General features: G+C 36.7%; 1 protein-coding gene across 1 annotated transcript; it reads left to right on the top strand.

Annotated features, from left to right (window-relative positions):
* The first annotated feature begins 17,174 nt into the window (after positions 1 to 17,174).
* On the top strand, positions 17,175 to 47,318 carry YIPF7 (Yip1 domain family member 7). Its single transcript, XM_024245694.3, is given in 6 exon segments — positions 17,175 to 17,507; positions 19,623 to 19,625; positions 31,479 to 31,654; positions 39,947 to 40,092; positions 44,697 to 44,878; positions 46,905 to 47,318. Coding segments are annotated over 6 exon segments (786 nt in total). The 5' UTR covers positions 17,175 to 17,391; the 3' UTR covers positions 47,068 to 47,318.
* The last annotated feature ends 20,460 nt before the right edge of the window (positions 47,319 to 67,778 follow it).

Here is a 67,778-nt window from a genome sequence, read left to right as displayed (position 1 = left end):
TTAATTTTCCTGTGACTTTGTCTTTTAAAAAAATTACTTTAGCATCTACTTCTTACCTGTGTTATTTTTTGCTTCTCTGACATTTTGTATTCTTATGTGAGTCATTATTTGCATAGTACTGATCAATTTTTTCTCTAATAATTCCTCCTATTTTTGTCATTAGTTTTAGATTTATTAAACACCTCTCAGTAGTATTCATTCATTTGAAAGTGAATTATCTTAGAAAAACATCATTTCCGTTTGTGCTTGTTTCTCTATGGCAATTGTGGAATTTAATATTTATTTATGCTCACAAGGAAGGGAATTGTAACATGTTGAATAAAGAATATGAGAAATAAACACTTTTAATGTTGCACCAGGAACATGAAAAAGGAGAACTTTTCTTTTTAAGGCCTAAAAGGATTTATTCAAAAGAATCCCTGCAGAATCTAGTAGATTCAAGTTTGCAATAAAATGTCTTAGCAGAAATTTTTGGCACATTTAGGCAGTATATCAAGCAGGTTTGCAACACAGATAATGTCGCCCATCAGAAGCTTCTGCTGTGGCCATGTTAAAAATATAAATATTTTTAGGTACACTTACAGTACTTAAAATATTTCACTAGGTATAGGGGGTGTCCTTATATCTCGTATAATCCAAAAATATAATTTTATTGCTTAGAAAACTGACATGCAGAGAAACTAAGTAAATCGCCATAGGTCACACAGCAGGAATAAGAGAGCTTACATTATAACAAATACAGTGCTAGCCTACAAGTTTACAGGAAGCTATTATTAGGGAAATCTTGTGACAAAACTTGATGGCTCTCTTAGTGGAAAAATTTGATGATGTTTTCCCCTTGGAAAAAGATGAGCTGGAGGCCCTCTGTTACCATGTTAAGTTTTGTTATATGAATGTAATGTCTCCCATTTTCCTTCTTTGTCATAATAGATGATTTAGAGAGAAATAGCAAGAGCATAATACATCAAGAGAAGACATTAGAATGGCTACAGGTTTGTCTTGTCAGGTAAATTATCTGGTTTTCTTAGAAAATGAGAATTGCACCATGTTGACATGACATATGTGAGGATAAGATCTTATACATTTAATTAGTTTTTTTAAAAGATTTTGATGTCAAGACATATTTAAGTTTGTCAGTTTTACTGACAAGTTATTGTATTAGTTATCTACTACTACAGAACAGCACATATTTTTTATCTTATAATTTCTTTGGGTCAGGAAACTGGGCATGGCTGAACTGGGTTCTCTGCTATGCAACCTATCACGAGGCTGCAATTGAGATATGAGACAAAGATCCGCAGTCTCATCTGAAGACACAACTGAGAAAGGATTCTTTTCCATGCTCATTCAGTGATTTGGGGGCTGTATTCAGATCCTGTGGTCTGATGGACTGAGGACCTCATTTTCTACCCATCCGTGAGAAATGGGATGTGTAGAAAGTGAGGCCTCCCTTATTTCCATGCCATCTGGATCTCTCCCATATTTTAGCTTGCTTCATCAAAGTGTGCAAGCCACAAAGGCAATAGAGTCTGCTAACAATATAGAAGTCATAATATTTTTCACTTAATCACAGAAATGACATCCCATTATCTTTTCCATATTTTATTGGTTAGAATCAAGTAATCAAGACTATGCTCAAGGGGAGGGGATCACACAAGAGCATGAATACCAGGATGCTGGGATTATTGGTGACCACATCAGAACCTGCCTATCACAGTTAGAAAACAACCTTTCCAATAAAGGCTGTCAGTAAAACTATTAATATTATTCTATGAAAACCACAGTGTGATACTCACAGCCTAAAATTCACAGCCTAAAAACATGCTCAGCAATAGATTTTTATATAGAAACATTGATGCAATAGAAAGAAAAAAAAAGATTTTAAGCTAGTTTTGCTATATTTAAAGCTACATAACATACTTAGGCAATAAAACAATGCCAGAAACTATTTATAACCCAAAACTTCTTATTTCCCCAGTCAAAAACAATCAAACATATGTAATAATAAAATTTGAGATACATCTTTTTAATATAAATATTTGTCTTTAATAGATAGTAAGCAATTAATTTATCAGTTTTGTTAATTGCTGTGATTTATCACTGTTTTTAGTTCCACAATATGTATATGTATGTGTGTGTACACAATTAAAACAAGCTCATGTAAGTCATAAAGATCATTACATCATTTGATACATTTGACATCATTTGATAAATATATTTAAAATAGTCCTGAAAATCAATTCTGCCACATGAATTTGAGAGTATATGTCTTATTAGTCTCATTTTTTGAATGTCTGCTGTGAACATAATACTGTATATTTCATTTATCATTTAATCAATTTAGTTAATCAGAATAGAAATAAATTTATATGTATATCTTATTTTTAATAAAATGCTAATTGTAAATGACTATGAAAAGAGAATCTATTGATAGGGGTTTTCCTATGTTATATGATATTTTCAAGTATATTACACTGATAAAATATTAAGAAAGCCTCTTACACAGAGATTTCATTCTAAATAGATACACATGAATTTTGACAAGGTAAAAAATGTGAGTTAAAAAAAGTTGTCTTGTTTGAGTATTCATTAATTCAACAAACCTTTATTGAACATTTATTGCATCTCAGGAACTGTGCTAGGTGCTATCAAGAATATATGAATGCAGTTAAATTCTCAAGTGAATCACCAGAATAGAATATAAGCCTTCTATATAATTATAGTAGATAGTAAGTGATGGCAACAATGAAATATCTAAAAGAAGGATTTTCAACTTAAAGCAGTGATTGCCTATGATATAATTGGACTATATGATATGCTGTGTTTCACCCCAACTAGTGCTAACCAGCTGAAGCTTTTAAGCAATCATGAACATTGAACATTCCTCAACCATGGCTGATAAATGAATGTGAATTTTGAGTGACTCCAGGATATTGGACAATTACTGAACACAATTGAAGACTCTTTCTCTTTTTTTATTTCAAAAAGTCTTTTAATTGTTCAAAATAGCACAAAACGACATCGCACTATGGTAATACTGAGTCACAGGGATTACTCTACAATAGTGAACAGTGTATTCTTTTCAGAAACGAGAAATAAAAGGGCGCGCGGGAGAAGAGATGGGGTAAAACAACAGGACCAGGTGAGTGAGCTGCAAGGTGAATAAACATGATATTTTCCACAGCGAAATATACTATAATACAACAAACCAGAGGCCCTGGATGACACAGGCCGCTGCATCTCCAGGCAGTTTAGTGGTTGCGGGGTGGGGGGTGGAGGGGGTGCGCTGAAAAGATTGGCTGCTCAGTTCAAATCCTTCTGACTTGTTCGCAAGCCTTGCTCCTTGCCGGAAGCTCGGGGTGTGGGGCAGAAAACTCCGAGCAGATCCCACAACCCCGGAGCCTGGCCTGGCCTGGGTTCCATGCTGCACATTCACGCAGCAGCTGCTGCTGCTGTTGGCCTGCTCCGTTGCCCTAGCCTCCCTTGTGGGTGACATTACACAGTCGCCCTCCCGCGCTGCCTCCAAGGACGCCTGGTTCCCCTTCATTCTCCACTCTTTCCATGACAATTTGGGGGAGGCGGCGCAGTGGCTGCGCAGAAAGCAGCAGCCGCGTGTGGGAGGTGGCACCGGTAGTGCTGTAGTGCTGAGGGACGGGGCGTGGGGACAGCTGTGAACCCAGGACAAGGAGCCCCCAGCCCACCCTCCAGCTCCCACAGGCTCTACCCTTTAGGTGCGAAGTGATCGCCCATGAGGAATGAGCTGTCCTTCCTTTGTTCCAGCGGCCTGAGGACAGGCAAAGGCGCAGAGGGTAGGGGCAAGCAACAGGAAGTTGGGCTGGCAGGCAAACAGCAGGCCTCAGGTGGCAGATGCCACACCTCTCCTGTCATGGCTGGCCCAGCTTTTCCTCCAGAAAGACCCCTGCCAAGAATTAGCCAAGGAGAAAAAAGAAAAACAACACACATACACACACAAGAAAAAAGATTACACATTCTGTACACAGCTAACAACAACAAAAAAAGGGTCAAAACCTCACATGCTAAAATTACAATGAAGGTGTGAACTTCACTCTTTCTTAACAGGTGAACAGTGGGGCTTGTTTTAACTAACCTTATGCAGACTTACGGACTGGTAGTCCTATCCAGAAAGCAAACATCAAGTATTCATTAGTGTAACCATCACAAACTCTCACTACATCCCTATTGCATAATACTGCCTAAAGTTTTTCCCTCAGGAAACTGCTCCTTCAATAATTCTCTGGTGTGTGTTCTCTTGCCTGGCAAATCAATAAACTCTGTGCTCACTTTGATGATCACAATAGTGGTTCTGGTCTTTCCTTTATTAGTCACCATCTGAGTTTTGGCAATTAGAGCAACCACATTAATCACTTAAAACCTAAAATCTATAGGAGATGAGTTCAAGAATATCCAAAACCACTTAAAGAAGAAAGAATAATGTACAGTAGTTCCCTCTTACACGTGGTTTCTCTTTCCAAGTGTCATAGTTCATTTGTGTCGCTATGAAGGAATAGCTGAGGTTGGATAATTTATAAAGAATATAGGTTTCTTTGGCTCACCGTTCTGCATGCTGTGCTAGTAGCGCAGCACCAGCATGTATGTCAGATGAGAGCTTCAGGCTGCTTTTGTTCATGGCAGAAGGCAAAGGGGAACTGGTGTGTACAGATCATATGGTGAGAGAGGAAGCAAGAGAGAGCGGGGAGGGAGGAGCCAGGCTGTTTTTCATAATCAGTTCTCACAGGAATTAATAGATCAAGAACTCACTCATTACTGTAAGGACAGCACCAAGCAGTTCATGAGAGATCCACCCCAGGACACAAACACTTCCCAGTAGGCCCCACCTCCAACATTGGGATCACATTTCAAATGAGTTTTGAGGGGACAAATATCCAAACCATAGCAAGCATACAGTTTCAGTTACCTGTGGTCAACTGTGTGCCAAAAGCATTAAATGGAAAATTCCAGAAATAAACAATTCATAATTTGTAAGTTGAGTGTCATTCTGAGTAGCATGATGAAGTCTTGTCCTGTCCTGCTCTGTCCTTCTGTTTCACTGTGCCCAGGACATGAATCATCCCTTTGTCCAAAGTATCCACACCATGTTTGCTCTTTGCCCATTAGTCACTTAAGTAGCCTTCTTGGTTACCAAATCAACAAAAAGATGGGTGAGTACAGTACAATAAGATATTTTGAGAGAAAGAGAGACCACATTTACATAACTGCTATTACAGCATATTGCTATAATTGTTCTATTTTATTATTGTTAGTCTCTTACTGTACCTAATTTATACATTAAACTTTATCATAGGTATGTATGTATAGGAAGAAACAGTATATATAGGGTTCCATAGTATCTGTGGTTTCTTAGGCACCCACTAGGGGTCTTGTAATGTATCCCATAAGGATAAGGGGTACTGCTGTACAGAACAGCACAACAGTTGGTATAATGTAACAAATGGTTTCAATGTAACTGAAGAAAAGCACATGTTCATCAGAAGGAAGATAAATCAGAAACAAGGAAGAAAGAGCATTGAAGAGAAAAAGGCTGGCAGTACCTCTGTAGGATTCAAAGTTGTGAGTGCCTTGAACCAAGAACTCTATCTGCTGGCTAGAGATGGTGACAGATAAAAACCAATTAAGTTGGTAATTAAAGACCAAGTCCCCATTCTCTGATTCCACCTCACTAAGTCATATTCCTGTTAATCTTTTTTCTTCCACGTGGATTTATCTGCAACACTTTTGGTCGAATGTACATTTTTATGTTAGGAATTTGAAGGTTTAAGCCCAATAATTCTCACCTCCCAATGAATGATGTCTCCTCCCGGGTGGGAATTATATAAGATTAATAAATTATGCTGCTTTTTATTGTTGTTAAGAAGATGACATAAAGAGACATGTGTACCCTTTACAAGGGATGACAAATGCATATTGCAACAAATGGAACCTGTAGTACTTGCAAACTTTGTGTAAGAAATTTTACTATTTACAAATCTTACCAACTTCTATCCAAAGAACAGAGATGCTCAGTCAATTCGCTGCCTCTCTATTTGAGTTTCTTATGGATCAATTTATAATCCACTTTGCAACCAATGTTTCTTCCCAAGACAGGCCCATTTCTACGTTAGAACCCCTGTGTGATTCTTGTGGGATGTTAATATTTCTAAAACCCTTGATGTTTAACTGAGAGGGTTCACAAGATGTGCCCATGAGATATTTAGAAGCTCTACTAAGTATACCCTTACGTCTGTCTGAAGTCTTAACAAATGGTTTATAGTCACAGCCTTCAGTTTATCTCTGAGCCCATACTTTAATGGTGGCATCCTAAGTTTTATCTTTGTGCTGAAGCCAAATTCTACTATTATCAAAGTAGATAAATTCTACTTTGAGAATTTTTGCTAAGAGAGACTAAGGTTGGAAAACTATTTTGTTTTCAAATCAAGCAAGTCCTGGCCTTTTAAAATTTCCTCTAAATTCCATTTAGAATCTTAACAGTTCCTGCTTTAGTTTTTGTATTTTAGTCTCTTTATATGTTCTTATAAGTTGCTGCAAGAAGCTGGTTGGCATTTTCTGTATTTTGCCTGGAAAGTTCCCTTGTCTATTTTTCACATTAACCTGGGCACCAGTATTGCCAAACTTTTTGGTACTACATAAATTTTTTCCATCCTACAAAAACATATTTTTCACTCTCCTTCAAATCCTAAGCCTGGGACTCTTTGAGCTTCCACTAATAGTCTTCTTGAGGCATTTCCATCTTTTTCCTACTACTTGGTCTCAGATGCAATGTAACATTTTCAAAAACCAATTCCATTCACCAAATGTGTTCTGGTTATTTATTGCTATATCACAAACCACTCCAAAATTTAGTGACTCAAAACAATCATTCCTTTTGTATATTCATCTGCAATTTGGGAAAGTCTGGCAGGAATGACTTGTTTCTGTGATGTCTGTGGCCTCAACTGGGATGACTTAACCAGCTGAGGACTTGAAAATCGGGCATCTCTTTCTCTCTCATCTTGTAGTCACAGTCTCTCCATGTGGTCTCCCCATACAGCCTCTTCAGCATCACAATCTCAGGTACTTATTACATGGCAGTCGGACTCAAAGAACAAGTGTTCCAAGGGACCCAGGCAAAAGCTAAATAGCTTCTTATCCAACCTTGAAAGTCTGAGAACATTGCTTCCTCCACATTTTATTGGTCAACCAAGTCACTATGGCCAGCCTATATTCAAGGTGAAGGAAATTACATCCCTTCTTAAAAAGGAGTCTCAAAGAATTTGTAGCTATCTTTAATCTGGCTCAAATTGCAAAGTGTTCAATTGCATAGGTGTATCATGATTTAATTAATTAGTCCTCTAATATTAGACATGCAAGTCACTGTAAGGTTTTTTTTTTTTTTTTTGAGATGGAGTCTTGCTCTGTCACCCAGGCTGGAGTGCAGTGGCGCGATCTCAGCTCACTGCAAGCTCTGCCTCCCAGGTTCACGCCATTCTCCTGTCTCAGCCTCCCGAGTTGCTGGGACTACAGGCACCTGCCACCACACCCAGCTAATTTTTTTGTATTTTTTGTAGAGACGTGGTTTCACCATATTAGCCAGGGTGGTCTTGATCTCCTGACCTCGTGATCCGCCTGCCTTGGCCTCCCAAAGTGCTGGGATTATAGGCGTGAGCCACCGCTCCCGGCCAAGATTTTGTTTTAATGTATATTCCCTGAGTAAGTCTTTAGGATAAGTTATTTTAACTAGATTTGCTAAATCAAGGGAATATAGATGTTTTATAGTGCTTTTTAATGCTTAGTTAGCCGCTAAAGATTTTTTAAAACAATATATACTAAAATAAACTTTATATGAGATTTTTGGTTGTCTTCAGCCTTACTAAAACTAGATATTTTTATTTTATTTTATCTTTGCTAACTTGATATGTCAAACATGTCTTATTTTAGTTTAAAATTATTAATAGTGAGTTTAAATACTTCCCACAGGTTTTTCCATTATGAATTGGTCATTTCTTTGCTCTTCTTTTTCTTTTTCATTTTAATTTCTTTGCCCTTTTATTTTGAATTAGGAGATAATATATTAAGTGTACTCTCTATAGCCCTGATTCCAATTGTCAGCACTATCATTTATACTCTCTATCATTTGCATTATTTTACTAGATTTTTTACAGTGCTTCCTAAACTAATACATCTTTGTTTCCTACTCTTATGTTTTGTTCGAATACATTGTCTTTGCATTTCATCTTTTCCCTGACTCTGACTTTGAAGCCATGTGTGCATATCGTAAGGGCAAGCTTAAGTTAAAAAATATAATTTATTACTACATTTAATGCGCACTCGCAAACCCCAGTACGCTGTGGCTTTGTAAAAGCGAAGGGATGAAAATGGGTGTTGCTTTCAACATCTTCATGTGATGGGTTTCCAGTCTTCCTCATGATCCAGCCAACTCTGCAGATAAACCCAGGCAAACAGGGAGAGTACAGTAACTGTGTAAACTAAATACTAGTAATGATTAATATATTTCATATTTTTATATGGAAATAAATATAAATAATAGTGATATGGTTTGGCTGAGTCCTCGCCCAATACTAATCTTGAATTGTAGCTCCCATAATTCCCACATTTTATGGGAGGGACGCGGTGGGAGATGATTGAAGATAATCGAATCATGGAGGCAGTGTCTCCCTACTGTCCTTGTGGTAGTGAATAAATCTCACAAGATCCAATGGTTTTATAAGGGGTTCCCCTTTTGTTTGATTCTTATTCTCCTGTCTCCTGCCATGTAAAATGTGCCTCTCACCTTCCACCATGATTTTTCTTTATAAATTACCCAGTCTCAGGTATGCCTATATCAGCAGCATGAAAACTACTAATACAAATAGTCTACTGTTGTTTTCTCTACTCCATTGGATCATCTTGCACAGTTTCACATCAGAATTTTGGGTGAAAGTAGTGTGATACATGAAAAGCTTCATTCCCCCAGTATATATTGTCATTGGATGCTTGTCTCTGATCTTATAACAACAGGGTAGTGGGGAGACTATAGTTCCCAGGATGCATAGAACCATTATTAGTGTCTTAGTCTATTCAGGCTTCTATAAAAAAGTGACATAGACAGGGTGGCTTGTCAACAGTGGAAATTTATTTTTCTTAGTTCTGGAGGCTGCAAGCTGAGATCAGGGTGCCAGCATAGTGCAGTACTGATGCGGGCCCTCTTCCAGGTTGCAGACTGCCGAATTCTTATTGTATCCTCACATATTGGAAGGAAACAGAGCTAGCTCTCTGGCCTCTTCTTATAAGATTACTAATCTCATTCATGAGGGCTCCATCCTCATGACTTAGTAACCTGCCAAAGACTCCACCTCCAGATACCATCACACTGGGTTAGATTTCAATGTATGGATTTGGTAGGGGGACCGGGGGAGGGCATAAACATTCAGTCTATAACACTTTTTAAAAATTGTATTTATTTATTTTTTATAAAGGTGGAGTCTCACTATATTGCCCAGGCTAGTCTCAAACTCCTGGGCTCAAGTGATCCTCCCACCTCAGCCTCCCAAAATGCTAGGATTACAGGTATGAGTCACGGCACCCAGCCAGTCTGTAACAATTACTGAGAACTTCCACCCCAATCCCACTAAGCCTCAACTCCCTTTCACCATATATCCTGAGAGCGGTCCTCCCTTCTCCCAGGAGTGACTTTCCCCAAATGTATATCAGACCATAAGACCAGGTGGCAGGATTATTTCTCTGGCACTTAGAAAAGCAGCATCGTTACAGTAGGGCGATGGCTGCTTTTCTATTTATTACAAAGCCTGAATCTCTGAGGGTCTCAGGAATCTTCTTCCTTTCATATGAATGAGCTGTTCTGGTGCACGACAGAAAGACTGCGATGGTCTAAAATCGTTTTTTTCACTACATACTCATCAACCTTATCACAGAAATTTTACCCAGGCTCTGGCAGGAGGTTGACTCCAAGCATTAGTTTTTCACATTGTGGCATGTTTATCCTTTTATAAACCTTCATATGTCATTTTGCTGGGATTGTGAGACAACTTTCTGGCCTAGTGACACTTTAAACCAGACAGTCAACTGTAATTTTTTAAAAAGAAGATTCAATTGTATTTAAAACATTATTTTGTCACGCTATACGCTACTTTCCCTAGCTCAGGTTTGTGTATGAAACATAAATATTGCAAGGCAGAGAGTTTTCCTTTAAAGAGCTCCCCATGTAAAGGCAATGTTTGAGTAAATGTTCAAATTAAGTTAAAATTCTAAGCTGTAAGCCATTAGCTTCTACTATTGAAAGAAGGTAGAGGTACTCTTTATGAAATAGACTTTGTATGTTGACAATTACATTAAAAACATACCATATCTGGTCATTTTCCTCAAACTATTTTAACAACTCTCCCCTGCTGATCATAATAAAGTTTTCACAATAAACTTGGAATACTTTGACAAAAATCTTAATAATGGTGCAATTGCATAGGCCATGAAATGACAATGTTTTCATAAAAAAACATAATTATGACAGAACATTGTGAAGAATTTCACCTTTCTTTGCTAAAGGAAATATGGTCAACATAAACATATGTCCTTACTGAGCAGTACCTAAAGGATTTTAGTCAAAGTAGTAAGTAATACTTGGACAATAAAGTCAATTTTTACTTTTCTTATTAGAAATTTTATTTTTTTATTGTAAAATAAGACATGAATGCTAAGGAAACATTGAATCTCTAATTGCAATCTCTCTATAAGACATAGTATTTGCAAATATCCAGCCTCCTATCTTCTTTTGATAAAATAACTTTATTCAGATTTATGTAATATCAAAGTAGAAAAAAATATGTGTTGAATGATTGTAAATAATGAACACAAGAGTAAATTTGGATGCTTGCTGTTGATCCATTTTCATCATCACCTAGAAACATAAACAGGTCACATTTATTGACAATTTACTACTTGCCAGCTACCACACTCAATTGTACCTTTTGCAAAATTCTATCTAAACCTCATATTTTATACTGAAGTTTATATACAAATATAAAAGTTATATATCATTAATAATCTTGATATATTGTGAAACATGGAAAAATAGAATTAAGTGGATGAGATAAAGATGAAATAAACAGTACCTAAGAGGTAAGAAGAAGTTTTATTCCTTTTTACTGATGAAGGAACTAAGGATCTATGTGATTAGATAACTTGTGGAAGAATGTATATAATTCCTGGGAAAGACTTCCTATGAAAATTAATTACATCAATTTGCTAAATTGATATAAATTTGACTTCTTATGACATATTTAAATGACTACTATAATAATATGGTTACTAAGAATGTACAACTCAATCACTGCTCATATCAACTTTCATAATCTCAGGTGTAAATTATATTTTTGCTAACAAAACATTGCCAAACTAAAAACTTAATAAGAATTCAGCAATAACTCTGCTAGAATGCAATGTTTTCTGTAAAGACAAATAAAGTCTTTACAGGAAAAAAAAAGTGGAAATTAAGAAGAAATAGCCAAATTAAAAGTCAAAGATAATTATGATAGTATTAATGAAGCAAAATCCTTTCATTTTCTTTTCTTTGCTTGCCATAGAACATATTGAGCTCTTTAAAATTCATGCAGTGCAACAGAATTTTATGCTCATTTTCATGGGACTCTGTAATATTCAGGGCCGTAGTTTCAGGCTTATAAAATAGAAGCAGCATGGTCTTTAAAAGGCAGATGGTCAGGAACAGATCTTATGTGGTACTAACAAAAAGAGCATTTAAAGAATACTGATAAAAATGCATTAAAAATAGTGGAAAACAGAATGCATTCTATTCTTCTCTGAATTAATGCAGATGTGCATTAAATTGCAATACAGATTGCCAGAATAAAGTAATTACATGATAAACACTGGTAACAAACAATCTGTTTCTCTGTCAGCAGAGGTAGAAAATGATGACATATTTTTCCTTTGGTTTATTGGCAGCTCTATTCAGCTGAAAATATTTGGGGTAGTGGGATATAAATAAACATCATTTAGTGTTCCTAAATAGGTACATTCATAACACCAGAGTTCTGGGCAGCCATACATAATATTTTTGGAGAAACAGAGTAATCAAAGAAAACTGGGCGAGTGAGAGAATTGATGCTTCAGACTAGGTTCTTTCACATACTAAGTGTGTGATTGCACAAATCACTTTGCTTCTATGAGCCTCCATTTTTATATCAGAGGACTGAAGTGATGAATGTTGCAATTTTGCATTATACTTAGATTGATAGGCATCAACTAAAATATTGGATTCTGAATATGCAGTATTAATAATAGTGATCATTCATCCATACATCAAGCCATTCATTATTTAACTTAACACAAATATGTATGCATGACTGTCGGGTATATGGCAAATTGTTGTCGATATATCTATTGAGCAATTCACAGCCTCTACAACATGTGACAGATCACCAGAGAGATGCTAAGAAACTATGGATGAAAATTCTTATTGATTCCTACTGCTAATTGCAGTTAGCAACCACAGAAGAAACTTTCCTGATTTTGGCAAGTCGTTAAAGGTGTATTTTTACAGTCTTTTTAAGTGAACTTTGTTATCTCCTACCAATCTGCTACTGTAAAAGTGATTTTTCACTTTTTAAAATAATTACAAAGAGAATTATAAGTGGGAGAAAATGGTGACTTCAACCAGGCTGATAGCAATGGAGATGGAGGAAATTGGTTAGTGAGAGATATATTTAAGAGACAGAATTGATAGAATTTGTTGAAAAATTAGATGATTTCTGATTTGGGTGCTTTTTGATGTCATTTCTTGAAATAGAGAAGACAGTGTTGGGTTGGGAAGGGTAGAGACTTTAAGAATCCACTTTGGATTATGTTAAGTTTGAAATGTCTATCAAATAGTCTGATGCTGAGAAGAAAGGTCAAAGATACATATGTAACTTTGGGAATTGTCTATATATAGATAATATATAAAGCCATGGGAATAGATAGGATCACCTTAGGAGAGAGTTCAGAGAGAGAACTGAGGGAGAGAAGGAAAGGATGGAGGTAAGGAGAGAGGGGGGAGAGAAAAGAAAATGAGAAGGAAGGAAAAGAAAGTGGTTATGCGTAGAACACGGGGCTTTTTTTACATCAGGTAAGAAACTTTATGCACATAATGCAGTCTTTTTCGTCATTCAGGACATAGAAACAATTACTTAAACAGGTGAGTTAAAATAATTGATGACACTGTGACTATATGTAATATCAATCTACACTCTGTTCTTCAACATGTGCTACAGCAATCAGATAATTCATTAATGGAAAAAAACCCACTTAAATGTATATTTTATAGATACACAGTGTTATATCCATAAGAATAGCTTTAAAATATCCTTGCGTATGCGTTAATGGTCCATTAATGCACTTCTAAAGAGACTGAAGTCATTTTGTCTTCAATGTTTCATGGTTTATGATTCACTTGAGGCTGAGATTAATTTTTTTATATGCCATTTTCAGTCCATATATTCCTGCAATTCATTTAATTGAGCCTTTTTATGAAGGAAACTGTGTTGAAAAGTACAACATCACAAAATAAGTTTAAAATGTATCTAAATGGACTAAGATAAAAAATATTATCTTTGGTAGGCTTTTCGTGGAATTTATATGTCAAAAATCTCTGCTGTTTTAGAAAAGGACCTATGTTCTCAGGTAGAGAACTTTGAAACAAGGAATAGAAAAGATGATAATCAAAATTTGGCCACTATATAACAATGTGGCCTTTTCCTATGGCATTATGCATTAGAATGGAAAAATTGACAGAATTCTAGAAATCGTCCTCAGTAATTGCCTTTTCCTTCTTCCTCCTATTCAATAGAAATTGAATCCTATTAAATCTTTCCAAATATCTTCTGTATTTGTTCAGTACCCTACCTATACGTTGGACCTTCCTCTGTTCATATAACTCATCATCATTTTCCTGGACTGAATTTTCTTTTTACTGATACTACTGCTTCAGTATTGACCCCTGTAATTCATCTTTTCCTCAGTTGCCATGACTTTTGTACCAGTTCTCCTTCCACTGCTACCCTAGTTCAGGCCACTCCCATCTCATGCCTGTGTTATTGTAACATTCTGTTCCTAACCAGTCTCCCTCTTCCACTTGTGAGTAATACAGAATCATCACATTTTATACAACCCTAGAATGACATTTCATTTCAATTATAGTAACCTTTAGACTCTTTACCACGGCCTACAGGCTCCTTTTTGATCCAGCCTCTGTTCATACCTCTGACCTCATCTCCTTCAACTTTTCTCTAATTCAAAAATCCCTAGCAACATTGGCTTTTTTTTTCTAAACCAGAAACCACAAAACTCCTTGCCATCTGAAAGTCTTTGCTTGAAATGTTCTTCACGTACTCTGTAAAGCGACTTCTTCATTATCATCCATCAGATCTCTATCCAAATGACCCTCTTAAGAAGCCTTCCCTGAGTATTCAAATCCTCTCCCCTTTGCACTCTCCATCTTAATGGTATATTCTATTGTATAATTCTTGAAATTATCTTGGATAATGTGAGTTCTGAATTCAGTCATTTTTCAAACATTGGCTTTTTCACCTACTAGCTAATGACTTTGGGAAAATTATTCAATCTCCATTTATTTTTTGGTAAAATGGGATAATAATACCTCATCAGGTTGTTACAAAAATTGAATGACCTAAAGTTTGTAGAACAATGCCCAGTTATTCATTATTATTAGTTGTAGGTGTAGCAAAATCAGTACTAAGATGTAACTCTTTAAATGTTTAGTTTGCCTGTTTCTGAAACCGTGGCATCTACAACAGAGTCTGGAACTCAACAGTATGTCCTTGATAAATGTGTGACCAATGGTTGCCTGACTAGTGATGTAGGAAGGGCAGCTGTGATTAAAGACATTCAAATTTCAAATGCTTTTAAACAATGTGGAAAAAAGTACTCCAGCATTCTGCCATTGGCTCCAGTTGAAGATTCTTAAGTGCCAAATTATCTGCCTTGGGACAGAAAATTTCAGTTACTGAGATTTGGATACATGGGAAGTTTTAAGTCCTAGAAAAGAGAATCAGCATGAAGCAAACCACAGGGGAACTTGACTTCCAACCATGAGATTAATATTAGGGATGAGAACAACAGATCTAGATAGAATTGATAGTATTAACTAGATTACCTGGGTCAGAACCAGAAAGTAGGCTCCCAGCAGAGACCCAGTGATACAGAGAAGGGACAATTCAGAGAGCTTCCTGAGGTGGGGATGGAACTAAAGCCTTCCAGTGGTTAGGATTGGCTCGATAATGGTACAGAACCTGTCCGTCAAGTAAGAAGCACTAGATCCCATTAGCATATCCATCTTGGCCTCTGCTGGAAAAGTAGGAAGCAGGAAAAAAGTCAGAGGCAGACCATAATTAGTCTTCTTAAATATTGCTCATATAAGTAGAATAGCTCTGATTTAGATAAAATTGACCACAACCCATTTTCATTTTGGTGCTGAGATCTTCACGATAAGATCATGTGCCATATTTTTATTTTTACTGCATATTATTAGGAAATCCATGAAATGGAAGGGACATTGAGGCCTCTTACTTTTTAACTGCTTGCCTCAAATAAATGATCTTACCTCAGAGTTTAATAGACATGTACAAAAGGGAATTGTATCTATCTTTCCACAATTTCCATATTATCAAATTGTATGTCTGTAACACTGTTCACTGTGTTTGTAAACCATAATAAGTGTTATAAGATACTGTATTTGGCTTTTGGCAGGCTTTTTTATTTTTCACTGTAGCATCTGCTCAGGGTGTCAGAATACAAATTTAGAAAAGTATATATATAGCCAGCATGTCATCTTTTCACCAACGTATTTGCTTTAAATTTCTCACGCCAAGTTACATTTACTGCAGGATCTTTCCATAAAAAATAAATAGAGGTATGTGTCTGCTCCTTCTAAAAGACTTGGCATTTAAACAAAATACAAAGTTCGGTTATATAAGGACTGTAGTATCAATAGTCATGTTACATAAAGCTTTGCATGTTATGAAAATTTAGTGTATTCTCAATAAATTATTCTCTATGCTTTATAATAGCATATTTTCATGTGTTGAGAAAGTTATGCTAATACATTTTAAGTTCTTTAAATTATAAATTGTTAAAAGATTTGTCACTAAGTCCTGATTTTAGTTTACATAATTCATAGCTACTTTTATACACATTACTAATGAAAAATCTTGATTTATTGCATCAGATGTATGAATCGCTGCATCTAATTTTAGAGATGCTTTTTGTATTTTTATTGAACTGAACAAATTTGATATACTTGACAAGTGTTACTTGAATATTTCTGATTAATGATGCCCTTAGAGTTGATGCTGTTTATGCAATTTCATTTGAGATTTTTATAAGTAGTATTCCATAGATTATTATAAGTATATGGATTACTCCTGGTGATTTTTAAATCCACTGTTTTAAAATAAGAAGGTTTTCAAAGAAAAATAAAGAATTAAATGTTGAGTTGAATAACCATATTTGTCCAGTTGAAAAGAGTCTCTTCTCTATTCTCTACTTTTTATCCAAAGAGCCACTATTACCTCTCTAATGTCCTCTTCTCCCATACCTCTTCCTTCTCTCAGTTCTTTATTTTTCCCTCTGATATTCCTGGCCATTAGGTCTAATTCAAAAACAATCATTCCTCTTTACTCCCAGAAGTGAGTGGAAACTATAGAGAGAAGGTATAGAACAAAAGACTTCCGTTAGCAGGATTGAGTCTTTTTCTCTCTGACTCAGCCAGAAGCCCAGGTGCAGTATCCAGAGCAAAAGAAAAACGAAAATATTCCAAACACTTTTTAAGATTTGCCAACTAGAACAAGGAAATGGGTTTGTAGGGTTTTGGTTTTGCTTTGGGAAGGAATATTATTATTATCAGCCATTTGCAGATAATAATCCTTGCTGTGTGTGTGTGTGTGTGTGTGTGTGTGTGTGCGCCTGCTTAAAGTGAAAAACATATGGTTTTAGGGAAATCCTTCTAGATGTGTCCTAAGTTTTAAGATTTTTCTCTTAAATTACTAAGAATAAGATATTTGGAGAAGATTAGTTCTTTCAGATGAATTAAAGTCAACTTATTAAAAGCCACAGTCCAGGTTGTGAAAACTTCAGGAAAAGTAGTTGAAGATAACACATTCTGTAAATAACTTTCCAGCATATATTTCTATACCCTTCCCCGAATACTTTATTGACCCCATTCAAAGGACATCTTGTTTTCTGTTAGTAATCCAGCCATAATCACATTGTTAGTTGATCTTTGTAAATATCTCAAACTAAGTTTTATTGACTCATGAACTTATTAAAAACATACTCTTATTTTTCAGGATGTCAAACTTGGCACAATTTGACTCTGATTTTTACCAATCTAATTTTACTATTGATAACCAGGAGCAGAGTGGTGATGATTCTAATGCCTATGGAAATCTTTATGTATCTAGAAAGTAAGTACTTAATATTGTTCTTTTTTTTTTGACAGAATCTCACTCTGTCACCCACATATAGTAAAAACTCAATGTATTGTAGTTATTATGAAAGTTGAAGGGTCTGACCCTTCTTGCCCTCTAACCTGGACCCACAAAAAAATCCAAGAAAGCAACTAACTAACAAAATACAGTATACTTAAGTGACTTTAGGTAACAAAGTGTCAATTGCTTTTGTAAGGCTGGAGTGCAGTGGTGCAATCTTGGCTCACTGCTGTCTCTGCCTCCTGGGTTCAAGCGATTCTTGTCCCTCAGCCTCCCATGTAGCTAGGATTATAGGCGTGTGCCACCATGCCTGGCTATTTTTTTTTTTTTTAATTTTTAGTAGAGACGAGGTTTGGCCACGCTGCCCAGGCTGGCCTCGAGCTTGTGAGCCCAAGTGATCCGCCCCCCTGGGCCCCCCAAAGTGTTTGGATTATAGGCATGAGCCACCGCACTGAGTTGTATTGTTCTTGTTTTAAGAAGTCTTAATATGACGGATTTCTAGAGAGGGAGGTTTCCTTGGGAAAAGCCAACGTTTGCCTCAACATATCTCAGTAAATTGCCCAAGAAGAAATGTCAGGAAAGGGCAGAGAAATTCACCCAGTTCTCCATGAATCCCCTTTATCACCTCAGCCTAAGCCAAGTGAATGGCTTGTCTCCTCTTTTCAAACTGTCACTTAACAGGGAGCTGGGATACAGGCACTGGGCAAACAGAAAGCATTTTCCTTTTGCCTAATATTTTCCAGGGCACTTCTTGAGAAACAGATTTCATTTAATTTAATAAGCATTTATTGAGATTCTGCTTGTGTTTCAGAAATTAAGAAGGGCACTGCAAATCCAAATATAACGAGGAAATTCATAGTTTTTCTCTCATGCAATTTAATATTTTTATGTTGAACAATTGGCCAATTACATATGCAATTAAAGTATGAAAAATGCCATGATGGAATCAAGGTAAACATGTCAAAATATGATAGTTATTTGAGGTAAAAATTCAACTTGAGTTGAAAATGAAACAAAATGATTAAGAATTTGATAGTGGCAAAATATGGCATTTAGAGTAAGAAGAATTTGGCTCAAATTCTGGCTTTGGTAATTTTTGTCTGTGATATTGGGATGACAACTTCTCTGACTGTCTTAATCTGGAAAATAAAGATATTAATAATACCTACTTAATGGAATTGTTATGAAAAAAATTGTGACAATATGTAGGAAAGTGTGTGTTAAAGTAAAAACACTATATAAACAGTATTTATTCATATAAATATGACTTACAAAAGCAATTGACACTTTGTTACCTAAAGTCACTGAAGTATACTGCTTTCTTGGAATTTTTTTTGTGGGTCTAGGTTAGAGGGCAAGAAGAGTCAGACTCTTCAACTTTCATAATAACTACAATATATTGAGTTTTTATTATATGTTAGGAACTGTTCTGAAATGATATAAGTTAACTCATTGGATCCTCAATTATATACATTAACTCATTGGAACACCATATGAGTTAGGCACTACAGGTTGAGCATCCCAAATCCAAAATCAGAGATCTGAAATGTCCCCAAATCCAAAACTTTTTGAACACTGACATGTGCTCAAAGGAAATGCTCAGTGGAGCATTTCAGATTTCTAATTTTCAGATTAAGGTTGCTCAACCAGTATGTGTTCTGTAAATATTCAAAAATCCGTAAAAATCCGAAATCTAAAACACTCTGGTCCCAAGCATTTCAGATAAAGGATACTCAACTTGCACTGTCATCCCCATTTTGCATGAGAAGACAGACACACAGAGAAATTAAGAGACTTTCTCAAGGTTATTCATCTAGTAAGAAATGCGGTAAGGATTTTAGCTCAAGGTTGTTTCATTAGGGCTATAACTAGTGTGAGCATATGACTTATTATAAAATAAAGACTTTTTAAGTGTAAAATTAGTGCTATTATAATAATGTTAGGATAATAGGAATAAACTGTTCCATAAATTAGGATATGTGGTATATTTCAAATGTATTAATTTTTGAAGCTTTGTTATACACACACACATACACACATACACCTTAAAAGCTCCAAATAGAAAAGAGGAAAAGAGAATACATATAACAGGCAGTGGGGAGTCTTCTGTTCCTACTCTGCCCAGAAAAAAATGGACTCTCTTTTTACTGACTGATCACTCCTACAGGTATAAGCAAATAGATGCTGCTTTCGAGATAGGGAAACGTACTGAGATATATTTTTTTTTAGGCTGGAAAAGTTGAATATCTGGAATTGTATCTAATTCACACTCCTATGCTATCCTTCCTAGCACTAGTCAGGCTGCCTTTTATGATTTACACTTTGGAAGGTAAAAAAAAAAAAAAAAAAAAAAAACAGGAAAATATTTGAGGCACAGGGAGTAGTTTGAGCACTAAGGTATACAAAGGTGGTCACTCTAAATTTGCAATCCACAATGAAAGCTATCTACTAAGCTTTTTAAGCTCTCTTCTGTTTTGTAGAAAGGAACTAGTTGCCTTAAACCTTCTGTTTCTTTTCTCCACTCTCTTTTCCAGATAAGATTCGCATTTGGGTGGCATTGATATTTTCAGATTAAATTAAACTAAAATGTACAATAAGAGAGAAAAACTTTCTCCCTAAGCAAGGACTCATGGACCGTGACTTTATCCACCCACCCCACGCACTCTAATTTTCTTTTTCCATTTGACTGAACATTTCCTAGAAATCAAAATGAGAAAGAGATGGAAATTAATGTAGCCAGATGAGGAAAGCTCATAATTTTACAGTACCAGTTTGATGGCCTACCCTGCTTCAGATGCTTAGCATTTAAATCCAAGTCCTGATTCGGATGCAGCATTTTCACACTGTGCATCTCAGGAATTAGGAAAGGGCATAGTAGCTGTGGTAGTTTTATGAGGTACATAAAACATGGAGTCAGGTCAGTGATTTACTATGTACATCAAAGGAAATGCAGAGATTTGATCTTTTATTCATACCACGAATAGTTCAATTAAAATATACCCCAAATCAGAACAAGATGATGATCATCCTGCAAAAGATGTAGGAACCTAGAGAATAGTTATAATCAGTCATTCAGCTTCTGTTTCTCTGTCTCTGTCTTTGCCTCTCTCTTTCACTCTCTCTCTTCCTTCATCCCTGAAAACAGTATATGAGAGCTCATTTTAAAAAGCCTGTTTGGCTCAATGGTGTACTGATCTGAAAGCTGGGTGACTGGGCTCACTAAGACAATGAAGATATTTATATTTAAAAACAAGTTTTCTTATTTTAGAATGAACAGTAAGATCATTATCTTTTTAAAAACATAATTATTCAGCCATTCAGATAGGGATAATTTTCAACCATCTATAACTAGTTACTGAGGCTATATTTTTCCACCTTTTGAAATGTGAAATCTATTCATATTATTTGGAAAAAAGAAATAGATACTGTTGCAGAAAGGTGTGAACAACTGGAAAAATCCCTTTGAGTGGTTTGGTAGGACTTTGACAGATAAATATTGAATCATCATCTTTTCTGAATCCTCAGACCTGATCTTCTAGTATTTCAAACACAGTTAAGGCATCACTGTGCACCCAGCTAGACCAACCAGAGTCTAGTAATGTTGCAGAAGGCAACTCTCCCAGCTACCACTCCCTGACTCATGCTGCCACCAAACTCATCCTATTTGATAAGGTCTTACCAAGGCACTTAGATTGCCTAAGTTTACAAGCTTAATCAGAAATTTACATAGATAAGTTACAGAGATATGGTTTTGAATCAGTTATGTTTAACTAGTTAATTCTGTGTTGCCTCTGGAATTAATAAACACCAAAAAGTTTTGAGCTGTTCTTGTTAAACATTTTCCTAGACTCCACCAACATCTCTGCTTTTAGAAAACTATCAGATATCTAATTGTATCCAGTATAGAATTTGGAAAATATAGAAACATATGAAGAAAATATTAAAATCACTTCAAATCTTGTCGCCAAGACATGACTATTATTAACAATTTGGTGTACTTCCTTGCTGCCTTTATTCTATTTTCCTATGAATGTGTATATTATATACATATTTAAAAATAAAATACTCTTTTTCAATGAATGTATATGTATTTATGAGTACTTATAAATGAAATTTGCTGTTTGTTCTAAAGGAGCCCTACTGTCACTTCTCTGTAGTTTGAAGTGATTTTTAAAGGAAGAGGAGATGTTTACTAACAAAGCTAAAGTTTAAATTCAGCCAGCCAGAGTTCAATGTTTCTTTTGATCTAATTCAGTTAACATTTATTTTATCTGTAATAATGTGCTGAATTTGAAATTATCACAATTTCAGTATTTATCTTTCAATAGAGCTAATAGAGATATTGTGTAATACAGGAGAAGAGTTACATTTTCTTGGCATATTCTGCAAAAGTCTTATTGTGTGTGAGGTACAAATACATAACTTTAACATCTTGAATATTGAGCATATTAATCTGACTCATTACATTACCTCTAATAGGTTAATTGGCAAGGACTATAGGCTTAATAGAGCAAATAGTGAAGTGTCCAGATCCATTATCTCAGAGACTTTTTTCATTAAAGGATGTTGTAGCCTTGAAAGATGTCTCTAAGAATATATGAAAACTCATTGGCATAGCCATTCAGAGTTGGTGCCACTTAGTAACAAAAGGAAAATACCAGAAGACATAGGGGACTAAATGTAAATTCATAATATGTGTTTAAAATTAAGGTTGTTCACATAAATTTTTAGAAAAAAAACCCTAAAATGTAAGAATTGGGTTATTTACTGTATCAGGCCATTCCCACACTGCTATGAAGAAATTCTTGAGACTGGGTAATTTATAAAGCAAAGAGGTTTAATCGGCTCATAGTCCCACACGCTGTAGAGGAAGCATGGCAGCATCTGCTTCTGGGGAGGCCTCAGGGAGGGAGCTTTTACTCATGGCGGAAGGCAAAGCAAGAGCAGGAGTCTTACATGGCAGAAGCAGGACCAAGAGAGAGTGGGGAGGTGCTGCACATCTTTAAACAACCAGATATCATGATAACTTTATCACGAGAGCAGCAATGGGGGATGGTGCTAAACCATCTATGAGAAACCACCTCCATGATCCAATCACCTCCCACTAGGCCCCACCGCCAGCTGGGGATTTCATTTCAACATGAGATTTGGGTGGGGACACAGATCCAGACCATAGCCTTCTACCCCTGGACCCTCCCAAATCTCATGTCCTCACATTTCGAAGTTCAAATTAAGCCTTCCCAACAGTTCCCCAAAGTCTTAACTCACTCCAGCATTAACTCAAAAGTCCAAGTCCAAAGTCTCACCTGAGACAAGGCTAGTCCCTTCTGCCTATGATCCTGTAAAATCAAAAACAAATTAGTAACTTCCAAGATACAATGGAGGTGTAGGCATCTAAAAGGGATAAATTGGCCAAAAAAAAGGGAATGCCCCATGCAAGTTTAAAACCCAGCAATGCAGTCGTTAAATCTTAAAGCAAATTTGTCCAACCCACAGCCCATAGGCTGTGCACAGCCCATGGTGGCTTTAATGTGGCCCAACACAAATTTGTAAACTTTCTTTAAACATTATGAGATACTTTTGCAATTTTTTTAGCTCATCCGCTATCATTAGTGTTAGTATATTTTATGTGTGGCCCAACACAATTGTTCTTTTTCCAGTGTGTCCCAGGGAAGCCAAAAGATTGGACACCCCTGTCTTAAAGCTTCAAAATAATTTCATTTGACTTCATGTCCTACGTCCGGGTCACACTGATGCAAGAGGTAGGCTCCCAAGGCCTTGGGCAGCTCCAACCCTGTGGCTTTGCAGGGCGCAGCCTCTGTGGCTGCTCTCAAGTTCTGGTGATGAATGTCTGAGGCTTTTCTAGATGCAGGTTGCAAGCTTCTGGGGGAGCTACCATTCTGGAGCCTGGATGATGATGGCCCTCTTCTCACAGCTGCACTGTAAGGGACTCTGTGTGGAGACTCTGTGTGGGGGCTTCAACCCCTCTTTTTCATTCCACACTTCCCTAGTAGAGGTGTTCCATGAGGGCTCCACCCCTGAAGCAGGCTTCTGCTTGGACATCCAGGCTTTTCCATAAATCCTCTGGAATCTAGGTGGAGGCTTCCAAGCCTCAACTCTTGCACTCTGTGCACCTGCAGGCTTTACACTATGTGGAAGCCACCAAGACTTATGGCTTGCATCCTCTGAAACAGTGAGCTGTAACTGGGCTCATTTGCCCTAAGGCTGGAGCTGGAGTGGCCAGAATGCAGGGAGCAATGTCCTGAGGCTATGAAGGGAAGTGGGGTCCTGGGCCTGGCCCATGAAACCATTCTTCCCTCCTAGGCCTCTGAGCCTGCGATGGGAGGGACTGCCACAAATGTCACTTAAAGGCCTTTGAGTCCTTTTCCAGTTTTCTTGGCTAAGCACACGGCTCCTTTTTTTAACTTATGCAATTTTTTGTAGCCTGCTTGAATTCCTCCTTTGAAAATGGGCTTTTCTTTTCTACCATTTGGCCATTCTGCAAATCTTCCTAACTTTTACACTCTGGTTCCTTTTTAAATATAATTTCAAGTTGCAGATCATTTCTTTGCTCACACATATAAACATAGGTTGTTAGAAGCAGCCAGGTCATATCTTGAATGCTTTACTGCTTAGAAATTTCTTCTACTAGATGCCCTAAACCATCATTCTCACTTTTAAAGTTTCACACATCCCTGAAGAAGGAGCACAATGCACCCAGGCTCTTTGCTAAAGCATAGCAAAAGTGACTTTTACTCCAGTGCCTACTAAGTTTCTCATCTCCCTCTGAGATTTCAGCCTAGACTTCATTGTCCATATCACTGTCAGCATTTTGGTCATAACAATTTAACGAGTCTTTAGGAAGTTCCAAATTTTTCCTTATCTTCCTGTCTTCTTCTGAGCCCTCCACACTCTTCCGACATCTACCTGTTACCCAGTTCCAAAGCCACTTCCACATTTCCAAGTATCTTTATAGCAATGCCCCCACTCCTCAGTACCAATTTCTGGTATTAGGCCATTCTTGCACTACTATAAAGGAATACCTGAGACTGGATAATTTTTAAAGAAAAGAGGTTTAATTGACTCATGGTTCCATAGGCTGAACAGGAAGCATGGCAACAGCTGCTCCTGGGGCGGCCACAGGGAGCTTTTACTCATGGTGGGAGACAAAGGAGCATCATCTCACGTGGCAGGAGCAGGATCAAGAGACAGAGGTGGGAAGTGCTACACACTTTCAAACAATCAGATCTCATGAGAACTCTATCATGAGAACAGCCCTAGGGGGATGGTGGTAAACCACTCATGAGAATTTGCCCCCATAATTCAATCACCTCCCACTAGGACTCACCTCCAGCATTGGGGATTACATTTCAACAAGAGATTTGGGTGGGGACACAGATCCAAATCATATCATTTACAGATTTTTTGGGTCATACTTTGGACTAATAATGTGATTCTTTTGGTATTGGTTATGCTTTTTTTTTTATTGAGATGCAACATTTAATATTACAGTGATGGTATACAAAGATATAAAATAAAGAAAGATATAATTTAAATTTAGATAGTTATCAAAGATGACCAGGGTAATTTTATAAATAATTATGTGTCTTCTTTTATGGGACAAATTTTAACATTCTACTTTCTTAAATAAGTGGTAGAGGAATTTTAATATTATACCCCCATTACAATAAGGACAATAGAATCCAAGCTCCTGATACATTTTTTCTGTAAAATTTTGTTTCTCTTTGAAGAGGATGGGTCAAAGTTACTACCTGAAATAGTCCACTCATTCACAGAGGTTGCTTTGCAGCTAATAACTGTGAAGGTTATGTTTACTCAAGACTGATTAGTAGCACCGGACATGAGTTATGGTGAGGTCAGACAAGTACGGCAATGACATAGTCTTACTTAGACATTGGTCCATTTAGTCATCTTTATGCGTCCCTTTCATTTTTCTGGAAAGGCTTACATTAAAAAAATAGGTATTGGGGAATTTTTTATCAACAAAAAAGCCATTCAGATTCCTATTTCTAATTTGTTTCTACCAGTCTTTTTGATGGTGTGCCTATTTTGCTGGAAAATAGATTAGGAATATTACATATGGCTAAGTGAACGATAATAGCAGGTAATCACCATACATTCTGGCAGGTACAAATAGTATTACACCAGGCTCTTGCTCTTAATGAGCATACATTTGAGGTAGTAAATGATTAAGTGTATATCTCCCCCCTGTATATCTGTGGCTTTCTTTTCCTAAATAAGTTATTCTCTTGGTCAGGCTTACTCACATAAAGGAGGTCGAATATGTTATTCTTAGATTTCATATTAAGATTAATGTTCGAAGGAAAGTACTAAAGGCCATTTCGTAAATATTTTATTATAAAGAAATCACAGGGAGTTTACCAAGTTCAGAACCTTGGACTGTATGTTTAGTTTACCCCAAAGGCTTTTGTGAAAGAAACTTAAAACGTGTTACTGGACAGCTCTATGTTTCTTTCCATTCTTTAAGGTAAAAACAATTTAAAATGAATAAAAATAAAAAGCAAAAACATGTCAAAGAGGTATTATGGCTTGGCAAAATTGAATTGCCCATTTTAAAAAAGGGACTCTTTTTTTGTTCAAGGTGGCTGACTTGAAGCATTTCAAGCATGTTTTATCCACTTAGAAGAAGCAAAATGGTGTGTAGACAATCACACTTCTAATATATTATCCAAGGCAGAACACTGGAGTTCAACAGGAAAGTGACAGAAAACACCAAAAGCTAGGAAGGGGAAGGAAAATAGGCAGCATACATGGCCAAGACCAGCCAAGAACCAGGAATGACTCTCCAGTACAGGAGAGGGTGAGTGAGAGTCTGTACGTGGTCCACTTTCCTGCTGGGGAATTGCATAATTCAGGTTATGGGAGAGCACCTTGACTCTCTCAAACCTTAGGTCTAACTTAGAAAGCAACCAGGAAACTGTGAGAAGGAACTGCTTTAGGGAGAGAACATGCCTTGGGTTCCATGCTGTTTCTGAAACTCAGGCAGCTAAAGTAAGACACCATTCTAGATATTAGCCCTTAACAGACTGTGTGAAGTCCTAAGAATTCCAGTCCTAGGCATTAAGGAAACTTAGGCCACAGTTTGCAGAACCGGGGTGTGAACTAGGGGCTGGCCCTAACAACCAAGACTAAGAAGCTAGTGTGGCATGGGCTGCAGCCACCAGTGCAGGAAGTAGGTACTGTTCCTCCTACTTGAGCAGGATGAGAGTTGCCATGAAGGCTTAGTGTTGAGCTAAGTGGAGACTCCTATGGGCCATGAGCATGAACTGAGGGGCAACAGTTGGATTGGCTATGACACCTGAGACAGGGGAGTGAACCCTGTCCAGACTGGGGGCTGTAAGAAGGAAGCAAGTCTCTTACTCACTGGCCAAGCTAAGGCCACTGGGACTGGTCCCACCCTTCCCGTGGAAGGACCTCAGTGCAGTGGTGACTACACTTTACCCCAGAATTCCACCAGAGGCCTGAGGACTATTTCTCCCTAACCTGTCATGGCTGGTGCATGCACTTATGACTGGGGGGCCTGAGTGTAAGCTTGCCCAGTCCAGCTCCATCTGACTTTGGCCCTCAACCAATAATAAGCAACAAAATTGAATCAGCAATAAAAAGTCTCTCAGCAAAGAAAAGGCCTGGACCACATGAATTCACAGTCGAATTCTACCAAATATACAAAAAAGAAATAATACTAATCCTCCTGAAACTGTTCCCAAAAATTCAGATGGAGGGAATTTTCTCTAAGTCATTCTACAAGGCCAGTAACACCTGATACCAAAACCAGACAAGGACACAACAACAACAACAACAAAAACTAGACCAATAGTTCTGATGAACATAGATGCAAATATCCTCAACAAAATGCTAGCAAACCAAATGCAACAGCACATCAAAAAAAATACATCATGATTTAGTAGGTTTTATATAAGGGATGAAAGGATGATTTAATACATGTAAAGCAATAAATGTGATAAATCACATAAACAGAGCCAAGGACAAAAAACATATGACTTTCTCAATGGATGCAGAAAAGCATTTGATAAAATTCAACATCCTTTCATAACAAAAACTCTCAACAAACTAGGAATATAAGGAATGTACCTCAAAATAATAAAGTCTGTTTAGGACAAACCCACAGATAACATCATGCTGAATGTAAAAAGTTGAAAGCATTTTTTCTAAGAAAAAATGAAACAAGACAAGAATGCTCACTCTCACCATTCCTGTTCAACATAGTAGTGGAAATCCTATCTAGAGAAATCAGGCAAGAGAGAAAAATAAAAGCCATCCAAATTGGAAATTGGATGATATGATCTTATTTCTAGAAAAAACCTGAAGAATTCACCAAAACATCTTAGAGTTAATAAATGAATTCAGTAAAGCTGTAGGATATAAAATCAACATACAAAATCAGTAGCATTTCTATACAGCAATAACTGTCCAGCTGAGAAAGAAATCAAGAAGGCAATCTCATTTACAACAATTACAAACGAAATTTAGGAATACATTTATTAGCCAAGGAGGTGAAAGATGTCTACAAGGAAAATGACAAACACTGATGAAAAAATATTGTGCATGACACAAACAAATGGAAAAACATCTCATGCTCATGGATTGAAAGAATTAATATTGTTTAAATGACCATACTGCCCAAAGCAATCTATAGATTCAATGCAATCACTATCAAAATACCAGCATCATTTTTTAACAGATTTAGAAAAGAACTATCCTAAAATTCATACAGAAGGAGGAAAAAAGCCCGAATAGCCAAAGCAATTCTGAGAAAAATGAACAAACCTGGAGGCATCTCATTACCTGACCTGAAATTATATTACAAGGCTATGGTAACCAGAACAGCATGGTACTGCTATAAAAATAGACATACAGATCAATGGAACATAATAGAAAACACATAAATAAGGTCACATATTTGCAGCTAACTAGTCGTTGACAAAGCTGACAACAGCATAAGTTGGAAAAAGGACACCCTTTTCAATAAATGGAGCTGGGACAATTGGATTGCCATTTGCAGAAGAATTAAACTTGACCTCTATCTCCCACCATATACAAAAATAAACTAACGATGGATTAAAGACTTAAACATAAAACCTAAAACTATAAAAATGCTTGAATAAAACATAGGGAAAACTTTTGGACATTGGTCTAGGCAAAGAATTTATGACTAAGACCTCAAAAGCATAGGAAACAAAAACAAAAATAGACAAGTGGGATTTAATTAAAAACTTTTGCACAGCAAAAGAAATAATCAACAGAGTGAAGAGACAGCCAGTAGAATGGGAGAAAATATTTGGAAAATATTCATTTGACAGGGGACTAAAAACCAGATATACAAGGAACTGAACTCAACAGCCAAAAACCCTGAAACAATCCCATTAAAAAGTGGACAAGGAGTAAGGTGGTATTGCATCATGGTTTTGATTTGCATTTCCCTGATTATTAGTGATGTTGAGCATTTTTTCATATGTTTGTTGGTCATTTGTATATCTTCTTTTGAGAATTGAGTTTATGTCCTTAGCCTACTTTTTGATGGACTGTTTTGCCCTCACCTGTCATGGCTGGTACATGCACTCATGACTGGCGGGCCTGTGTGCAAGCTTGCCTAGTCCAGCTCCATCTGGCTTTGGCCCCCAGCCAATAATGATTCAAGATTGAATCAGCAATAAAAACAGCCAACAAACAGCCAAAAAAAAAAAAAAAAACCTGAAACTCAACAGCCAAAAAACCTGAAACTCAACAGCCAAAAAACCCGAAACTCAACAGCCAAAAAACCCTGAAACAATCCCCTTAAAAAGTGGGCAAGGAGTAAGGTGGTATTGCATCATGGTTTTGATTTGCATTTCCTTGACTATTAGTGATGTTGAGCATTTTTTCACGTTTGTTGGCCATTTATATATCTTCTTTTGAGAATTGTCTGTTAAAGTCCTTAGCCCACTTTTTGATGGGAATTTTTTTTCTTGATAATTTGTTTGAGTTCCTTGTAGATTCTGGATATTAGTCACTTTGGAATTCCGGGTATTAGTCACTTTGGAATACTATTCAGCCATAAAAAGGAATGAATTAATGGCATTTGCTGCAACCTAGATGGAACTGGAGACTATTATTCTAAGTGAAGTAACTCAAGAATGGAAAACCAAACATTGTATGTTCTCTCTTATAAGTAGGAGCTAAGCTATGAGAATGCAAGGGCATAAGAATAATACAATGGGCTTTGGGGACTCGAGGGAAAGGGTGGGAGGGGTGTGAGGAATAAAAGACTACAAATTGGGTTCAGTGTATAGTGCTCAGGTGATGGGTACACCAAAATCTCATAAATCACCAGTAAAGAACTTACTCGTGTAACCAAATACCACCTGTTCCCCCAAAACCTATGGAAATACAAAATTTTTTTAAAAAAGAAAAAAGTGGGCAAGAATATGAATAGACATTTTTCAAAAGAAGACATAGTAATGCCCAACAAGTATATAAAACAATGCTCCACATCACTAATCATCAGAGAAATGAAAATTAAAACAACAGTGAGATATCATCTTCCCCCAGTCAGAATGGCTCTTATTAAAATGACAAAAAGTAACAGATGTTGATGAGGATGTAGAGAAAAGGGAACTCTTACACACTGTTGGTGGGAATGTAAATTATTAGCCTCTATGGAAAACAGTATGATGATTTCTCAAAGAACTAAAAATAGAATGACTATTTTATCAAGCAATCCCACTACTGGGTATATATCCAAAGGAAAAGAAGTCAATATATCAAAAAGATACCTGCACTCATATGTTTATTGAAGCACTATTCACAATAACAAACATATGAAATTAACCTAGTATCCACCAATGGATGAATGAATAAAGAAAATGTGGTATATATACAATGAAATACCATTCAGCCATGAAAAGAATAAAATCATGTCATTTACAACAATATAGATGGAAATGGAAATCACTATCTTAAGTGAAACAAACCAGGCACAGAAAATCAAATATCACATGTTTTTACTCATAAACATGCTAAAAATACATACATATGGAGTTAGAGAGTAGAATCATTGGCAATTGATACTTGGAAGGGTGAGGGGGTAGGAGAGGAGTGACGAGAAATTAGTTAATGCATATAATGAATGTTATTTGGGTTTTGGATACCCTAAAAGCTCTAATTTGACCACTATACAATCTATGCATGTAACAAAATTTTATATGTACCCCATAAATTTGTACAAATAAAATAAAGAGACACTAAAGCCAACTAGATAATACATTTAGCTAGGAACTCAGAGACAATTCTATTGGCAATGACTGTCTGGGAATGACTAGAACTGAAGTGTATTTCCTTATGCACAGCAATTAGTGTATGTATTTATTTTTCCTATCAGTTGACTATACTATTAAAATTATATTTTTTCTTGGCTGCTTCCACATATTTGGAGGGGCTTCATGGCTGGAGACTGTCCCTGAAGATAAGTTAAAAAGCATCAGCATGTGGCGAGCAGATCACTGCTCAGAAAGCTTCACACCAGAGTCTAGCACCTGCAATGTTATTTTGTGTTACTGGACAAGTCGTTTAGTCTCTGTGAAATTCTATGTCTTTTTCTGTAAAATGGGATTAGAAATATGGCTTTTACCTTATAGAGTTTTAACTGAGAAAAGATTAGGGGAAGTATTCAGCATGTTGTACATGCTCAATTAATGTTTGTTGGTATGGATTATTTTTCCAGAAGCCTTAAGATGATCAGTTATTTTACATTTTTGGACTAAAGTTAAATTTTAAGTAAGTTGTTTCTTTCATGTGTAAATACTCATAAAAACTACATGAATTCATGTAAGTAAAATTGTAATTTTCCTCCTTTGTCATGATACCTTTTTCTCAGACATATAAATATTTGTATTTTTCTTTTTCTAGACAAGCTGGTGAGCAGCCTCAGCCTGCCTCTTTTGTTCCACCAGAGATGCTCATGTCACCAGGTTACGCAGGACAATTTTTTCAGCCAGCATCCAACTCAGATTATTATTCACAATCTCCTTACATTGACAGTTTTGATGAAGAGCCTCCTTTGCTAGAAGATAAGTTAAGGAAGTGTTATTGATGTGTGTACAGCTAGAAGAATAATAGCAATAATTAGCACTTAATGTGTGCTGTCAGCCTTCAGTGTACAGTGTTTTATGTGTGATTGTTTCACATATAACAAGAGTTTGCTGAACCAAAACCCTTAAACCATTGGAAGTTTGTTGCATGTTTGCATAGGGGAAATTGGGTGCAGATATGGGCTATTCTGTGATGTTGCTGCACTTATTAAATGCTCTTTCACTGTTTCTTAAATTCGAACTCCTTGGCCAAGAATAGAAAAAAATGAAGACATCTTTTGGCAGAGTAGTTACATCAGAGTGACCACCCTTCCCACCCAGGTAATGAAGCACTTCATCACAGCATATTTTATTTTATGCTATGTTTTCCTGGGGGCAAATTGGATAGTTCCTCAAATTAATATTTTTGTTGTCATTGTTGACATGGAGACAAGCCAGTTTTTTTTCTTTCCTGACTCATACAAGCCCTTTCATATCAGCTTGGCATGGGTAGGTGAGGAAGAATATAAATCCAGTAAATAACGCTGCTGGTGGGAAGGAAATCCACAGATTCTTAGAACTGAAGGTACTTAGGGGATTTCGGAGTTGTTCCATCCATTGATTTTTTTTTTTCATATGTAGCCAGTCTGTATGTGCTGTTTTTGCTCTTAAACAATGTTAATACAATGCTGGAAACATAGGTGTTAAGACGCTAAAAGCCAAGTGGATTTAAATTGGAGAACCAAGCAGAAATAGTCACTGGTTAACTACTCCAAGTCCTTTGCATGTAGTCAAGTGAAAAGGAATAGATTAAAATTTCCAGTATTTTACATCACAAGATGTAAAGGTGTTTGCCTCACATGAACACAATCAGCCACATTCTTCTTTCTTTTCCTTAAAAATATAAAAAAGTGAAAGATTTAAACTGTTCAGAACAGAACAGAGATTTATATAATCGATCTATTGGCTCTTTAGAAGCCAGTTGTTTCTGGATCAGTTGTCTTTAACCAGTTCATTCAGTTTTGCCTCTACAGGTAATAAACACCTAGAAGTTACAAGTTATTCTCAGGAAACATTTTCCTTGACTTTGCCAATATCTCTGCCTAATTGTCTTCAGAATTTGGAAAACATAGAAACATAAGAATAAAAACATAAAAATTACTTCAATTCTTGTCTCAAAGACATGACTATCATTAACAATTTGATGTATTTTCTTCTAGTCTTTATTCTATTTTCCTATAAATGCCTGGGTATATGTATTATGTATGAATATACATGCATACTTTAAAGTAAAATACTATTTTTCAATGAATATATATGCATCTGAGTACTTAAGTATTATATTCTTTTTATTTACTTTATGTCACAAGTATTTTTTTCTTTTTGAGATGGAATCTCACTCTGTTGCCCAGGCTGGAGTGCAGTGGCCCAATCTCAGCTCTCTGCAACCTCTGCCTCCTGGGTTCAAGCGATCCTCCTCCCTCAGCCTCCTGAGTAGTTGAGACTACAGGTGCACACCACCGTGCATGGCTAGTTTTTGTGTTTTTAGTAGAGACAGGGCTTTGCCATGTTGTCAAGGCTAGTCTCGAACTCCTGACTTCGGGTGATCCACCCACCTTGGCCTCCCAAAATGCTGAGATTATGGGCGTGAGCCACTGTGCCCAGCCTGTCACGAGCACTTCTATACAAGTATTCTTTAAAGTCATTATTATTTGAAAATAATTTATAATGGTTTCATAGGGTTCTATCATATAACGTAACTGTAATTTAAACACACCTTAAAGGTTATTCCTTATAGCAAGTAACGCTTTGTTGACCATCATAGGAAACCATCTTTGACCTTTATAGAGTCTGTCCTTAGGATGTACCCATAACAGTGGGATTGCTGGATTAAAGGTACTGACACTGTCAACTGGTCTCAAAAATGGTGTTCTACTCCACTTCCAGAGTAGAATATGACATATCTTTGTCAATTTCATAGGAAAAAAGGAAAAAGGAATACCTTGTACCTCTGGGTTACTAAAAAAAATTTTGACATTTCTCATATGTGTATTGACTTTTTATTTTTCATGGGTTTTTTTGTTCAGATTTCTATAGAATCTAAAGAGTTTTCTTTCCTCGTTTATTTTTTAGGGATTTTATATAGTAACCATATTAATTATTGTCTAGAATATGTATTTTAAACTTTTTTTTCCCTAGCTTGTGTTTGCCGCCTAATTTGTTTATGGGTCTTTGGGACATATTAAAAATGTGATATTAATTTTTTAAACCCAGCATATGTTTCCTAGTAACATTTCTTTCCAGTTGTTCTTTGTTTAGAATCTGTTTCTCCAGCTCTAGGTACTGCCTCTATCTCCTTATAGATGCTCACATTTTAAAATTATCCTTTTGTATTTTTTGTTTTATACTGAAATTTTTTATTCAATAGTTTTTTAAGCTTAATATGTGAAGTAAGGATTTAACTTTTTTTCCTGTGCTGCTTAACTAATTTTTTTCCTGCAGCATTTATTGAAAATAATCTTTTCTGCTATCTGAAATGTCTCTATTGTTGCATTAATTTACCACTTTCTATACATCCTCCTCTAACACGTCTTTCAATTTGAACAGAAAATATGTAATAGATTTTTATTTCCATTTTATACAGCTCAGAGTTAATTTCCCCAAAATATATAGTGTATTAGAACAGCAGTCCCCAACCTTTTTGGCCCCAGGGAACAGTTTTGTGGAAGACAATTTTTCCACAGACAGGTTGGGGAGATGATTTTGGGATGAAACTCTTCCACTTCAGACCATCAGGCATTAGTTAGATTCTCATAACAAGTGTGCAGCCTAGATCCTTTGCATGCACAGTTCACAATAGGGTTCACGCTCCTATGAGAAACTAATGCAGCTCATCTGGCAGGAGGCGGAGCTAAGGTGGTAATACTTGTTAGCCCACTGCCCACTGCTCACCTCCACCTGCTGTGCGGCCCGGTTCCTAACAGGCCATGGGCAGGTAGGTATGGGTCCACGGCCCGGGGATTGGGGACCCCTGTATTAGAAGATAGAGTACCTAATATAATTTTGTGTTTTGAATCTATGAAATATCTGGATTTTGGATCCAATGTGTTCTTCAAGCTGAGTGACTTGTGAAAGCCTCAAGTCTCTTTTGTCTAAAGATATGAAAAAGGCCAGGGTATGTCTTTTTCAGATATAAAAAAAATACAATTTCTAGGATAACGCATTAAATAACATTTACTAGTTTTTATTGACCATCCAACAGAATGGCCTATAAAATTATGAAGCTATAATACTATGCACAAAAACATGTTGTTTCAAAAGTGTCCTACTTTATTTCTTAAATATTTTGTTGTCTAAAATATTTGTTTGGTTTTATGTAAGAATGATACATTTTGCTCTTTGTTAATGTAAAATCAATATGTTAACAAATGCATTTTCAATAATAATAAATTCAAGTCTGTCAGATACGAAAAATTACTGATAGTTGGTATTTTGTATTTATAGCATAGCTTGACCCTTCTATATGAAAGGCCAATGCCACAATTTGCGTAGAAAATAGAGATCTTAATTCACTTTTATAGCATATGTATCATATACTTTACTACCACTAGATGACAGCAAAACAATAAATTTTGCATTCAAATTTCACAGCAGTTTTATCTTCTTTTATTTTGTACAATGAGATGTTATATTAGAGTATCTACAATTAGTAAATAGTTATAATCACTCACATACCTTATAATAAATAAAAACTACAATATTATAGAGATATATTTCAGTAGAAAGCACATAAAATCTTTTTTATTACGAAAATATTTGTATGGGCTTATGTTCATTTACTGTCTCATGGCTTGATGTTAAAATATGTGCAGGAGTTAGTTATGCCATTAAATAAATGGTTGACGTCAGTATGATGTTGTGTAAAGAATTTTTCATCTGAATTTCTTCCAAAATAATTATGTTTTCTGAGGAAAAGGTATTTGGAATTAAATACCACTTTATTGTGGTAAATACCGAAAATGTATTTTTAGCATACATGCCAAAATTAAAAAATAAAGTTTGAGCGCATAAACTTCAGGTGAAATTAATTTAAAATTAATTAATTTAAAATATATAGCATGTCTCAATTTTTATTTTTTATTTTTTATTTTTTGACTTAAATTTTTTTTATTTTATTATTATTATACTTTAAGTTTTAGGGTACATGTGCACAATGTGCAGGTTAGTTACATATGTATACATGTGCCATGCTGGTGCGCTGCACCCATTAACTCGTCATTTAGCATTAGGTATATCTCCTAATGCTATCCATCCCCCCTTCCCCCAACCCCACAACAGTCCCCAGAGTGTGATGTTCCCCTTCCTGTGTCCATGTGTTCTCATTGTTCAATTCCCACCTATAAGTGAGAACAGGCGGTGTTTGGTTTTTTGTCCTTGCGACAGTTTACTGAGAATGATGATTTCCAATTTCATCCATGTCCCTACAAAGGACAGGAACTCATCATTTTTTATGGCTGCATAGTATTCCATGGTGTATATGTGCCACATTTTCTTAATCCAGTCTATCATTGTTGGACATTTGGGTTGGTTCCAAGTCTTTGCTATTGTGAATAGTGCCGCAATAAACATACGTGTGCATGTGTCTTTATAGCAGCATGATTTATAGTCCTTTGGGTATATACCCAGTAATGGGATGGCTGGGTCAAATGGTATTTCTAGTTCTAGATCCTTGAGGAATCGCCACACTGACTTCCACAAGGGTTGAACTAGTTTACAGTCCCACCAACAGTGTAAAAGTGTTCCTATTTCTCCACATTCTCTCCAGCACCTGTTGTTTCTTGACTTTTTAATGATCACCATTCTAACTGATGTGAGATGGTATCTCATTGTGGTTTTGATTTGCATTTCTCTGATGGCCAGTGATGGTGAGCATTTTTTCATGTGTTTTTTGGCTGCATAAATGTCTTCTTTTGAGAAGTGTCTGTTCATGTCCTTCGCCTACTTTTTGATGGGGTTGTTTTTTTTTTCTTGTAAATTTGTTTGAGTTCATTGTAGATTCTGGATATTAGCCCTTTGTCAGATGAGTAGGTTGCGAAAATTTTCTCCAATTTTGTAGGTTGCCTGTTCACTCTGATGGTAGTTTCTCTTGCTGTGCAGAAGCTCTTGAGTTTAATTAGATCCCATTTGTCAATTTTGGCTTTTGTTGCCATTGCTTTTGGTGTTTTAGACATGAAGTCCTTGCCCATGCCTATGTCTTGAATGGTAATGCCTAGGTTTTCTTCTAGGGTTTTTATGGTTTTAGGTCTAACATTTAAGTCTTTAATCCATCTTGAATTAATTTTTGCATAAGATGTAAGGAAGGAATCAAGTTTCACCTTTCTACATATGGCTAGCCAGTTTTCCCAGCACCATTTATTAAATAGGGAATCCTTTCCCCATTTCTTGTTTTTCTCAGGTTTGTCAAAGATCAGATAGTTGTAGATATGCAGCGTTATTTCTGAGGGCTCTGTTCTGTTCCATTGATCTATATCTCTGTTTTGGTACCAGTACCATGCTGTTTTGGTTACTGTAGCCTTGTAGTATATTTTTAAGTCAGGTAGCGTGATGCCTCCAGCTTTGTTCTTTTGGCTTAGGATTGACTTGGCGATGTGGGCTCTTTTTTGGTTCCATATGAACTTTAAAGTAGTTTTTTCCAATTCTGTGAAGAAAGTCATTGGTAGCTTGATGGCGATGGCATTGAATCTGTAAATTACCTTGGGCAGTATGGCCATTTTCATGATATTGATTCTTCCTACCCATGAGCATGGAATGTTCTTCCATTTGTTTGTATCCTCTTTTATTTCCTTGAGCAGTGGTTTGTAGTTCTCCTTGAAGAGGTCCTTCACGTCCCTTGTAAGTTGGATTCCTAAGTATTTTATTCTCTTTGAAGCAATTGTGAATGGGAGTTCACTCATGATTTGGCTCTCTGTTTCTCTGTTATTGGTGTATAAGAATGCTTGTGATTTTTGTACATTGATTTTGTATCCTGAGACTTTGCTGAAGTTGCTTAGCAGCTTAAGGGATTTTGGGCTGAGGCATGTCTCAATTTTTAAAGTCTTCTTCTCTTTTAAAAATTACGTTAGACATTCTAACCTCCTTTTAAGCTTGGTGAACTGCTCATATTCTTCAAAGCATATGTTCATTAATAAATATACAATTGCACTGTGGAAATAAAGGATGAAACAAGGAAGCAGAAATGTAAATTATTTGCTATTAATTTACATTCAATTTTTTTTCAAGCTTAAAATAACAGATGTCATTCTGGGCATGAAATGAATAAAACTTTATTTTTTGGTTTACACCAGTGTCTAGGTGACCCTCTGAAAATTTCTGAGTTGTTAGAACAAGGGTCCTCTGTGTCATAGGGATTATTAAAAGTCCATGTTGTAGTCTGTGTACAGAAAGTCAACTTTTCAAGGTATTTAGATGGTATGTGCCTCTGTAAAATAAGTTGAGCTATACCCCTGTATCTGACCAAAGAGCATTACTAAAGCTTGGAAGGGTGGTTGAGTGGCACATATAAATACATTTAGGAAGACAGTCCTTCACATGGAAAAATTGGGCTGATTTTTTTAAAAAATACAACCATCATGAGATTAGATGAACATTGACCTGACCACAAATCTATGGTTAAACTTGTGCTTTCTTGAGTCAGATTGTGCAGCATTGAAACCTAGGTTTTCTATTACGCACTGTGTCTTCAGACAAATTAATCTGTCAAAGCCTTATATATCTGATGCATAAAATAGGGATAAAATAATAGTAATTGATTGATTGTGTATTTATAAGACCTATGTATGTAAATCTTGTGGAGTCCATAGCAAACACTCAGTAAATTTTAGCTTTCATTCTTCCCAGCCTCCACCTCACCCTTACTGACATTCTGAAATTATAGAAGGAGGATAACCAATTTGATTGCTGGTCCCTAAATAGTCAAGTCATACTCTTCTCTTTGAATATTCTCTTTCTCTATCCTAGGTACATCTTAGTTTGTGTGGTGAGAAAAGAAACTGATGTGGTATCAATATTTATTTCTATGTTCAGGGGATTTCAAATGGCTAAGTATTTGCTTTATAGTAATAAGAGAAGCAGATTCTAGCAGAAGGACCTGTGAGGCAGCAGTCAGAAGTATTTTAAAAATGGGAATTGGAGAAAAAAATCAGAAATTTCTAAATGGGTTTGGACTCATGAACACTGAACCTCATTGATTTTGGATATTTTATTTGAATACTACCATGTATAAAAGAGAAAGGTTAACTCATCTCAAGAATTTAATCTTTGAATACATAGACTCAACTTCACAGTACATTGACCTTACAAAAATATGCATGCACATCATGATCACTTTTACTTGCAGAAAGAGCCCTTTTCCCCTCTGTGTAGTTTCAAGCATTTAGCATAAAATTGCTCTTCTCATTAGGCATAGTTGAAGTAAAACCCCAGACTTGGACTAAGTCTCATTAGTTCATTATAGTACTGCTAATTGAAAAATTATGCCATGGCCAATATGACAGGATTTCAGAAGTGTCAGCAATTGAAAATACAGGAAAAGGGCCAGGTGTGGTGGCTCAGGTCTGTAATCCCAGCACTTTGGGAAGCCGAGGCAGGAGGGTCCCTGGAGCCCAGGAGTTCGAGACCAGCCTGGGCAACATAGTGAGACCTCGTCACTATAGAAAAAAAAAGATTAACCAGGTGTGGTGGTGCATGCCTATAGTCTCAGCTACTCAAGAGGCTGAGCCAGGAGGATTGCTTGAACCCGGGAGGCGGAGGAGCTGAGATCATGCCACTGCACTCCAGCCTGGGTGACAGAGGGAAACTCTGTCTCGAAAAAGAAATAAAAAAGAAACAGAAAGTACAGGAAAAGGAAATATCTAGATGGACAATAGGATGAAAGTTTTGATCTGTTAGCTACAATTTTATTTTTTACTGTATATTGCCAACTTCCCAATTTTCAATTAGATTTAAAGCTTCTATTTGCTGCATAAATCAGGGAATGTTTTCCTTGATGAAAATATTTCTCTAATATATTTCTTTTAAGTCATTCTTTGGAAACCAAATTATTTTTTAGTTTTTTTAAAGTTATTATATGTTACATAGAACTTGAGTTTCTGTGTAATACAGAACATAGAACTTTAGAAGGTGTGATAGAACAATCAGATTAAAATGCTAAGTAAATTAATCAGATATGTTAACCTTTAAAGAGTGTAACTTATTTTTATTTTTCTGTATTTATGTTATCATATTATCTATCTTTTTTCCTTTTTACAGAACTTGGAATCCATTTTGATCACATATGGCAAAAAACTTTGACAGTGTTAAACCCAATGAAGCCAGCAGATGGCAGCATTATGAATGAAACGGACCTCACTGGACCCATTCTTTTTTGCGTAGCCCTGGGAGCCACCTTGCTTCTGGTAATGTGTCACAGGAAGCACCAGATTTTAATGCTTGTCCTTTCCAGTGCTGGTTTTGAAGCAATCTGTATAAATATGAGAGAAACTGTGTCACCTTACATAGTGAATTTTTTAAGTGAGAGAGAATAATTTAACCATAGTGACAAAAATATGCTACCATTATGCATTGCAACAGCTAAAAAGTATAAATTTAAATAGAATTTCAAAAATCAAGAAGCAGATCAAAGCAGGAGATCATTTATGTCTTTTTTGTTATTAAGAAAAGACTGTAAATCTGGAATAATGGAAGGAAAACATAGATTTGGGAGATATAAGGCCTACATTTTATTTTTTGTTTTTTTGTGAGGGTTCTATTGTGACACCGAAGAAGTCACTTCTCTTTGGTCACCATTTTCTTTGCTGTGATATATCTCCAGACTATTTCTAACATCTTATGAGGTACGAGACAGATCTCCTTGTTTTGGGTTAGGCTACTATGAAAAATTAATTTGCAATGACAACCTATGTTTTGTTTACTCAACCTACATATTTCCTCTAAAATGTTAGTTTTCCACCTTTTATGAAGACATTTGTTTCCTGGCTTCACCATATGTCTTATGTATGCTTTCATTCTTTATATCTGGAAGTAGTGATATTAAGGGTCACTAAAAAAGTAAAGAAAAATGTACTTCCACCTAAGTAAAGTTTAAAAGACATTCTAGCTCATAGTTTAGGAAAATGTTTCATTAAGAAAAAAAGGCAGAAGAAAAAATTGAGAAAATGTCTCTGACTTTATACCAAGGAGGAGGTGGCAATACATTAAAAACAGAGAATGATAAAGATGGTCAAGCCAGTCTGAAAAGTGTAGTTTCATTGAGACACAAAGAGATAAACTAGGCAGAGAAAATAATATGAGAAATTAAACATTATAGGAAAAGCTCTTACAATAACTATTTAGCCCTCTTCCCCATTTTCCTGCTCTTCATGTTCCATAATAATAATTTCTTCCAATGGATATACAATTTTCAAAAGTAGTTGTAAAATGCATTTGCAACTAAATAAAATTCTGCTTTTCAATTATTATATATAATCAATCAAAATACTGATAGCAATCTAGTTTCTGTAGGCAATATGGCCAATAATAATGTCATATTCATCCAATAAAATAGTATTTAGCGATAACATCTTATTTCTTGGTACTACAGCAAATGCAAATACTCTATAAATCAAACACTATATCAACTAGAGTTTTAATTTAGTCTCTAACCTCCCTTCTTCTGTCTTTGTCACAGTAATTTGATAATCTTAGATTAACTGCTAAGTAAGGCCATGTCAATTAATCAAATAGTCAGAAACAATCAATTTAATATATTAACTCATCTTTCTTTACAAGTCATTTGTAATAAAACAGCTGTTTATTCTGTAGCAGAATATTACTGTTACCATCCCTTAAAGAACAGCATCAATTCCATTATGATCTCTCCTGGATGCATAATGTTAGTTGGAGTTATTTACATAATCCTTCTTATATTTTAAATACAAAGCAATAGAGGCAAAAAATTCTTAACTGGAAGCAAGAAAATTGGATCTACCCTAATTTTGCCACTTGCTGTAATCTTCAACCTTTGGCTTCATATTTCTAGGCTTTCATTTCATTTTCTTCAAGGCAAAAGAAGTTTATTTGAGTGGGTCTTCAGGCTCTATTTATTTCTAAAATTGTGGAGAATATGTGAAAATACGTATTTTCTGAATGTCTTTATGCAAATATTATCACTTGAAATTTTACCATTAGACGTGATAACTTTCAAATTGATTCTGATATAAAGCAAAAAGGGGTCCCCAAAAACTCCAATTGAATATTACTTGAAGTATGATTTAACTCAGAATTCATTTGATTATAGGTTAATTCTTTCCTGGAGATGTAGAATTAAAATGTAAGAGTGATTTTACTGGCTGATACAGGAATTTTACTAGAGAAAGCAAAACTAAATCCAGAATCAATATCCAAATCTGTTTATTATCTCAGAGGCATAAGAGTCATAGTCACATACTCTTCCTTCTTTAAGATTTATGTTGACATAAGACACAATTCTTTCAGTGGGCTTTCTTCAGGCGAAAGGAGACAAACCAAAGAAAACAGCTTCAAGCACTTAGCACAAATTTAGTTTTACTTATTCTTTTCCCCAAAATTATTTTCATTTCCAACACTAAGAAGACAAATGGTTTAAAACTTTTGCTCCATATAACTTTTCTGGTAGGGCCAAGAGTGTGGTCTGAAAAAGCAATATGCATGGTCAATATAAAAGTGCAATCAGAAGAACACTAAGTATTTTAAATCAAGATGTGGGGCCGGGCACAGTGGCTCACGCCTGTAATGCCAGCACTTTGGGAGGCCGAGGTGGGCGGATCACAAGGTCAGGAGATCGAGACCATCCTGGCTAATACAGTGAAACCCCGTCTGTACTAAAAAAAAAAAATACAAAAAATTAGCCAGGTGTGGTGGCGGGCACCTGTAGTCCCAGCTACTCGGGAGGCTGAGGCAGGAGAATGGCGTGAACCCAGGAAGCGGAGCTTGCAGTGAGCCGAGATAGTGCCACTGCCCTCAGGCCTGGGCGAAAGAGCGAGACTCCGTCTCAAAAAAAAAGAAAAAAAAAAAAAAAAAAAAGATGTGGTAATGAGGATGGTATAGGGAGGATCCTTAAAAATTCTGAGGTTAAAAAAATAGAACATTTATTTTCTATTTCAGTTATAAGCCCTTGTTAGAATTTGAAACACTTTTTAAAAATGGCAGTGATTTAGGCTAAATGGAATTACAACTTAAACGGGACAAACTAACAAGAGAAAGACATGATGAGAGAAGTGCATAACTGACATGAAAAGACACAACTTTACTACCAAATTAGCTTCATCTACTCCCTATTTGCCCCACTCTATTTGTAGAACTGCCTTTTCAGGACAGGAAGGTCCAGTTAGATGTCCTTTGAGTGTAAGAGAATTGTCCTATACCATTAGGACTAGCCCTACCTCAGATTTATCCCATCCAAGTAAAATATTAAGTGGATGGTTTCTCTAATGCATGACAATGATGTGAAATTGTCACCATTTTGCAAGTGGAGCAAACTCACCCAATAAAGCAGTGGATAGCTGATGTGTTTCTGTTAGCATGTCCATCATTAGCATTATTTCATTAAATAGTCACAAGCATACAGAAGGTATCGTAAGAATTTATCAGTGGCTAATACTGGAGACAATTCTGCCAGCAAAAGTCAGGAATATTTACGAAAGGACTTCTTGGTGATCAACTCTCCAACTGCAGAGAAAGAAGAATTCAGAATAAGTGAACAATTTTGAACATTAAAATAGCTATGACATTCTCCATTACCCTGATTAATTGTAAAATAAATATCTCTAAAATACTTCATAGATAATAGCATGGAGAAGGAAAAGTGGCAGCTAAAAAGCTCTCTCTCTCCTGAATCAATTTATCAGATCCTTCATTGTTTTTGTCTAATTCCCATGAAAACCAGAGACAGCTTATTCAACTTTTATCTAGAAGTTATGATCAGCATAATGTAAATATAAAAAATTAATGAATTTTTTTAACTGTAGCTTTGGTATTCTCATATAGCAAACATTAAAATATCCTCTTCTGAAGTAAAAGTACGCTGTGATTTTCTCTGAATGAATTTATTGGGGCTTGTATTCACAAAACACTAGCTGTATGAGCAATGGCTGTTTTTATGAGTTTTCCTCAGAAGATTGGTGGTGTACTCCGAACACTACTAACTTCCTTTGACAGTACACATTTTATAATTCATTACCAGTTAGTTTATATAAATCACCTTTTCATAAGGTGTGGTTAATCAACCTGGCAATAGGTATCATGAAACATAAAAGGATTCTGTGGTCAACTAAATGCTGAATTAAGTAGGGTTAAATATGTGCCATTATTTTCGGACTTATTTAGGACTTGTAAGAGTTCCCGTTGATGTTCAGGACCCAAATTTTAGAGCTGAAATACCTAGGTTAAAAGCCAACCTCCATTGCTTAGCGTTATATTACCTTGGGCAAGTTACTTATTCTCTCTGCGCCTCAGTGTCCTCATGTGTAAAGTTGGCGTAATAATGATACTGATTTCATAAGGTGGTTATGTGGGTTAAATAAATGTATGTAGCACACTTAGAATGGGATCTGACATGGTAAACCCTGTAGGTGTTTGCTAATTTTACTATATGCCTTGTAAATCTCCAAGACTAAAATTGGATTTTTTTATTCCTCTATTCAATCACATATTTATTTAATAAATATGGGAACAAAATATAGTCTTACTTATGCCTTGTACTCGTAATGGACAATTTATAGAAAAAATATAAGTCTAGAAATATTCGATCTTTTTTGTAGCATGCTTATCCCATCCTAACTCTAGTCAGAAGTGTTTGTTTTCAGAATCTGAATTCAAACCATTGGCCATGTTTTTCCCAGAACTTCCAGTCTCCTGATGACAGTCCTACAAAGACATGGAACAGCACTGAATTGACTCTAAGATGCTCTCTGCTTCATGATAGTCAGATTTCCTCTTGGTGTCCATTGTGTGTTCAAACTGTTTTTTCTTCACGTCGTTTCAGGCAGGAAAAGTTCAGTTTGGTTATGTGTATGGCATGAGTGCCATTGGCTGCCTTGTGATTCATGCCTTGCTGAACCTGATGAGCTCTTCAGGGGTGTCGTACGGCTGTGTGGCCAGCGTGCTGGGTTACTGCCTGCTCCCCATGGTCATCCTGTCTGGCTGCGCCATGTTCTTTTCACTGCAGTAAGTGTCTGTGTGCTCTCAATGACCCCACATGCACAATCATAGCCAAGGTTTGCCACAGCCATGAAAAAGTTAAGTCCTTTCTGGTTGTTTTGGTAGCGGAACTGGGAAAACCATGGCTATTAAAAGCTACACATAGATTCGAAAAAGTAGGTTAGTTTTGGCCCAGGTGCTGTTCTTACTTCAATTACTTAAAAAATAAATTAATCCAAGTTATCTTTAAAACTGGCACTTTTTGGCCAGGCGTGGTGGCTCATGCCTATAATCCCAGCACTTTGGGAGGCCAAGGTGGGCGAATCACCTGAGGTCAGGAGTTTGAGACCAGCCTAACCAGCATGGAGAAACCCCGTCTCTACTAAAAATACAAAATTAGCCAGGCATGGTGGCGCAGGCCTGTAATCCCATCTACTTGGGAGGCTGAGGCAGGAGAATCGCTTGAACCCAGAGGCGGAGGTTGCAGTGAGCCGAGATCGCGCCATTGCACTCCAGCCTGGGCAGCAAGAGTGAAACTCCATCTCAAAAAAAAAAAAAAAAAAAAAAAAAAAAAAGAGAGAAAAAAATGGCACTTTTTAAGTTGTCACATTTTTCAATGTGAACTATCGTCATGTGTAAAATAAGAACTACAGGAACTTCACCTGTTTGATTTTGGAAGAGTAAGTGCCTGGTGAACACTGATAAATTGCTTCAGCTTTCAGGCACTCTGCCTTCTGGGCTGAAAACAATTATTCTTTCTCAGCTGGGCTCTTTGCCGCGTTGAATTCCCAGGAACCCTGATGAGGATATTAATGTTGGAGAACTTTATAACATACAGGCTCAGTCAATATGTTTTTTTTCTTTTTTCTTCCTTAATTTAGGCAATTAGTATATGCAACTCAAGACCATTACTAAGAATACAGTACATTAAACAACTCCAGAAATTATCCCTAATAGGTATTACTTAAATCAATAAATGTAGTACTTATTTGGTGTTTTAAAAATATGTTTGGTTTATTAATGGTCTGAGGCATTAGAAGCTATACTGTAGAGCTTTTCACTTGTTTTGCTTTGATTCAATTATTAGAAGTAGATGTTTCTGTCGTTTTCACAAATAATAAACACAATTCCCAACTTCAGAGTCAAACCAAGATCAAGTAAGGCAGTTTAGTTTGGTGGAGAAAAGAGTACTATGCTAGGAGAGATCTTGACCTATTGTCCACTTCACCATGCAATTTTTATCATCACTTTATGCTTTAAAACTGGGCAGTAGACATCTCCTGAGATTTCTCCCAGCTCTTATGTCTTATTTTTCTAAATAATGCATTCTATTTAGCACACAAGAAAGGAAATTCATTCTCGACCACCCTTCCTGCCTTACTATTCTCCAAGTGACTAGACTTAACTATCTTATTTGCTCACTTGCCTCCGCAGTTACTTTTTGAAGACACCAGTTGAACAAATCTATTTCAGCATTCTAAAAATATACAAAATGGAACTTCAAGGATGAGGTGGGAAGCCACACACATATGTGCTTTCCTGTCCCATGTGTTCCTTACTTGAGCTGTGTCAGGCTTTTTGTGATGTCTGACAAAAACCTGAGAAGTAGATCTGGAAGTAGTGGGAGCTAGGCACCCCACTGGAATGTAACTCTGTCTATCTTTCTGCTATGCTGTTGGCCAATTTTTGAGGAAAATAGGGAAAAGGAAATCTGTAGCTATAAGGAAGTGAAGGCTCTCAATGCTGTATTTAAGGGAATTTTAGGAATTAGGATTTGAATATCGACAGATGAGAACAGAGTGACTGCAGGTGACTTCTACTGTTTTTTTCTAATTCAGGTTTAACAGAAATATAAAATATTTAGCCTCTGTAATGAATTTGACTAAAAAATGCCTAACTGACCAAGGGCTTTTGTTCATATATTTCATCATTTTCATTTTACCACTCGGGAAGGTAGTTATAAATATTGTACCAAGGATATTTCAGAGGCAACTTTAACTCAATAATCTCTTTTCTACTGGCACAGGCAATCATTTCTTTGTCTTTGCTGCAGGGGCATCTTTGGAACCATGTCATCCCTGGTCATCATTGGCTGGTGTAGTCTCTCAGCTTCCAAGATCTTCATTGCAGCCTTGCACATGGAAGGACAGCAGCTTCTTGTTGCCTACCCTTGTGCCTTACTTTATGGACTTTTTGCCGTCCTAACAATTTTCTAAAGAATGTTTGAGATGGCATTTCAAGACTCTGTTTGCTGTCCGGATTATTTTGGAAATATATTAACATTTGAATTTGGTGATAATGATTTCTGTTTTATTGCTTTTGAGAGAGTAATAAGCAGAGAGACAAAGCAGCACTTAAGGGTGGTGCTCTAATAGCCTGTTGGTTTGAATGATGTTTTGCTTTTGAGTTTGGTGCATTAAAACATTTCAAAATACTTAAAATTAAAAGGGATACAGTTGCTGTACTGATCGACACTGCTTTTCTCAATAGATGTATTTCTGAGAAAAGTGAGTAAATAAACTCATATGTTTACTAAAAGGAAATCTCTAGTGAGCCTTTTGAGAAACTTTCATGACAGCTCAAGCTGTGTGCATGTGGCTAAAAACTGCACTGTTCTGCACCTTTGGAGAGTTCAGGGGTATGTTATATAGGGTTTTACTTACTTAAAGAATCAAAGAACCTCTTGCTTTTCAATTCACTTACTTTAATAACTATTCTTCAGTCTCATTTATATAATGCATTGATTCACCACTTTTTCAAGCCCTCGCTTCCTTCTTGCTTGGTTTAGATGCCATGGTTCATTACTATAATTTCTTTCTTACATGTATCCTCAGCAACCTTGCCATTTTCTCCCTAAGTAGGTGAATGTTAATAGAAGAAATCCCACTTACTTCATGTTTATTGTATTACCACGTCTTAAATGGCACCTCAGTACTACCCTTGAATCCCACTACATTCTCTTAAATTTGCCTCCATGCTATCTGAGATGAATATATCCCACCAATTCTTCACTGCTCAAATCCCCAAAACTCCTTCCTCATTTTCTACTGTTTGTTGATTCTTATTTTATTGCAAAACAGAAACATCTAGAAGAAAAGTGCTTGTCTTCTCACTTTCTTCTCTCTCAACATACATGCATCTTAACCCATATATACTCTTCTTTTCCTCTCATCTCTCTCTTCTCTCCACAGCCAGCCCCTCCACCTGCATAACCCATATTTTCTCATCACCTATCATTTATGTCAGCACATGAACATGTTTCAATATCTCTTACCTTAAAATAAAACTCCTTTGATTTAACATCTTTCTCCAATTATGGCTCATTCTCTGCTCCTTTTTATTGCAAAAATTCTTGAAGGAGTTTTCTATTGTCTCTGCTTCTACTTTATCATCTCCCATTCTTGCTTTCCTACATTCCAGGCAATAATTTATCATCCTATTCACCAAGGCCACCTTTGTCAAGTTAGCAACAATGCCCACATATTGCAACATTCAATAGTCAATTCTCAGTTTCATTTTATTTGAACCCTGACAGGTATTTATTTGATTACCCAATCTCCATTAGCCACTATGCTGAAGCACTTCTTCACTTAAATTCTAGAGTGTCACATGTTCTTGAATTATTTTCCTATCTCACAGGTAGCTTCTTTTCAGTCTCCTTGGCTGACCTTTCTTCTTCTTCTCAGACTTAAATCTCTTCTCTAATTCTCCCTTGCTAGATGAGCTCATTTAATTGTATAACTTTAAAATCTAATGACCCCCAAATTTCCATGAATAACTTTAAAATCTAATGACCCCCAAATTTCCATCTACATTCAATACTCTGCCCTAAGCTCTTAACATATATACACAACTTATACTTAATATTTCTATTTGATCATTAATATGATATTCTCAATAATAGCATATCTGAAACCAAACCCTTGACTTCTATCCTGTCCTACCTTCCCTCTTCCATATTTTCTCATCTTTATAACAAGAACCACAAATCACTCACTGGTTCATTTACAGAGTAGTCAGTCTTGATTACTCTGACTTTCACATCTGATATCTAGTCCATCAATTATTTTGACTATGTAATCAAAACATGTCCCAAACGTGACCGTGTGTCCTGGGCTCCTTCATTGCCAGGACTACTCTGAACCACCCTCCTCTGTTGCCTCACGGAAGCAGTTTCCTAATGGCTTCCTGCTTCCATGCTTTCTCCCCCACAAGCTTTTCCTCACAGCGGTGTGATCCTTTGAAAATGAAAAGCAATTATGTCATCCCAAGGCCCTTTCATGGCTTTTATTCATATTTACAATAAAACTGAACCTCCTTTTTATAACTCAGAAGCTTCCTTTTCAGAGTGGTCCCCAGAATAACAGCATTAGCATCCCTTGGAATCTTGTTAGGAATTCAGAATCTCAGGCCCTGGCCCAGACTTCCTGAATCAGAGTCTGCATTTTAAAAAGATTCCAGATGATTTACATGCACAACTAAGTTTGAAAAGTGTGAGACAAGAAGGCCTTGCCTGCATGATCTCACTATGTCTTGCTTTTGTGACATCATCTCCTTCCATTCTGTCTCTTGGTCACTGGTTTTATTGCTTCTTCTCAAGCCACCAACTTTATCCACCTCAGGATCTTTATACAAATTCAGTCTACTTGCAACATTTTCCCCTCAGATCTTTCATATTATTAACTTCTCTGTTCATATGTTACCTCCTGAGAGAGGCCTTCACTGGGTTTTTTTTTTAACAGTACATCCACCCAGATTCGCTCAGTCCACCCTCTACAGTAGCTGTTACAATTACTTGAAATTATGTTATTTATTTGGATATTTGCTTTCTATCCTACCCCAACTCTGCAGAAAATAAACACTCTGAGGCCAAAGACCTTGTCTATGTGCAACAGTTCCTGATAAGGAATAGGATATTAATATTTATTTATTCAATTAATGAATAATCAAACGAATGAGACTGTGATTGGGCATTGTTCACTATGGTGAATAAGACAGCTGATGGTTGCAGCCCTAATGGAAATACATTGGCAGTGGACAAAAATAAACAATATGCAATCAATTAATATGAGGTAATTACAAAAGTATGAGAAGAATTCTAAGGTAGGAGTATGTTGAAAAGAAGGCAGGATTGTAGTAAATATTAGACTGTTACGGTCTAATAACCCATTAATAGACATGTTAATTAGCACAGAATTTTCTTAAGTTCTTGGTCTTTCTATTTGGGCTGAGACAGTTCTACTGACATCCTTCATGGTGAAGCAAGAATGCCATTTATTGTAATGATTTCTCTATAAAATCACCCCTTTGCTTAGAAGTATACTTATATTATGGATCTAATTTTTTTTTTTTTTTTTTTTTTTTTTTGAGACGGAGTCTCGCTCTATCACCCAGGCTGGAGTGCAGTGGCGCGATCTCGGCTCACTGCAAGCTCCACCTCCTGGGTTCACGCCATTCTCCTCCCGCAGCCTCCTGAGTAGCTGGGACTACAGGTGCCCACCACTCCCTGCTAATTTTTTTGTATTTTTAGTAGAGACAGAGTTTCACCATGTTAGGCAGGATGGTCTCGATCTCCTGACCTCCTGATCCGCCAGCCTCGGTCTCCAAAAGTGCTGGGATTACAGGCATAAGCCACCGCACCCAGCCTTATGGACCTAATTTTTTTTTCCTCTTTGGAAAGTGCTTTTACTTTTAAAAAGATAAAACTGAAAATTGCTCTAAATTCAGGATGTAAGTTGATGTTTTTCTATGTATAAAAACAGAGTCATACACAGAAAGTTTTGATATTCTTTACTATGAAAAATTATAGCCTCTATATTAAAAAATGGCATAAACTACTAAATATTTCCATAACAGTAAGAAATAAGAATACGTCCTATTTACTAGTTCCTAATGACAGAGTTGTGAAATACCAAAGAATATATGTACAAAGAAATACAGATGATTTATATGAAAATAATTGCAAAACATTAGAGGTTTATTTTAAGGAGGTTTAAATGTACAGAAAGATAAACTATATCCCTGGATGAGAAGATTGGACTTCATAAGAGAATCTCCGCCAAATAAATGTGTATGTTTAATATAATCTCAGTTAAAATCCAAGAGGCATTTTTTTACAAAGTTGACAAATTGATTCTAAGGTTAATCTGAAAAATTAGGCAAATATATAACAGTGAAGAATTGGAAAAAAATCTAAAAATTTATTACAATTGTTAGTTAAGCAGATTATTGTTCATCTCTGTAATTGAATGCTTCGTAACTAACAAATGTTTTGGAAGAATCATGACAGGAGAAAATGCATGCAGTAAGTTTTCACAATTTTGATATTTACTGAGGATTTACCATGGGTTGGCCTAGATGCTTTACATTTATTAACTCATGTTTAATCCTCACTATAATTTTATGAAGTGCAATTATCATCACCTCCATTTAATAGGTGAGGCTACTGAGTTACAGAGAGGCTAAATCACTTGCCAAAGTTTACACAGCCAATGACTAGGATTTGAATAAAGGAAGTTTGATTCCAGAGCCCATAATCACTACATAACACTGTCTGTAACTAAGCAGTAACGTGTCTACTTTTCATTCTACTAGGGTTTATCCTTTCTTTTTCATCTTGGCCAATACTAGACAGGGCCAATGGGCTTTACCTACAAGGGAAAAATAATACTGTAATAAGATAGAAGAATCCAGAATGTCTAAGTGGATTATAGTGGTACCTGTATGACTCCTGGGTCCATTTCTGAACTGTAATTGAAATGAATGATGCACATTTATATCTAGTTAGCATTTGCAAAAAACATTTCACAAAATATCATTCTCTCTCCCAGTTCCAAGAGGTGTATACATTGTATGGATTTGAGTGGAATGAAGATATTTTCCTTTTAAATTTATTATATACGTTGTGAAATGTATCTGCAGTCAGTAAAATCTGTTATAGAACAAATGAGAAAGTAAAAGAAAACACATTTGGGGTGCACAACAAGAAATATATCTTTTTTTTCCTTTATCTGAGGATGTAACATTTTCCATTTTTCTGTCTTTACTGGTTGGATGAAAGTTACAGATTATTGCTAAGGGTAAATGGCACATTTAGTGGCAAGAGATGGCCTTCATTTCAACAGGAATGATTGGGGACATGGTCTGAAAATAAAAGTCCTGAATTACTCAGACTCAAGTGCCCCAGTTCACAACGGTTTAACTAGGGCAGTGGCCTTTGTCACATTTGATGACAGATGCTTTTCTACTCTGCTCTGACTCCAAGTGAGGGATGCCAACTGTAAACCCACATTAACAAGCTCCTGCTCCTCTTGTTCTCAGAGCATTGTAGGTTCTATTCTGTTTCTCCTAAACGGTCAAGAGTCTATAGCTTTCCAAATAGATTTTCATATTTGAGTAAAAGTATGGAATAATTTTTTTAAATTTAAAAAGCCAACCAGTCTGTGTCACAGAGAATCCTTGATGACATAACCAAATACATGTTTTCAGAAAAAAAAAATGATTTTTTTGTGTGAAGGTAGGATTCATGGGCTTTTATGCTGCTGATTAGACATGCAGAATGGTGAAAATATCTTGAACAGAGACTTTGACATAGAAGAAAAGAAGGAAAGAAGTAAAGCAGGAAGGAAGGAGAAATCATCCCAGCTCTGCCTGCAAACAATTTGCTGTATTTGAGACCATTACGTAGATTTTTGAATTTCATTTTCTTTACATGGAAAATGAAGTGAGTAATGTAGAGTTTGCAAGGGCCTTGTGAGGACTAAATAAGATGCTGCATATAAATTACCTAGCCCAATGCCCTGCATATAGTAATTACTCAGTAAGTGGAAACTTGCCACAGCTGTAATAGATCCTCAGGGATAAGATTTTAGGAAAGCCTATTTGCTTTTCCATACCATCATGAATAAAATTTTGGGTAAAATATGATGACCTTAATTGACATACAGACTTAATGGAAAACAATTATTTTGGCATGGTGGTGCAACTGGTGAGGAAGATCATGTCAAGGTCAGCTAAACTTTTTGTTAAGTATTACTAGAAATATTAACACAATTTTATGAATTTGAGAGAAGGTCCTTTGTTGGAGTTTCATTATTTGGCTGCCAAGCTTCTGAATATTTTATATTGAAGGCATTTTCCATATCCTAAAGCAGGCAGTTATTCCCGCTCTCTGATCTCTGGCAGCTAGTGGCATATGAAATAGGATCAGCCAATTTGATCCTTTTGTTCAGAACCTGGAATCCTGATAAAATGATACAAGGGCAGAGGAGCAGTTAGAAATATTCACGGAAGCTGAAGGGCAGATTCTGGGAGTGGTAATGACTATGCATATGTAACTGGGTCCATATCTGTAGAACGAATTGAACTTGAAGACTTGGGCTGTATTCTCTACCCAGTTTCTTTTGGATGGTGCACTTTTAGCAAGCTCTGTCCTCTTTCCTTATGGTTGATTCTATGATCTAGCCTGTATCCTTCTTATAAATCCTATTTCTTTTTATATGAACTAGAGCCAATTTCTGTTGTTTGCATACAAGAACTCCTAAAGTATTGGTAGACTAATGAACATTTCCTGTCTTGGCATCACCAAACTTTTGGAGGGCACATTAGGTTATCATAATAGAGAAGGTTGAAATACATGTTATTCTTTACATTATCTGAGAAGACACAACTATTATATTGTATGTAGCACTCACAAGCAGAACATTTAGCACCTAAACTGTCACAGTAGAGGTATTTTTATCACACAGAACAACATAAACATGACACTTGAAACTGACTGTAATTTGGGGAGAGATTTTTAGTAACTAGAGTATAATTTCCAGACTCTGGGAATTAAGAACTTGTGTATTATTTGTCCCAGCTGCAAATCTTGTGAGACAGATTGAAGATGGTATTTGCTGGTGTATAATGTGGTTCAGAGATGAGCCTTGCTAGAAGGAAAGCAGCATGTGAGGAAGAACGTGTTGACTATTTCACTGAGGCAGAATCCAGGGCAAAAGCAGCAGGAATGACAATGAATACCAGCCAATAGCAGAGCAGTCCAAGGGGCTCCCACTGACCCAGTGACAGGGCACATAGATCCTCAGTTGCTGCCTGTTATCTGTGGAATCATCATCTAGAGGTGCTGCAATCTTCTTGCATTTTAAAATGTGAACACTGGGGAATTCATCCCAATTTAATAAAAAGCGTGGGACTTGTAGATAAACAACCATTCTGAACTTCCCTCAAAGGGGTCGTTTATTGAACCATCAGGGGTGAGAGAAGCCAGTACAACAAAGATAATCAAGGTTGTTCTTGTGTCAAAGGCATATTCGAGGAACTCTTACGGAATGCTTTCAAATTTCTGGGATTTGCTTAGAATGTGATTTTTAAGAGAGGCCCCAATATGCCATTTCATTTCTGTGTTTAATATTCTTTATTTGCCAAGGGAGTCTGTTGGAGGGAGTCCAAAAAAACATATAGAATGAGCAAGGATATTTTTATTCCCAGCATTATTTTTGTCAACACTGACTACAAAAGCATTTATTTCCTATCTATTTGGATATGACCATGAGCTTGTCCCTCTGCAACAAATCATAGAGCCTGGTCTAATGCTTCGCATACCTATAACCTTTACCCTGTGATCTGCCCTGGATCATCACTGCTATCAAGAAGCATTGCTTAATTAAAATGATAAATCAGAAATGTAAATAACTCTTCCCTGATGAATCATATACATTAATGTTAACTTAATCTTAGAAATCAACTTCTAGCAAGATTTCCCAAGTTAAATTCCTTTCATCAAAATTCTTTTTTTAAAAACCTCTCATCATTCATAAACTTGGATAAAATAAATCCTTTAAATAGCCATTAGTATTAGCTTAAACATTATATTTTCATGGATTATTATGTTTAAATAATGAGAAGGTCTATTTACTAATCTTTGCTTTCAGTCACAACTTGAACTAATCTTGAGAAAATTCCTCTTAACTTGAGCAGAATGAACTCATCCAGAATATTTTAAAATGTCTTCAGAACCATCCTTGTTCCAGCAAACAGTTTCATAAGGCTTCAGAATTAGTAGCCTTTTGGTTGTGAAAAACTCCTAAGTGACCCAGAGCTGCCAAAACGAGGCTTCTCCCTCATTGTTGGGTGTGCATATAGTCAGTGGTGTTTTTTTCAGATTCTTCCACTCTGACTTTCTACTTTTTTTTCTTTCCATGGGTAGAAGGAGAAAAAAATATTATGTATGTATATAATAGGTTTGAAGGAAGGAGCTAAAGAACTAATATATAATAGGCACCTACCTATTACTTCAGTGCTTTATATAAAATGTCTCATTTCATCATCAGAAAAAGCAATGGGACATTATTTTAAAGAAGAATCTAAACTAAGAGAATATGATGCCCTTTTTCTATGTTCCCATGGCATCCTGTGTCTACCCCTATTGGAGGTATTATCACACTGTATTGAAAAATCTACTTATTTGTCTACATCATCCATGCAGTTTAAGTGTCTTGAGTATACTGTATTCTATCAGCTTGCTGGGACCTCTGTAACAAAGTACCACAGACTGAGTGGCTTCAACAATGGAAATTTACTGTCTCACAAGTCTAGAGGATAGAAGTCTAAAATCAAGGTGTCAGCAGGTTTGCTTTCTTCTGTGGCCTCTCTATTTGGCTTGTGGATGGCCCCCTTCTTGCAATGCATAATGTCTGCCCATATGACTTCATTTAACTTTATTTACCTCTTTATTTTATTTTCTTCTTCTTATTTTTTGAGACAGAGTCTTGCTCTAGCCAAGCCTGGAGTGCAGCAGCAGCATGATCTCAGTTCACTGCGACCTCCACCTCCTAGGTTCAAGCAATTCTTGTGCCTCAGCCTCCCGAGTAGCTGGGATTACAGGCGCCTGCCACCACGCCCGGTTAATTTTTGTGTTTTTAGTAGAGACGGGGTTTCACCATATTTGTCAGGCTGGTCTTGAACTCCTGACCTCAAGTGATCCACCTGCTTCAACCACCCAAAGTGCTGGGATTACAGGCGTAAGCCACAATTATCCTCTTTAAAGGCCCTATCTCCAAATGAAGTCACATTCTCAGTTATTGAGGGTTAGAATTTCAACATATAAATTTCACGGTGCAGGGAACACAAGCAAGCCTATAGCATTGTCCATATTGAAACATCTTTATATCTTTGCCATAAGCATAGAAAAGGATGTATATTGGACACTCAGTGAAAAAAGGCTGATGCCAAAAGTAGTGCTTATTTCTATCATATGACCTTTTTATTCAAGTTATTTTCTAATCTCTTTCTCAATCTGCTACAGCTTCTTTCCCATACCCCTTATAAACTCTCTGCACTTCTCATAGGATCTCTCAGGAAAAATGGCCACTGCCGTCAATTCCTTTTCTCTCTGTACACATGGCCCTCTCCCACTCTTGAATCTCGGCTGCTTGTACCTAATTTGACTAAGAGAATAGTTGAAAATCACATTGTGAAACTTCTGAGTCCAACCTTCAGGAAGACTGGCTGCTTCTGCTTCCTGGCTCTTGAAGCCTTGAACTACTTTCGGAGAAGTTCAGGCTCCTCTGCTGAAATGAGACTCCACATAGAGGAGCTAGAAACTGAGGTGCTGGAAACATCAGTGAAGAAGACATCTTGGACAGACAATGTCTACCTTGAGAAAATAATACTGATAGGAGCTATAACCAGAATTACTATCTCCCCTTGAACCCTCTCCCTTGACAACACAACTACTTCTAGTCCCTTTTGACTTCACTGAAGCCCCTTCTTCCATTTTCTGACCTTGAGGATGGATAGATTATCATAACGATAGAGAATTATTTTGCACTAGCCCAGTGTATACAGTAGGCAGTGAGGGCAGTCTTGTCTTCTGTCCTTTCCCAAGATGCTAGCTGGCTCAGTCGTAAGGGAACTCCAAGTCTCTAAACAATTTAATAAAATTAATGCATTTTTAGGACAACTTTTGCACTTTTAACAAAAAAACCAATCTCATATAATTTGAAATCTATTCACTGGAGCAACCATCCACAGAATGGTTCTCGACTATTCTTGAACCTGAAATGTCTGTTCAGAAGCAATTGGTACTGTCGACATTTCTTGTACAATTTTAATGAGAAAAAAATTAAAAGCAGATTCTCCATTAGGCCAGTCATTAATCACTGCAATGATAGTTGGGAAGTAAATTAACTGATACTATAACCTCTTCCCCTTCAGAAGCTAAGTAATCATAAAGGTACCACAGGAAAATTGGTTACATCTGAACACATTTCTAAAGAAGTGATGATAATTAAAAATGTTAAAAATCAAAGTTTTAAACACTTATTTTAAAACTAAGACATCCTGAGAACCTCAAGGGTAGAGACAGTGCTGCAATTCTCATCTCTTCTTGTCACTTCCTGTGTGCTGCTCAGGCCAGGCCACCTCCTGCTCCAGGGCATCCCTCTACATCCATTGAAGACTTAGGATCCTTACTGTGTTCTGCTCTTTCCTCAAATGTTGGAGTCATCCCAAAGGACCTGCAGATCCATGTAGACTGTATGTCCTGCATCATGTCTTCCAAGCATCTCCATGACTGCAGCATTCGATACCCCAGCTACATTCTGGACTTTTCTGTTTCCTAGAATTGTTTCACCTCGAAAGAAAATCACATTAGGATTCTCAGTCCCTCAATTCCTTCATTTTACTTCAGTGTTCCTCTCCCATCCTAACACATATAATTTTTGTTTCTATCCAGGGCAGATGACATGGTGTCACACTCTCAACTCCCTAAGACTTTTGCCCTTCTGCCAACTTGTTTTGCTAAACATCACACAGCTTAAATTGAAACAAACTCTTGGTTTCCTAATTCCCCGCTTGGTCTGATGGTTGCTGCTGGACAACTGTTGAATCACGCAACCATACAGATGAGTTTGATTTCATATTTGTAAACCAAAATATCAAATGAATTTCCAAAGCAACTCAATAAGTAAAATGTATTTATTATAGAACTCATAAAAGCAGACAAACAAACAAAAACAGTGTGGAGAAAAAAAGGCACCCATAATACCATCACACAGAAAAATGGCAACCAACTTTTTGGTGCTTTTCCTCCCAATCTTATTTGTATGCATGTAACAGGAATAATGTTCATGTTATCTTACAAAATACCCCTTAATATTATAAAATGCACTTAGGTAATGTCACAGAATTGATTTCCAGTGTCTAATTTTTCATGGCTCCGTATTATTCCTTTTTTTAGACATTCTATTATTTACCTTTAACTTTCCCTTACTGGTGGTTATCTAGATTATTACTGACCAGCAACTCTAATTTTTTATTTAGAATGCATTTCTAAAGATAGAATTAGGGAGCTAAAGAAAATAATGGTTTAAGGTTCTTGATGCACTTTGACAAATCACTTTTGAAAAAAGTGAGAACAATAGATTCCAATGACAGTGGAAACAAGAACAACGGTCTTGTCCTGTACTTGGCATGCTGAGTAGCTTATATAACCAAATGTGAGATCATACATGATCAGTGACCAAAGTAGCACTGATAGCACTTAAAATTCTTTGAGTAAAAATCACATATATGTGTGTTTTGTCTCTGTGATTACTAGTAAGATTAAGCTTTTCATTTTATAAGTTTCTTAACATCAATTATTTTTGTGAATTACCTGTTCACAGTTTTAAAGTAATCATTTGAACTATTCCTGGCCATCTCATTTCCAATTCCACAACTTCCAAGTTTGCTTCCTATGTTTTAGATGGTATTTAGTCTGTCTGGCAAAAATATTCCTCCTTCTTTATCTCCATACACTGTCTTCTGTACTGTGCTGGTTTATTTATGGGAAACTCAGATTTTTTTCCTCATTTTTTGCCTGTTACTTTATATCACATGAGCTAGAACCCTGGGGATTAGATTTACTTAAATTCCACTAGCTGGATTTCAGGTAAGATTTCAATACATCTTTTATGCAATATGTGGTAGGCCGAAAAGAAGCAGAAACCATCATTCCTCATAAGCAGCAGTGGCCACACATATGGGTTTTGGCCGAAGGCAAATGTGAGGTTTTTCCACCTTCTGGGTGTTTTCCTGCCTGCCTTCCAATTTGGTGCTGCAGGCAGCTGAGATTATCACTGGCATTTTTCTATGATACTCATATAATTAAACTCTTGAATGCCAGCAGTTTCCCTGTAAGGAGTCCAGCTCAACTCCCAAATTCTATGTGTGATCTTTCAGTCTAAACCACAGGCAAGGCGGGGAGAGGCCTCCTAGGGGGAAGTTGCCCTCCCCACACCAGACTTGTTGCATTGCCAGCCCATTGTAGTTTTCTGGAGGGAACTGCAATCAAGGAATCAGGCTCCCCAGGACTAGCCATGCTCTTTCATGGAGGCATTTTTATTAGGCCCAAGGGGTCTCCATCACTTCCCAGGCACCTCCTCTCAGACCTTAGTAGAGGACTTGCCTAAGGCACTTCTCTCCATTTTGACTCCATACCTTCCAACTCCTATTTCTTCCCCTATGACTCCCCAATGGGTTTTCCTTGCCTGCTGCCCAGATAAAGCCAATTTATCAAGACAGGTGAATTGTAATAGAGAAAGGGTTTGATTCACACAGAGCCCACTGAATGAGAGACCAGAGTTTTATTACTCAAATAAGTCTCCCTGAAAATTTGGAGACTGGAGTTTTTAAAGGTTAATTTGGTGGGTAGGGGACAGGGAGTAGGGAGTGCTGATTGGTTGAGTCAGAGATGAAATCATAGGAGGTCAAAGTGTGTTCTTTCTGTCTTCTGTTCCTGGGTTGGATCACAGAACTGGTTAAGCCAGATTGCCAATCTGTGTGGCACCAGATGGTGTATCAGAATGCAGGGTCTGAAAAATATTTCAAACATCAATCTTAGGTTTTACAATACTGATGTTATTCCTAGGAGCAATTGGGGAGGTTCAGAACCCTGTGGTCTGTGGCTTTATGACTCATCAGCCATAATTTTTAATCTTATGGCTAATTTGTTTGTGTTACAAAGGCAGCCTGGACTCCAGACAAGAAAGGGGTTTGTTTCAGAAAAGAGCTGTTATCATCTTTGTTTCAAAGTTAAACTATAAACTAAATTATTCCAAAAGTTAGTTGGCCTATGCCCAGTAATGAACAAGGACAGCTTGGGAGGTCAGAAGCAAGATGGGGTCAGTTAGGTCAGATCTCTTTCACTGTCATGATTTTTGGAGTCCCTCCATTTGGCTCACAAATCCATAAAGAGGCAGAAGCGTTTTGTTTGGGACTCCTCAGTAGTGATATGCCCACCATCTGGGCTGCATCCACCTGGTTCTTGCCCAGTTGAATTTCTAGGGGAAAAGTAGAACACTGAGTAGCCAGTGTCAGCTTATGCTCAACCCTGTGATCTTTGTTTCCCTGGGCTCTAATATGCTGAGTTAAATCTTTTCCATGTCAAATATCTAGAGATGTTTCTTTTGTTCTGATAGAAACTTTACTGAATCTATTACTTTTAATGGCAAAAACCGCAATTACTTTTGCACCAACCTAATAGTATTTCTTCTTTTTCATCCACTTTACAGGGAGAAATATTGCATTTCCTCCTCAAGGTTAATAATTTATTCTTTCAGTATTAATTTATTTAAACATGTTTACTGCATATCTGGTACTATGTAATAATCACTGGCACTCTTGTTAGTTCCTAAGAATAGAAGATGAAAAAGATCCGGTCTATGACTTCAAGGAGTTCTTGTCTCATTCAGGAGAGATAAATAGACATATCATTACAATTCACAAGTTAACACAGGGAGCTATTGGGAAGCAGAGGAAGGTTACCCAATCCAGTCAATGGTTAAGTATTTACAGAGAAGTTGATATTGTGACACAGAAAAAAATCGTACCATGAAAATGTGTTGAATAATGCTGAATAGAGATGGAAGATTTCCAGAGGATGTGAAGCTGAGGAGAAGAAGAAGGAGAAAAGAGGGGAAAGGTAATACAGCCAAAAGAGAGGGGAGATCTTCAGCCAAGAAAAAGAAATGACAAGCACTATGTGTGCAAAAACTGTGGGCAGTTCTGTGTTGTTTGACTATAAAATATCAAATAGAGGAGGGAGAGATGACCATGGAAATGAGGTGGTGGCTGAAGAGTTTGGGCTTAATCATGAAGGTAATTGGAAGTTTATTGGAGGATTTTATCAGAGAAGCTGTCAACTAAAAAAAAAATACATTTCTTGAGCAATTTTAATTAAGATTTTCATCATTATTAAGATTTTCTGTAACACAATGCTGAGAAAACCAAGAATTCTTACATGCTTCTTGGCAACTTCCCATGAAGAAGCAGGATGTATAGGCATGGGAGACGATGTAAATAGGACTAGCAGGAAAAGGCTTTGGCTTCAGACTCTTTGGTTATCAAATAATCTAACGAATTAAAATAGTAATGCTCTAGTATTTCACCTCTACAACTAGCATAGATAAAAATGTTAATCCTTATGAGGGTATGATAAAGTAGACACGCAGTAATTATTGCAAGCTTCTGTGGAAATCGGTTTAATGATATGCTCTGAGAGCTTCAAAATGCTCATACCTTTTGACCCTTTAATTCCACTCTTGCGGATTATGAATGCAGACAATGATTATCACTACCAAGTGGAAGATAAAACAGCAATAACTTACGTTGCTGTAAAGAATAAATGAGATAATGCTTGAAAAGTGCCTGTACTACTGCCAGGACACAGATGAGTTCAGGGAGTGCAAGGAGTCACTCTTCGTTTTCATCTTGATTTTTAAAGTGCTTATGCATTAAATAAATAGTGAGCAAACCACAGTATGTATTGACTGCCCACTGTGCACTAGTCTCCATGCCAATTGCTGAGCATATAATAGTAAATATGGTAGGCTTTGTTCTTACCCTTATGATGTTTACAGTCTAATGGCAAAAACAGGCTCCAAGTAAATAAATTGTACAAAATATTACATGTGTGTGTCTGCATATACACACACAGATGATTAAGGAAATGAACATGGTGTTATGAGAGAAAAACAGGAGAGATTAAATTTAGAGAGGAAGGTGCGGAGCCGCACTTGCTGAAAGTGGGGACCTTGTTACAGACTAAATTGTGTTCTCCCAAATTCATATGTTGAAGCCTTAACCCCCAGTGTCACTGTATTTGGAGATAAGGAGGTAATTAAGGTTAAATGAGGGCAGAAGGGTGGGTGGTACAGTAATCCAATCAGACCATTCTTTAAAAGAGGAAGAGACATGAGAACCCTCTGTCTCCTGGAGGATGCACACGGTGAAAAGGCCAGCTGAGGGCACAGCGAGAAGGAGCGGTCTAGAAGCTGAACAGAGAGGCCTCACCAGAAACCAAACCTACCAGTACCTTGATCTTTCACTTGACTGTGAGGAAATAAACTTCTGTTTTTGAAGCCACACAGTCTGTGGTATTTTTTATGGAAGCCCCAGAAAACTGAAGGATGGGAGGAGATGGCTATATGCAGAAGGGCATTTCCAGGAAGAGAGAACAACAGACACAGCCCTGGATGCTGAAAGGATCTTGGTGTGTTTGGACAGCTGAAAGAAAAGCAGTATGCCTAGAATCTTATGTATCCATTATGAATATTTCTGAAACATCTTTGGGAAATGAGGCCACGATGTCATCACTAGCTACAGCAATAAATAGATTTTGCTTCTGAGGACCTGAGTTTTGGTTCAAAAGAGTACAATGTAATGGAGATAGAAGAGGCCAATGTTCTACAGGCTAGAAGAATGTGAGGCACTGGTAACCACTGAGTGAATTCAATCTTGCATATTACAGATGTCAAAACCAAAACTCAGAAACACTAGACGTATTAACAGAGATTAAAGAAAAAAACAACATACTAGCTAATGTCAGACCTGTTTAAGAGCCTAAGTCTCTTATCCCTTACAAGTGCCTTAAGCAAGCCCATTAAACTAAACCAAATTCCCTGTCTCAAACCGATGTCTCATAATTGAGCACCAAACCTGGATTTCTAGAAAAATGATCTGCATGGGGTCTGAATAATTCTAAGGAAAACAGAAACTGCAAGCTAAAAGAATTAGCTATAAATTATCTTGAATGTATTTGCCTCTATATTCTTAGCAGTATTGACCAAGCCCTGTTTGAAGGTTCCAGGACTGCAGGTTTATGAGTCTGTTACATATATAGTTTATTTACATTGTACTAAAACCTCCCAAGAAACACTCACTTTTGTAATTGTAGTAATGATGGGTAACGTAAATTTATTGAGTATTTATGATATGTCTAACAGGTAGCCCACATTTTATAAAACACTTCATCTATGAGGTAAGTACTTGTATTACCAATAAATAATGAAAATAAGAGATATATATCCATATATATATATATATATACATATATATATCTCCAAGGCTACTTAGCTAAGAAAATAAGGAGCTAAAAATGAAGTAGATTGCTGGTAAGTGTTTAACAACCAGCTCTCTAGGGGCAGAGGACTTCTCTGAATCTATAGATGGAAAGTTTGCATCACTTCAGAATTCGTATGTTGAAATCCTAATTCTTCATGTGATGATATTAGGAGCTGGGGCCTTTGGGAGGTTATTAAGTCATGAGGGCAGAGCTGTCATGAATGGGATTCATGCCCTTATGAAAGAGAGAGCTCCCTTGTGCCTTTTGCCATGTGAAAGCACAAAGAGAAGATATTCATGAGTAAGGAATCAGGCTATCACCGGACACCAAATCTTCTGGCCACTTGATTTTGGACTTCCCAGCATCCAGAATCTAACAAATAAAATTCTGTTGTTTGTAAGCTATGCAGTCTATGGTAGTTTGTTACAGCACCCTGAACAGTCTAATACTGTTCAGTCTCTGGCATCAGAGTTCCTCTCTGCCTTCAGAGAGGTGGTTCTTAAACATTTAACAGCAAACCACTTCATTTTTGGCTGCTTTATTTTCTGATCTGTAGCATTTGAATATTTCTGTGGGGTTAATATGCTCATTATGGTTGATTTGGTTGATTTCATTGTGATACTACTGAAGCAGAGTTGGGAACAGATGCTCGGTAGTAGCATACCATTATATAGTACTTTCACTGTAACCATTAGTTCTCAAAGCCTGGATGACCCAGCCGCAATTACACTATTGTCAATAAAAATGTGACTCTAATGCTTGCATGTCTAAAAACTCTGGTATATTTTCTCTCTTCACCACTGGGCATTAAAACTAGTGCAACTAATACAACTTGCCAGATGTATGTAAAAACCAGGACAAATGGTACTTTTTTGATGTTCCATCTCTTCAACTTTATAGCACAATGTAAGTTTCTCTCTGCCTGGTTGATAGGTAAATGCTGGATCTGTTTGGAAAGACATTGGCTTCCTTTGTGAATTTCTGTGTCTTCCAAAAGTAGATGAGAAAGTGGGTTAAAGCCAGGTGCGTTGACTCATGCCTGTAACCTCAGGACTTTGGGAGGCCTAGATGAGAGGATCACTTGAGGTCAGGAGTTTGAGAGCAGCCTGACCAACAGGGTGAAACCTCCTCTCTACTAAAAATACAAAAATTAGCCAGGTGTGGTGGCACATGCCTGTAGTCCCAACTACTTAGGAGGCTGAGGCAGGAGAATTGCTTGAACCCAGGAGGCGGAGGTTGCAGTGAGCTGAGATCACAGTACTGCGCTCCACCCTAGGCAACAGAGTGAGACTCCATCTCAAAAAAAAAAAAAAAGAGTGGGTTGAAAAATTCCTAAATTCAATCACATTCTTAGAAAGATATGAGGTCTAGGACATTAATATGTAGAGCGGATATAGGTAAAATTGATACTTGGTCACCCAAAACTTACTCTCAACCTTTTTCCTCCATGCAGAGCTGAAATTTTATTCTGGTTTTATGATCACCTACTATAGACTGAATGTTTGTTATATATTATACAGATGTTAAATCCTCATGCAGAATGTGACAGTATTTGGAGGTGGGACTTTTGCCAGGTGATTAGCTCGTGAGAGTGGAGCACTCATAAATGGGATTAGTGTCCTCATAATAGAGACTCCAGAGAGTTTGCCTTCTTTTCTGCCATATGAGGACACAGAGAAAAGATGGCCATTTTTGAACCAGGGGCAGGTTCTTTCCAGACACCAAATCTGCTGGTGCCTTGATCTTCGGCTTTCCAATTCCAGAACTGTGAGAAATAAATTTCTGTTATGTGTTAGCCACCAAGTTTATGGCATTTTGTTACAGCAGCCTAAATGGACTAAGAGAATCCTCTGGCCCACATGCCTTGGTAAATTCTTATGGATCTAAACCAATTATCAGGTCCTATCTCACCTTGCCAATGACCGATTTTGGTTTGGGCTTATTATCCACTTATGACAAATGAGATATGAGGGATGCCTGAGAGATTCTGAAAAATCCTCCTTAGTTTTAAACACAACGAACGTATAGTCACTTTTTCTGTCTCCCTTCACTGGCATAGGAATATTTGATGCCAGTAGCTGTGGCCATCTTAAAACCAAGAAGCAAACTGATGAGGTGATTACAATGAGGCGAGATGGAAAAACCTGGGTTGTTGATAATGACTTTGAGCTACTAAATTAATAATCCTGGTGGATAAACTTTTTGATGTGCTGCTGGATTTGATTTGCCAGTATTTTATTGACGATTTTTGCATCGATGTTCATCAGGGCTATTGGTCTAAAATTCTCTTTTTTTGTTGTGTCTCTGCCAGGCTTTGGTAGCTGGATGATGCTGGCCTCATAAAATGAGTTAGGGAGGATTCCCTCTTTTTCTATTGATTGGAATAGTTTCAGAAGGAATGGTACCAGCTCCTCCTTGTACCTCTGGTAGAATTTGGCTGTGAATCCATCTGGTCCTGGACTTTTTTTGGTTGGTAGGTTATTTGACATATGCAAATCAATAAAGGTAATCCAGCATATAAACAGAACCAAAGACAAAAACCACATGATTATCTCAATAGATGCAGAAAAGGCCTTTGACAAAATTCAACAGCCCTTCATGTTAAAAAATCTCAATAAATTAGGTATTGATGGGACATCTCTCAAAATAATAAGAGCTATTTATGACAAACCCACAGCCAATATCATACTGAATGGGCAAAAACTGGAAGCATTCCCATGGAAAACTGGCACAAGACAGGGATGCCCTCTCTCACCACTCCTTTTCAACATAGTGTTGGAAGTTCTGGCCAGGGCAATCAGGCAGGAGAAAAAAATAAAGGGTATTCAATTAGGAAAAGAGGAAGTCAAATTGTCCCTGTTTGCAGATGACATGATTGTATATTTAGAAAACTCCATCATCTCAGCCCAAAATCTCCTTAAGCTGATAAGCAACTTCAGCAAAGTCTCAGGACACAAAATCAATGTGCAAAAATCACAAGCATTCTTATACACTGATAACAGACAAATGGAGAACCAAATCATGAGTGAACTCTCATTCACAATTGCTTCAAAGAGAATAAAATACCTAGGAATCCAACTTACAAGGGATGTCAAAGACCTCTTCAAGGAGAGCTACAAACCACTGCTCAACGAAATAAAAGAGGACACAAACAAATGGAAGAACATTCCATTCTCATGGATAGGAGGAATGAATATAGTGTAAATGGCCATACTGCCCAAGGTAATTTATAGATTCAATGCTATCCCCATCAAGCTACCAATGACTTTCTTCACAGAATTGGAAGAAACTACTTTAAAGTTCATGTGGAACCAAAAAAAGAGCCCACATTGCCAAGACAATCCTAAGCCAAAAGAACAAAGCTGGAGACATCACGTTACCTGATTTCAAACTATACTGCAAGGCTACAGTAACCAAAACAGCATGGTACTGGTACCAAAACAGAGATATAGAACAGTGGAGCAGAACAGAGCCCTCAGAAATAATACCACACATCTACAACCATCTGATCTTTGACAAACCTGACAAAAACAAGAAGTGGGGAAAGGATTCCCTATTTAATAAATGGTGCTGGGAAAACTGGCTAACCATATGTACCCTCGAGCTTAAAGTATAAAAAAAAAATAAATTAATAACCCTGGAGTTTCTCTTCCATGGGGCTTCATGTTCTATGTACCAATAACTTCCCTTATTTGAGAAAGTCTTCTGTTACTTGGATTCTTATAGCTAGTCTTATGCTATTTTTCCATCCCTAAGTTTTTTACTCTCTTTCCTCTAGATTATTTGTTATATCTGTCTTATTTAAATTTTTCTAATGGAGCACCCTGGCTGTACTTTGACCTGCAGATTTACAAAATTTTGAGTAATTGCTGGGAAAAAAATGAAAGTCACTAACATTTTCTGCCTCTCAAGAGCCTCTCAACAATCTTTTGTGATGAATTGTCTTTAATTTTAAAAAGATAGATAATTGGTGTGAATATTTTATTTATGTAATCATACAGGGAGTATTTACTTATTATTCTTGTGAAAAACTAAAGAAACAGGTAATGTCTATGCAACTCTTTTAATTGGAAAATTGTTTCTGCAACGTAATTGTTTTGGATATGTCAATGTTGTGCCTTGGTGGTTTTTATTTTTGTTCTTGCTTTCTGTTTCTTTGGCTTAGTTTGGGATTGGGATAATTTTCTATTTTTTCCCTGTGTGTATATTGAGTGCACTTTGTGTATAAAGTCTTGCATGATCTTATAAAAGATGTTTGTTTGTGTGCATATGTGATAAGCAGGCTCTTAAAAAGATAACAACCTGAGATGCTTAGAGACACAGGACGGACATGTAGGCCTGAACCAGTCCTCATCCTGGAGGAAAGACTGTAAAAATAATTTCTCTGACAAAGCAACTTGCCTGGAAACTTCTCAAATGCCAGTGTCCAGAGAGATACACAAACACACAGAAAAGGATGGAGACTAAACAGACATAACTTAAATGCAATGTGGAATCATGGATAAATTCTTTAAAAATAATTATGGAGATTGTTATTGAAAC

Source organism: Pongo abelii, chromosome 3, assembly GCF_028885655.2.
Source record: "Pongo abelii isolate AG06213 chromosome 3, NHGRI_mPonAbe1-v2.0_pri, whole genome shotgun sequence".
Classification (NCBI taxonomy): Eukaryota; Metazoa; Chordata; class Mammalia; order Primates; family Hominidae; genus Pongo; species Pongo abelii.
The sequence above is the reverse complement of the archived record's forward strand: the minus strand, read 5'-3'. Positions and strand labels throughout refer to the sequence as shown.